Below are 72,089 nucleotides of genomic sequence, written 5' to 3' on the forward strand. Positions count from 1 at the left end.
AAAGCTTTTTATAGTGTTTTTCTCAAACCAAGATCTGTGGACTAGGTATGCTTATTGCTAGTGGAGTATGGTTGCTCCCAGGTCATCTCAGCTGTCAAAACAAGGAAATATACATGTATACTGTATTAATTTCCTGTAGCTGTTGTAACAAATTACCATAAACATAGCAGCTTAAAACAACATACATTTACTTTCTTATTGTTCTAGAGATCAAGCTTCCAAAATGAGTCTGAATGGGCTAAAATCAAGGTATTGGCAGGGTCATTTTCCTTTCCAGAGGTGATAAAATAGAATTCATTTTCTTGCCTTCTCCAGATTCGAGAAGCTGCCTCATTTCTCGCCTCATGATCTCCTTACAGCATCAAAGCCAACAATAGGTGATCAGTCTTGCTCATAGCACATCATTCATATATCTCTGATGAGAATAAGATTATCTGGACGCAATTCTTTTTTCTTTAATATAAATTTATTTATTTATTTTTGGCTGCGTTGGTTCTTCGTTGCTGCGCGCAGGCTTTCTCTAGTTGCGGCGAGTGGGGGCTACTCTTCATTGCGGTGCGTTGGCCTCCCATTGCGGTGGCCTCTCTTTTGCGGAGCATGGGCTCTAGGCGCGCGGGCTTCAGTAGTTGTGGCACACGGGCTCAGCAGTTGTGGCTTGCAGGCTCTAGAGCACAGGCTCAGTGTTTGTGGTGCACGGGCTTAGTTGCTCCACAGCATGTGGGATCTTCCCGGACCAGGGCTTGAACGCATGTCCCCTGCATTGGCAGGCGGGTTCTTAACCACTGCGCCACCAGGGAAGTCCTGGATGCAATTCTTTGGAACATAAATCCTGAAAGCTATTAGAGTCACATAAGTTTAATTATGAAAAACAGCACCAGGAGAGCAGCAATTTCTCTGCTTTATAACTAACTATGAATTTCTTGAGTTTTCTCTAAAGGCAATAGGATCTACTTAGATTTCTCAGCACCATGAATTTTTGATTGTTTTATAGTAACACAATCCTACCTTGTTATGCTTTTATGGAGTAGGAGGCAATACAACACAATCCCTAAACGTTTACACTTTGGAGGTAGGGCTCATATTTAGACTTTATCACCTATCAGCTATAGGAACTTCACAAAATTATTTAACCTTCCTAACAGTCATCATGCTGTTGTTGTTGGCTTTTTTTTGTTTATTTTTGTGGAGCGGAGTGAAGGTTAAGTAACATTATGCAAGTAGAGTGTTTAGTACATTATAAGTACTCAAAAGAAGTTAGCTATTATTATTAATGACATTATTACTAGAGTTATGTGTAAAGTAGCAGAAAATTCTCAAGAAGGGTATTTGAAAAAAAGGAATACCAGTGGGTGTAAAATGTGATTTTTAAGAAGAAAGACATGGCCAGAGGAGTTTTTTAAAGGAAACTCCAGTTGACCTTTACTCCAGTGAAAATTCTATTGAAGCTAAAGTATTCATGTTTTCTTCATCCTGATGATCTTTTTTTTTTACTCAGTAATTAACAAAATCAAAGGGACTTATGGATTTTAAGTTAAAGAAAAGTATGGCAACATGGTCAATTCTAGGTGTTAATTGCCCTCCAAAGCCACCATCCTATGAATTAACCCCTCCTCTGTCCAATTTAGTAGCCTCTTTATCTATGGCACTGCACTTTGCTGCTTTCTTCCACCTTTAGGTCTACAGATACCCTGGTCTCTGGCCTGTAACACTTATTTCTCTCCCTTTGTGCCCCTCCTCCCACCTTAGCATGACTGAAGCCTATCAACTAGATCTTACCCCCTCCAAAGAGCCTGCCGAGACGATGTACCTCGTGAGTGCCCAGCAGTGTTTAGTACTTCTGTAGATAACCTGTTTTATAATCGCCAGTTCACTTGCCAGTTGGACCCTCTAAACGAGTGATTTTTCAATTCTAGCACTATTGACACTTTGGGCTGGATGATTCTTACTTGGGGGGTGGGGTTAGGGAGGGAACTCACCTGTGCATTGTAGGACATTCAGCAGCCTCTAACTACTAAATACTGGCAGCATTTACCTTCATCCCCAGTTCTGACATCCAGATATGTCTCCAGACATGACCAAATGTCTTTGGGGAGAAAAACTGCCCCTGATTGGGAATCACGGCTCTGGACAAGTGGATCTCAATCTTGGTTGCTAATTAGAATTTCCTGGGTAATTAAATAAAATATATATATAGATCTCACTCAAGAGATTCTGTTTGAATTGGCTTGGTTTGAGATGAAACCAAACCAGGATTCAGAATAAAGAATAAGAAAAAGAGGAAAAAAAAAAAAGAAAAAGGAAAACCTTGACACTTAGCTTGTTTAAGTCACAAAAGCAAGGACTCTAACTTATTTATGGAACATTACTAGAACATAATAAAACCTGACACTTCTTTTTGGCAATTACTGGATATTTTGATGATGAAATGAATAAATGAATGAATTCAGCTACTTGTCCTTAACTATTTCACAGACATGGTTCTACATTTTATTGTAGTGTTCTGTTTATTGATCTCTATATTATCCATTCTTTGCAGGAATTTGTCTCTGTATATTCTAGTGTAGTACTTGGTATATATTTGAGAATTAGTATGTATTTTGGAAAGGATGCGGTAATGAATGAATGAATAACTGAAGGAACATAGCATTTTGCACTTGCCTAGTTCCTATTGTGACAGAGACTGATGGTTGCACTTCATTATTATCATTAGAAGTTTGCCAATTCAATATCTAGTCTCTTTTTTATTTTCAAGCAAAAAATTCATATTTTATCAAGGAAGGAATGCTCCAGCCCAAAGACTAAACTTCCCAGCCTTTGGAATGGGGTTTCTGGAGAAGCTCATTACAAAGGGGAAGAAAACTGACATAGATCTCTTTCTATCTCCCCTCTCCTCATTTTCTTGTTCCCTAATACATATGGCTGGGGCTCCAGATGCTCTCTTGGACAACAAGATGACTTTAGAGTGAAAGTCGTTCCTCAAGATAAGAAGCAAAAAACATAAAAATCATACGCTGTCATATCAGCCCTGGACTGTGCACCTTCGTACTTTTATATTTAATTGAGAGAAAAATAAAACCCAGTCTTGTTTCTGATCTTTGTTACCAGCAGCTTGATGCAATTCTTAAGTACTATAATAGTCACTATAACACACTGTGTTAGACAAACCTGTTTTCTTTATCTCTCCCTTCTTTTGTATGTACTCTGCTTGGGAAGAGGACATATATTTTAATTCTGTCTTGTTTTATCATAATGCTTATGGGGATGGATGTATCGTCTTATGGTTGGGCATGCGCATTTTGATCTGGCTTCTTACATTAAACTAGTGTGTTCCTTTATGAAAGACAAGTTTAGAATCTTCTTTCAGAATTCCAGAATGTGCCTTCAATACGTGCCTAAATGCATTTCACAATGTTCACTTGCCTTTAATGGGAATTTTCTTGCTGTGAACTTGCTGTCCATGTAAGAATGCTTCCTTTCAGAGCTTGCATTAAGGATTGTAAGCTGCACATATAAAAATGACTGGCAAGCCTGCTGTTAAGTCGTTGTTTTTAGAAAAATAAATCTTTTGATTCCAGCAAGATTCAGCTATCAAAATGCACCCAAATGGAATGGAAATTTCCCTCTCAGCTAATTATACACTTCAAAATGTTCACTTAAGGCTAATTGTCTATTGATAATTACCCTCACGGTCTACCATCTTTAAGATGTGAGGCAGTGATTGTGCAGCATTCTGTTGAATACTTGAATTGAGAAATTGTGAAAATATTGTTAAGCTTTTGCTGAGAGAACTCTGAAATATTTATAGGCCTCAGATTCTCCCCCTAATTGCTTTAAAATGTGGACTTATAAACATGATCCCTCTTTCCTCTTAGCTTCCCCAAATATAAAAGTAATAAGATGCTTTGTCAGTTTATTTTCTTGTAAAACTTAGTTTTCAACAACTTAAAAAATAATTTTTACAGTGCACAATAGTACAGTGGGTTTCATAATATGCACGGCTATATAGTATATTTTGTAGATATGGAACACTATCCTACAACAATGGGATGTCCTTGAGTGATTTTATTTGGGAAGTAAAATGATCAGACTTAACTTTAGACAAAGCTATGCTGTCTGAACTCTGTAGAAAGAAATTAGGTGACGCAAGGAGGAAAGCAAAACCACAAAACACAAGTTCATTTATAAGGCTGCATTCAAAATCCTGATGAGAGAAGAAGGAATTATGGCCTAGACTAGGATGGTTGTAGTGAAGACAGAAAATGAAAGAGTTATTGAGTAAGCCATGGAGTTTAATTGGGTTTAGGGGTGAGGGAGATGGGTAATAAAAAATTTAGCCAGTGATAACTCTTGAATTCCATCTTGAGCAGCTGAATAGTTCTCCTGAGACAGGGAACCTTGACAGAAAAGCTGGTTTGAGGGTAGGGGAGGTAATAGATTCCAGTTTGTAGAAGCAAGTGATTATCTACTAAAGATCTGTTCTTTCTTTCCTTAGTAGCTGAACCCCAGTTCTTAGCTGAGCATCTTGTCTCTTGGAAGAAAGACTAGATACTTTCATTTTACCTGGGGCAGAGGTGTCACGTGACTAGGTTTTGGCCAGTGAGATGGATGACATTATAAGTGTTGGACTTCCAGTAGGGCTACATACTTGAAAGTAGCCAGCTTTATCCTGTCCAGCTGTCTTAAATGAGGCCATTGTGAATACAGTTCCAGCCAGGGCTAGTGAGATAGACAAGGGAGAAGAAGCCTGGATCCCTGGTATGTCTAGAGTTTCCACACCAGTTTTGGATTATGCACCTTTAGATTTGTTTTTCATAACAGAGAATTAAATGTTTATCTGTTTTAGATATTGCTACTTTGAGTTTTCTTTTATATGAATTTAAAATGGATCCTAACTAATAAAGCACATGATTCAAATATAATGACCTTAGCTCTGGATTTGGAGAGATAACATTGATTCCAAAAACAATACAATGTAAAGAAAATTCAATCTTTAATTTAGGGAGAAGCGTAATTCTGCTGTGTCCATGAAAACATGTAAATGTCTCTTATACCTAGATTTCTGCCACTCACAATATCCTTCACCAAAGTAGTTGCCACTACCCCCAAATCTCTCTCAAACTCACTGTTGATATCCGAACAAAATTTTCTCCCAAAGTGGGTATGTTGACTTTTGTCTCATATCTCCATCACCCCAAATTCTATATCAGTTCATGTTCTCTGGTTAGATTCTCTGTTACCCAGTATAAAATCATCTAAACCCAAATTTGGTTCTTTCTGGTTATTGTTCTCTTTCCTTTATTTAAATTAGACTAAAAGAAGCCCTAAAATAAAAGGTTGATTTGGATTATTTTTCAGGAACTACAAAAGGGAAAAAGAGGAATGAACAGAATATGCTTACATTAATTTTTTCACACTTTATCCAGACAAGCTGAGAGTGGATATTTTTGAGACATCTAAGTAAAATGTTTAATGGACACTTCTATATTAGAGTCTGAAGCTCAGAGTGGAATTTTTGGGTGGATATATGAATTTGGGATTTGTTAGCATATACACAGTAATTGAAACTATGGTTATTGATGAGACTTCCTAAGTTGGGAATGTAGAGTTAAAAAATAAAAGTGCCTAGGACCTGAAGCTGAGAATGTTCTTCATTTAGCTCCTGGACAGAGGACAGTGAACTGGCAAAGGAGCAGAGAAAATAGACACTGAAAGAAATCCAGGAGACTTTCGTTTCAAGACACATAATTGCTACAAACTAGTTTTGACTTACACATGAGTGTTTCAAGAAATGGTTTACATTGGCTATCTTGCTAGACTGGAAGTTCAAGTATATGAAACTGTGAATTTTCCAAGAACAACACAATGAGATACACCTAACAGTAAATGTATATGAATAATGATTAACTTATGTTGATGCCATGGGCAGAATGTTGCATTGGAATCGACAGATTTCATTTCACTATCTGAAAGAGCAGGTGACTCAAGTCAGTCACATACTGCAATGCATGTTGATCCAGTTAAGCCTCTTTCCTGGCTGAAAAGCAAACAGTCTAGGCACAGTTCTGAAAGGGCTAGGTACAGAAGGTGAAGCTAGCATCTCAAAAGAGCTGCATATGCAACTCTAATACAAGTTTTATTTAGGGGCTAAACTTCAACCATCACATTGTCCTGCTTTGGAAAAGTGTATCAGAGTCATTCTGATAGTCTTGTACCATTAAATACATTTGGGAGATAGCCTTTCATATACTGACTTTATTTTGCCAATGGTTTGCCTACAGTAGGCACTTAAAAAGGAAAATCTTGATAACTGAAAGCTTAATTTTTGTTTTGTTTTTCACATAAAAGAATGTGCAGCAAAATATTCTAATTATTTTTACTTCCTACTTGTTTAGATTCTAAGTAAATGAAAGGTTTTCTACGAAAATCTGAGAAAATCAGTCATTTGCATCTGTTGAAGTTCATCATCTAACTCTCTTCTTCCTAAGAGATTAGAAATATGACTAAGACATAAAACATCTAGATATTCAGATATACCTCTTGGCAAATTATTCTGTCCTCCTATTTTTAATGCTTGTAATTTTCAATGATAAACTGCAACCTATACTTAATCATTTTCTAATTGTTACCTAAATTGTTAAATACTTATTAATCAGCACACTTTGATTAGGAAACACACTTAATTTTCTTATAAAATAGAAACTGGAAGAGTAGCATGTTTTTTCTTTCCTACTCACACAGAAGTTACTACCCCGAATCAATACTTTTTATTTGCATTTGAGCACTTTATCGTCATTTTGTTTGATGCATGAATTCCTTTGTTTCAAGAAGCTATTTTAACGCTTCTTTGCACCATAAATTTATTTAGATTAATTTTTTTAAAAGGGCTACATTTTAAAGACCAATCTTAACTGGAATTTTAACGTTCTGAATTATATATGTTTGCAGTGAATATTGTCTATTTTAATGATGTACTCTTCCATCTGTTCTCAAATAGTAACCTTCATTTATGACTAGAAATGCAGAATCAGAATCATTTGCCTTAACAGCAAATGAATCCAGGTCTGACAGGACCAAAGTTATCCACCAGCCATTTATCTGCCAAAAGAAAATGTAGCACCCTTTAAAGGAATTTAATGTCATCCAGATGCCTTACAACCATCATATGCAGTGTCCAGCTTGTAATACAAAATGACCAAATGTGCAAAGGAAAACAAATATGTAACCCATGATCAGAAGGAAAAGAAGTACATGGTACTCAATGCTTGGATACTTAGATATTGGAATTAGCACAAGAAAAGTGTAAAACATAAAGCTGCTAATTTGAATATTTTCACAGACTTAAACATATGGTAATAACATATGATAATATATGAAGAGATGAAAAAGAAAAACATGAAAATATGAGAAATAAAAATGTAATATATAATATATAATGCTTTTGTGCAGGAAGTGTGGTCCTGGGTTCCCCTAAATTAAAAAGCCCATGCAGATATTGGAGAACCCTACACAAACTGCTCGAAGTATACACACATTTTCACATAAATGCTATCAAATCTTATTCCAAATAAATTGTACGAATTTTTATTCCCATAGAGAGTAGATGAAGTGTACTTTTCCCAGTAAGCACTGAAAATTAACAATTTTTATAATCAATTTTTGCCTATGTAACAAATATAAAAATTATCATTGCATGTTCTAATTTGGATTTCCCTGATGACTTATGAAGATTATCATCTTTACATTTATTTTAAAATATTGAGTTTCCTAATAATAAATTTAACATATTTCTATATTTATTTATTTTTTCTTTTTTTTCTTAGGGATTAGTTTTATTCTGAGGATGTTAATTTCTTATTTAATTTAATGGTGTGAAATTTTAAAAAATCTATTTGATTCTTGCTCATCTCATCTGATATATTTTCTACTCATCTTTAGTTTTGTGTGATCTTAAAACTTGAGAGTGTGCATTGTATATTTTTGAAAAATGTGTTTACATGATATAGTGTAGGAGCAAGAAATTTCTGACAGTTCAGAAAGGTCAGGGGATTAATATGCATACAGAATGAGACCAACTATAAATCCACCACTCGGACTAACATTTCTAAATTGTCCAGTTGAGTGTCATGAAACGTTATTGAATATCTTCTTGCTAAATTAAGAATACAGCACTGCTGTATCATTAGGTTGATTAGAACCTCTATCACTGAAGGTAGTGAAGCCCTTTTATTAGCCATATTTATATTTATTATCTCACTTAAGTGTTATAAACTTTGTGCCATCATCCTACTTTTATATTCTGTATTCATTCAACAGTATTTGTGGAACAACTGCTTTCTTCTGGGCAGTAGAGGAGTGCTAAGTGCTAGACATATAGCAGTGAACAAAGCAGGTGGTCTATTTTATGGGACTTATATTCTATAGGATAAGTCTGGCAAAAAACATCAAAATGAAGAAATATACAGTAGTTCCGACAGGTATAAGTGCTATGAAGAATGATAAAGCAGAGAGAGAGCTGAAGAGATGTGTGTACTGCTGCACATAGAGGGGGCAGGAAGGGTCACTGAGAAGGTGAGTTTTGAACAGAGGCCTGAAAGCAGTGAGGAGTGAGTCTTCAGGGAAAGGTGTTTGCAGGAGTAGGGGTGGAACGTGCCAAGGCATGAAAGCAAGGTCATGGATCAACGTGGTAGTTAGGAGGCAGCACAGCAAATCAAGAGAGGCGGTTCTAGGACATAGACACGTGGTGCTCTAGAGTCATGGTAAGGATTTAGGCTTGTACTCCGAGTGATGTGGGCAGCACAGCAAGATTCTGAGAAACGAAGTGACAAATTTTAACTTATGTTTTAAAAAGACTGCTTCGCTGTTTTTGTGAAGAGAGTCTGGAGGAAGAAGAGGGAAAGAAGGAGGAAGACATTTAGGAGACTATGAAAACAATCCAGGCAAAAGATACCCAGGGCTCAGAGTAACTGAATAATTCTAATATTTTAAAATAAGAAAGCATGGATTTCAGAGGTGGGTTGATTTCATGGATGGTAATTTTCTATTGCATACTGTGTGAATTTGAGCACTCTAGAACCTCACTGTGTGATCCTGAGCAACTTAATTTGCTTCTCTGCTTTCGTTCCTTCACGTACAAATGGGGTTATTGTGAAGAATAAAAAATGTATTTACATAAAGTGCTTACAGTAGTTCCTGACACACAGAAAGTGCTATGTAAATGTTAGCTTTTATTATTGTGCTTATTTCAGGCAAAACTCACAACAAAATTTCTAGAGAAATCTTTATGGCCAAGTCGAATGGCTATTAATCTGTTACATTCCCATATAAATAATATTTTCAGACAAACACAAATGAACAAAAATCCTTCTGATTAGATACAAGTCAATGATTCTCAATTAGGGGCAATTTTTCCCATCAAGGGACATTTACTAATATCTGGAGACATTTTTGTTGTCATTTATAGGGATGGAGGAGAGGAGCTACTGATACAGAGTGGATGAAGTGTTGGGATGCTAGTAAACTAAACATCCTAAAATGCACAGGACAGTCCTCCACAACAAAGAATTATCAAGTCTAAAATATCAATAGTGCTATAGTTGAGTAAACCTGGTGTAAATTCTAGAAACAGATTAGCACTAGTATTGAAACTTTTATGTGTGCTTAAAAGGACTTCAGCTGGAAAGTTTTCATACTGTTTTATACTTTTCTATTTTTCTCAATGTGACAGTCACAAATACATCTCTCTCTTCCTTTCCTTTCTTCTTTAATTCTTTTCATCTCTGCAAAGTTTATCACTAAATCACTATAGTTTTTAAGATCACAAAGATTTCCTGTTTTTGATACTTAAATCTGGCACCATAGTTAGAGAAAGCTCTTGGAGCTTGAGTTATAGCTACTTGCAGCCTTTTTCATGTCATATAAGTATGTCCCAATCTTTCTGATAAAATTTGAAATTTGTTATTGGATTTGTTTTTAAAATGCATAAAATATTTTAACTGACTGTATCATATAATTCATTTTATGTTGTATGACCCTCTTCTTCATAAGAAACCTCATTGGATTATCCAGCTGAATTTACAGGAGAATAGATGTAAACCTTGAACAGTATCAAACAAGTACCTTAAACAAAATTAAAATCTGAAATGCACATGAGGCTGCCTGGCCAGCCCTGCTGTCACTCAGAGTTGCCATCTCCTGAAAATACATGAAAAAGAATTAGAAACTTCTTCCTGGAAGGCTTTAATCATCTCACTTTTTTGTCTTATTTATAGTGATAGATTTTTTAAGACTATCATACTTCTCAAATTATTTGCAGAAATTGGTTACTTTTTGCTGTCATCTGTGTGTTATAACGCAGGTTACTGGCAATCTGAGAACACTAAGCTCTAGGAAATTCCTTACTTCCTATTTAGGTAGAGACTTTCAATTTGATCTTCTTTTACTGCTTAAAAGAGGAGTATTTCTAACATAAAACTATGAGACAATCCAGGTGGGTTGATTTTACTCTGTGTGTGTGTTTCTTTTCTTTCTTTTTTTAATTCTTTTTGCCTTTTTCTAGTGCCTTTTTTAAGAGCTTCAAGGACAAATGGCTTTCAGTAGTGGGGTGGCGCTGGCTCTTACACTTACTTGGCAAGAGCTGATGGCACACATTTGTTCTCTTTACATTCAGTGATGTCCAATTGATAGCTTATAACTGGCTGTGTTGGGAGAATTCACACCATTGACATTGGCAAGTACTACAGAGCAGGGCTTCCTCCTCCAGAATGAGAGCTGCTAGCTTTCGTATCCTCCTAGGAGTCCAACTTGTTCTTGTTTTGTTAGAGACTTGCAGAAGGGCTACACAAGCTTTCCCAGTGGTTTCAGTGCAAGAGTGTCTGGGAACATTATTGTCAAGCTGAGAGAATTAGTTTTTAAATGGGTCCTCCTACTTTACAGGAGAAACGTTTTTCTTCCAGTTTATGAGAGCCACTGTGATTTCTTGGTCAATCAAGGTGAATTAAGCAATTGCTTTTTAGTTCCTCCCATCACCGAGTTACTGCTAATTTTTTCCAATACTAAACAGTATTTATGTCTTCCTTGCTGGGTGCCTTTTATTATCCAGGTACTTCTGGCAGATAGAGATCCACAGATATATCGTGGAGTAAATATTGTATTTTCTCATTTTGCTTGTTTTGGAACTTCTGAAAAATAATGATGGTGTGATTTTGTCACCGCTTTCAGCATTTACTGACGTTACTGGGCTGCACATTTGAATTTGGAGTTACTGAATTTTCAATAATAATATGCTAGTATTTAAGTCTGCAGACTTCAAAAACAAAGATTTGAAATTTTATGTCATATCTGCCGTAGAAAGTATCTCTGAAAGTATCTTTCCTTTGGGTTTCTGCTCAAAGCTCTTTTCATCTGTTCTATCAGCTAGACTATAATTTTTGGTAGATGCTTTCATTCAAGGGTATATGTATTTTGCCAGCACACTTGGTGGGGAGAGGGATATTTCATAAACACAGCAACTAATATTCCCAATACATGTCTTATAGATGCAGCATGTATGTGAAACCACTTAGGACTCATCTATTACAAGCTATATAAGACTGTTTAGGACTCATGTATCAATTAGCCTGGTGGCCATCTATAGATTATCGAACTCTGGTGCCATCCCCACATCCCACAATTTTATGTTGCTTTCATTAGGAAAATATTTTGGGTTTTCAGATCTTAGTGAAATGCATTTGTTTATGCATAAATCGCATTAAAAAATACAGGACATCCAAACCAATCACACATCACTTCCCCAAGTTCTCAAGCATAAGCCTGCCTTTTTATCATTTGAATTTTCCACACAGTTATTCCCCTTCATAGAAATTCTTAAGTAACAAATGCGTGCTTCTCATTCAATAATACCTTGTTATCAACTGGAAGCTACAAGAGGTTTTTGTTTTTTACTTTTATTCTGTGTTCTGTACTTCTAGTGCTTCTGTCATATCTACTCCTTGTAGCTGCTTCTGCCCACAGCTTAATAGATGGTGTTGAGCTGTGTCCTCTTCCTGCAGGTGGCCCCCCTTATCTCTGGGCAGTGGCTGAGCACAGGCTGCTCAGCTGTTCCAAGATGGGTGTTGACATGGGGGCTTTGTCATTGTGACATTTGTATCTATACAGTGTGTAAAACTGCTTTTCTTCTTTTGACATTATACCATAAGTATCCCTCTATGTCACTTAAACTCTTCAAAAACTTTGCCTTTTATAACATTTTCAAACATTTTCTAAATACTGAAGTAATGAATGTTTAATCTAAACAACTTGGTAGAAGTAGAAAAGCACAAAGAAAAAGTAACACCCAAAAGCATCTATGCTTAACACTTCGGTGTATATACTTCTAGTATTTTCTTATGTTATATTTTTCATGTCATTTATTTTCACTTGTCATTCTTTAAGGAATGCTGTTCATGTGATTGTGTGTTTTTCACACAATGATTAGTTTTTATTGAAGGATAGTTTACTTACAATGTTGTGTTCACAGTGTGATTTTTTAATGGCTGAATATCAACATAGTATCTATTGTATACTATTGAATATTACCATATTTTTATCAATGATCAAGTGTTGGAATTTAAATGTTTTAAAAGACAAAAAGTTGTGAAGATTATCCTTGTACATATAGTTTTTAGAAAGTTGCATTAAAATTATATTACAGAGTCCAGTGAAAACTATAACATTTTAAGGCATTTAAGACATTTTTCCAAATTGCATTCTACACAAGCTGTTAAAATATACAATTCACCAGGAATATATGAGGGTGCCTACTTTCAAACACCTTGGATGCTCGATAGAATTTTCAAAGAATTATGCTTCTTCCTGAATTATTTCCCAAGAGGAAGAAACTTAAACTTTTCTGCTTATTTTTGCAATAAAATACTTGCGTATAACTCTGTCTGCATTTAGGTTGGATACCTAAGGACACAGTGATTATACTTCAACATAGAAAACTAGGCTAATGTTTTTAAGAAACTACCTCCTTGCTAAGTATGCAGAGATTCCCACATTTCGGGGGGTTTTTTCTCCCATAGTACATGCTTTTTTATGGTATTTGGAAGAATATCGTTAGGAAATTGTGACTACAATTGTTTTATATAGTTGATAGGTGAGGGCTTAATAAATAATGACAGATTGTGATAGATCATGCTGGTGTAATATTTATAATATGTGACTTGGGATTTTATATTTTATAAAAGTATTTTAATTAACCCAAAACTTAAAACATAGAACTTTAGTAGAATATAAAATAAATGCAATTTTTAGCACAGTAATAACAGAGTGATTTTTAAAAGAGGGCTGAACGTAAAGAATTAATTAGAATTCCTACCTACAAAATTATTGAATGGAAAGTGCTTTTCTGTAACATCATTCAAAAAATGCACATTCAACAGCAAGGATTTCTGTGAATATTGTATATTGTCAATATCTGCCGTTTGTTAGTGAAAAAAAATTCATTTTTCTGTATGCTCCCATGCTCTGTTTAAGGGCAAGATTTTGCACTTTTGAATATTTTTAATTATGTCAGATAAAAACTCCAGAAGACTTTACTTTTATCACTGAAACCTACATGCTGAAAACAATTCATCACAGCTTATACAGAGTTTACAATTCAGTTCCTATGTATGAAAAAAATCCTACTGCCTTCCTCACTCAGCTTTTCCTTTGAGAACAGTGTTAACCCAATTCCTAATAAGGAAACTGCTCTGCACATTTACAGGAAGAAAGGCACGGGTTTCCTTGGCAACTGGAACCATGTGCAGTCGCTCAGAATGGCTCCTCCTACACCCAAGTTTCCTAGGTGTCAGGCTGCATATATTTTATAAAGACAATGGGATAACGGGACAGAAATTACCCTGTTCAACCTTGCGTGTGAAAAACTTCAATGGGAAAGATGCTATAAGAACTGGCAATTTGAGAGAAAATATTAATTATATAATGAGGTTGCTTCCTCTGTCTAATTCAGGATTAACAGTTCAATTCAAGGTCCAAAATATATTATGTGTTTATATATATATATTTACAGCAAAAAAAAAACCCACCTTCCATTCTATTTCACCCCCACCAGTCCACCACCAAATTAGCTCATATATATTTGCAGCTAAAGCTAAAGATAAATTGCAGGTGAGCAATTTCATGGTAAACAGCGATTACTTTGGTCTCCCAGAGTTCTGTCACTGAAGCATTAAAGCTGACCCTTTATCACACATGAATGGAAAGAAACTCAATTTATCCTGAAATTGACTGTAAAATGCCACAAAAAAGATTAAAACCTCTAAACGAAACCTGTCTATAGATCTAGAAAATATTAGTAAATAAATCACGAAAGGTTTAAAAGAAATGAATACTTACAGTAAAATAAAAAATTAGAAGGGAAATTATTGAGAAAACTGATTATAGACCATCTATGCACAGGGTTATTTTCTGGGTGTAGGGATGGGTGAGAAAAGATATGTGAATTCATTTACATCATGCAGGTTCTTCTGTTTTTCTAACATGAAAAACATTCAGAAGAAATCAAATTAAAGAACAGATGTATGTTATTATTAAATGTGGACAGAGCCAGTGCAAAATTTGCTGGCTAATTAGGTGTCTTTACAAGTCAAATATTTGTTTTAAAATTATTTTTGAAAACTTTTTAAATTCTTAATTTCATAAAATAGGAGTTCCTATCTCTGACACACGACTCCTATTCTCTCACAGTGCAATTAAGCATAATTATCTATTGAGTTGCACACAAAGAAAATATAATTTATATGTAATTAATCAGCTCTGGAGCATTTTAGAATTTTAAACTATGAGCAACTTGAGGAGTACAGATTACATTGTTTAAAACTGTTTTTCTGAATACCTAGTAGAACGTTCTTACAACTAAAACCTAAAGGGAAGAATATCACAATACACCCATTCTAATACTCTTCTTGCAACATACATTGTGGTATAGTCTAGATATGTTTATTTTTTGAACCAAAAAGTGGGACAAATTTTTGAATAAAAATTTGGGACATAAATATTTTTATATTGCTTTTCTAAATGTAATTACACTTAATTTCTGCCTGTCTGTCTGTCTGTCTGTCTGTCTCTCTCTCTCTCACACACACACACACACACACACACATTCTTTTCATCCAATCACTTTCATTGGATTAATTGAAATACTATATTTTCCTTTAATGCATCATAGACCTTTTATCAGGTTAATATGTATAATATGATTTAGATATTTTTAATAAATGTTTTACTCTAGTGTATAAATTTAGCATAAGTTACTTAAAAATTTCTCCTCTGATGGATGCTTAACTTCGTTTACTTCAATTGCATACACAACACACACACACACACACATACACACACACACACTTGTGCTTTTCATTTCCTATTTGTGTTATTCCAAGCAGTGAGGGGTGCAGAGTTTGAGAATCGATCTTAGAAAGTGATTTTGAGATTGCAGTTGTAGATTGTAAATAATTTATGACAGTAACAGCACAGGTTTCTTATAATTGGAAATGCTAGTTTAGCACACTATAGGGTATGACTAGATACTCCATCTGCAGGTTTACTTGTCTCATGGTGCAGATTTGCTAAGTTTGTGTTCAGCAGCATCCTTTTCAATTCCTGTTCTTATTCAAGTACACCTTCCTTTTCTTCCTCAGAGTTCTAAATCCAAATTTCCCTCTTCTATTTGCAAAAACAAAAATGTAGCAGTAGGAATAGACATTTACTTTGTTATCTAATTATCTAGTTAGTTTTAGATTTAGTATGTAGTAGGCACTAAGTGCTTTGTTTTCATTAAAGCATCAAATACTGGTTATTAATATTTATTACTTGATTATTTTGTCACACTTTCAATCTTTTTTCCAATATAATTTTACCAGACAATTCTGTTTACATTTTTTTGTGTGTGTCCAACTACTGTTTAAAGCCCATCTTCTGGTTGTTTCTAAGATATGCTTTGTTTTGTTTTTTTTCATCAGGGAGATCTTTCCCATTACCCCGATAGATCACCATGAACATAAATGAAAACATATGAAAATAAATAAAACAAGAAGAGCAAAATGACCAACCCCTGGTTTGATCGTATAGAAACAATGCTTATTTTGATGAGTTACAGAACAATTCATTACTTATAACTAATTACTAGTTGCCACGCAGCATAGTGATTCCAAAGTAAGAATATCAGGGCAATCTGTGTACATGTTCTACCATAGTAGAATTTTATCTTCTGGTAAATAACACGAAAATTGAGGCCATATTTGATGGGCATATTTAATTTAATACACTTCTAATTTTAGTTAATTGGTTCAGAATTACTATACTACGTTTAAGAAAAAGAGGTTTGAACTGAACAAAAGATATTAATTTAGTTTGATAAATTAACATTTATGGGATGTTGCAGAAAGAAAATCTCTTGCTTGGATGGATTGCCTCTAAACCCTTTCCATTTCTAAGATACTCGAATTTTCATGCTGCAGTCTTGTAATATGGGTCACCATTGGTGTCTTTGTACAGTGCTGGACTTTGTCCTTTTTAAATCATGTCAGCTCCATTAGCCACAGATAGGACCTTTATACCGCCTTTCATCCAAATGGTTAATCTTCACCTAAAACTGGCAGAGTGATATTCTTTAATTAGTTAAAGCTATGGTGTAATTAAGATACATCTGGCTGTTTTGGAAATGCTAAATATTTCTTACACGAAAGTGGCAACTTAAAATTTCCCAAGAAAAATAAATCTATTTGTAAATGGTATGAATACATGATTGAAGAAACCAACAATGTCACGAAAACCATTGTCAATTTGAAGGTTTATTGAAGTGTGTAAAACAGATATTTCATTAATCTTTTACATGACTATAAAAAGCAGCCTAAAAATCTGAATGACTATGAGAAATTTTCAATTTTGACCTTTAAAAATATATTTATTAGGTTTATAAAAAGTTCTGTGTACACATAGACTTCATCTTCATGCTTCTTTCTTCTCTGAGATACTACACGCACTCAAATATACCCTCCGTGCTCTACATGACTCTCTATGAAGGGAAATGGAATTATCTTTTACTTTGCCCAACATTAAAGTGTTTATTTTTCAACATATCATTTAACATATTAAGCCATATGGTATGAACTATAATCCTACAATGAATGTTTTCTTTTTTGTTAATTAATAGTTGATTTACAATGTTGTGTTAGTTTCAGGTGTACAGCAAAGTGAATCAGTTACACATTCCATATATCCATATCCATATCCATATATATCCATATATACATATACATATATTTATAGGACATTCCATCCAGAAACAACAGAATATACTTTCTTCTCAAGTGCTCATGGAATATTCTCTAGGATAGGTCATACCTTGGGTCAAAATCAAGCCTTGGTAAATTTATGAAAATTGAAATCGTATCAAGTATCTTTTCTGACCACAACACTATGAGAGTAGTTATCAATTACAGGAAAAAAACTGTAAAAAATACAAACACATAGGGGCTAAACAATACTCTAAAATAAGCAACAGATCACTGAAGAAATCAAAGAGGAAAACAAAAAATACCTAGAAACAAATGACAATGAAAACATGATGACCCAAAACCTATGGGATGGAGCAAAAGCAGTTGTAAGAGGGAAGTTTATACCAATACAATCCTAACTCAAGAAAAAAGAAACATCTCAAATAAACAGCCTAACCTTACACCTAAAGCAATTAGAGAAAGAAGAGCAAACCCCCCCGCCAAAGTTAGCAAAAGGAAAGAAATCATAAAGATCAGATCAGAAATAAATGAAACAGAAATTAAGGACATGATAGCAAAGAACAATAAAAGTAAAAGCTGGTTCTTTGAGAAGATAAACAAAATTGATAATCCACTGGACAGACTCATAGAGAAAAAAAGGGAAAACACTCAAATCAATAGAATTAGAAATGAGAAAGGAGAAGTAACAACAGACACCTCAGAGGTACAAAGGATTGTGAGGGATTACTACAAGCAACTACATGCCAATAAAATGGACAACCTGGAAGAAATGGACAAATTCTTAGGAAAGCACAGCCTTCTGAGACTGAACCAGGAATAAACAGAAAATATAAACAGACCAATCACAAACACTGAAATTGAAACTGTGATTAAAAATCTTCCAACAAACAAAAGCCCAGGACCAGATGGCTTCATAGGAGAATCCTACCAAACATTTAGAGAAGAGCTAACAACTATCCTTCTCAAACTCGTCCAAAATATAGCAGAGGGAGGAACACTCCCAAACTTATTCTATGAGGCCACCATCACGTTGAGACAAAAACCAGAAAAAATGTCACAAAAAAAGAAAACTACAGGCCAATATCACTGATGAACATAGATGCAAAAATCCTCAACAAAATACTAGCAAATAGATTCCAACAGCACATTAAAAAATCATACACCATCATCAAGTTGGGTTTATCCCTGAATGCAAGGATTCTTCAATATACGCAAATCAGTCAATGTGATACACCATAATAACGGACTGAAGGAGAAAAACCATATGATCATCTCAATAAATGCAGAAGAAGTTTTTGACAAAACTCAACACCCATTTATGATAAAAACCCTCCAGAAAGTGGGCATAGAGGGAACTTACCTCAACATAATAATGGCCATATATGACAAACCCACAGCCAACATTATTCTCAATGATGAAAAACGGAAACCATTTCCACTAAGATCAGGAACAAGACAAGGTTGCACACTCTCACCACTACTATAGAGTTTTGGAAGTTTTAGCCAGAGCAATCAGAGAAGTAAAAGAAATAAAAGAAATCCAAATCAGAAAAGAAGAAGTAAAAGTGTGACTGTTTGCAGATGACATGATGCTCTACATAGAGAATCCTAATGATGCTACCAGAAAACTACTACAGCTAATCAATGAATTTTGAAAAGTTGCAGGATACAAAATGAATGCATAGAAATGTCTTCCATTCATATACACTAATGATGAAAGATCGGAAAGAGAAATTAAGGAAACACTCCCATTTACCATTGCAACGAAAGAATAAAATATCTAGGAATAAACCTACCTAAGAAGACAAAAGCCCTGTATACAGAAAACTATAAGACTGATGAAAGAACTTAAAGAAGATACCAACAGATGGAGAGATATACCATGTTCTTGTATTGGAAGAATCAACATTGTGAAAATGACTCTACTACCCAAAGCAATCTACAGATTCAATGCAATCCCTATCAAATTACCACTGGCATTTTTCACAGAACTAGAACCAAAAATTTCACAATTTGTATGGAAACACAAAAGACCCCAAAGAGCCAAAGCAATCTTGAGAAAGAAAAATAGAGCTGGAGGAATCAGGCTCCCGGACTTCAGACTATACTACAAAGCTACAGTAACCAAGACAGTTTGGTACTGGCACAAAAACAGAAATATAGATCAATGGCACAGGATAGAAAGCCCAGAGATAAACCCATGCACATGTGGTCACCTTATCTTTGATAAAGGAGGCAAGAATATACAATGGAGAAAAGACAACCTCTTCAGTAAGTGGTGCTGGGAAATCTGGATAGCTACATGTAAAAGAATGAAATTGGAACTCTCCCTAACACCATACACAAAAATAAACTCAAAATGGATTAAAGACCTAAATGTAATGCCAGACACTGTAAAACTCTTAGAGAAAAGATAGGCAGAACACTATGGCATAAATCACAGCAAGATCCTTTTTGACCCACCTCCTAGAGAAATGGAAATAAAGACAAAAATAAACACAAGGGACCTAATGAAACTTCAAAGCTTTTGCACAGCAAAGGAAACCATAAACAACACCAAAAGACGACTCTCAGAATGGGAGAAAATATTTGCAAATGAAGCAACTGACAAAGGATTAATCTCCAAAATTTATAAGCAGCTCATGCAGCTCAATATCAAAAAAACCGACAACCCAATCCAAAATTGGGGAGAAGACCTAAATAGACATTTCTCCAAAGAAGATATACAGATTGCCAACAAACACATGAAAGGATGTTCGACATTACTAATCATTAGAGAAATGCAAATCAGAAGTACAATGAGGTATCACCTCACACTAGTCAGAATGGCCGTCATCAAAAAATCTACAAACAATAAATGCTGGAGAGGGTGTGGAGAAAAGGGAATCCTCTTGCACTGTTGGTGGGTATGTAAATTGATAATTGATACAGCCACTATGGAGAACAGTATGGAGGTTCCTTAAAAAGCTAAAAATAGAACTACCATATGGCCCAGCAATCCCACTCCTGGGCATATACACTGAGAAAACCATAATTTAAAAAGAGTCATGTACCACAATGTTCACTGCAGCACTATTTACAATAGCCAGGACATGGAAGCAACCTAAGTGTCCATCAACAGATGAATGGATAAAGAAGATGTGGCACATGTATACAGTGGAATATACTCAGCCATAAAAAGAAATGAGTTATTTGTAGTGAGTTGGATGGACCTAGAAACTGTCATACAGAGTGAAGTAAGTCAGAAAGAGAAAAACAAATACCGTATGCTAACACATACATTTGGAATCAAAAAAGAAAGAAAGGTTCTGAAGAACGTACGGCAGGACAGGAATAAAGACAGAGACGTAGAGAATGGACTTGAGCACATGGGAGGGGGAAGGGTAAGCTGGGACGAAGTGAGAGAGTGGCATGGACATATATACACTATCAAATGTAAAATAGATAGCTAGTGGAAAGCAGCCGCATAGCACAGGGAGATCAGCTTGGTGCTTTGTGTCCACCTGGAGGGGTGGGATAGGGAGGGTAGGAGGGAGACGCAAGACAGAGGCAATATGGGGATACATGTAGCTGATATGTAGCTGATGTAGTGAATCCTATGTAGTGAGTCATGTAGCTGATTCACTTTGTTATAGAGCAGCAACTAACACAAGACTGTAAAGCGATTATACTCCAATAAAGATGTTAAAGAGAAAAAGCACAAGCCACCTCTCTGCAGACTGTAGCATAGTCTTTGTCAGCATCTTCATGTAAAAACCATGAAATCACTGCCGTTCTTTTTTTAAAATTAATTAATTAATTATTTTGGGGGGAGCTGCATTGGGTCTTCCTTGCTGCATGCAGACATTCTCTAGTTGCAGAGAGCAGAATCTACTCTTTGTTGTGGCGTGCACGTCTCTCATTGTGGTGGCTTCTCTTGTTGAAGAGCAGAGGGTCTAGGTGTGCGGGCTTCAGTAGTTCTGGCACATGGGCTCAGCAGTTGTCTCTCATGGGCTCCAGAGCTGAGGCTCAGCAGTTGTGGTGCACAGACTTAGTTGCTCCTCAGCATGTGGGATATTCCTGGACCAGGGCTCGAACCCGTGTCCCCTGCAATGGCAGGCGGATTCTTAACCACTGCACCACCAGTGAAGTCCCACTGTGTTCTTAATAATACTGTTTGGTGCAGAGTGGATATAATTTGCTCAAATTCCTCAGGTTCTCTCTTGCCCTTCCCCTGCATCACAATTTTACTGAAATTACATTTTTACAGGAATGGGTTTTGATTTTATCAAGAAAAATATTCTTTAATTCAAATGCTCCATTCACAATATAATTTGGTCTGGCATTTTGGTTAACATTTTATTTATCACAGGCACATGCTGAGATTTTGAATCTCACAGATATTCATTCTCTGAATCACACGTTTTTAAGCCTTTCAACATCAAATGTCAGATTCAATATAAAAGAATTTATATCATGTTATTACAGCCAGAAAGTTTGGTTTGTCAACAAGAGAAAGGAAGGATTTGGGAGAGAGGTGTAATGTCCTTATTCTTTGAACACAGCCTCCATGGAGCATTCCTTCTATGCTCTGTACATCACCACTAGGTTTCTGGAGGATGGGGAGAAGACCACAGGTTAACACAATCAGTGTTCTCTCTCTTTTTTTTTTTTTTTTTTTTTTGCGGTACGTGGGCCTCTCACTGTTGTGGCCTCTCCCATTGCAGAACACAGGCTCCGGATGCGCAGGCTCAGCGGCCATGGCTCACGGGCCCAGCCGCTCCGCGGCATGTGGGATCTTCCCGGACCCGGGCACGAACCCGTGTCCCCTGCATCGGCAGGTGGACTCTCAACCACTGCTCCACCAGGGAAGCCCAGTGTTCTCTTTTTGATAACAAGGACCTGCGTGCATAGCGACACCTGCTCCACCAGCCACTTCCTCCCTGGGGATGAGAAGTGGAGACAGAGGGTGTGGATAAAGTTGAAACAAAAGAATCATGGATTAAAAGGTTATCAAAAATAGTCATAGAGATTTTTCAAAAAGACCAAAGAACTTCTTTAAAAAATAATAATTGAAATAAAAAGCAATTGATGAGTAACATAGCAGATTTTGTGATAGATTAAACATATTTTATTTTAACATCTTTATTGGAGTATAATTGCTTTACAGTCTTGTGTTATTTGCTGCTGTATAACAAAGTGAATCAGCTATACATATAAATATATACGCATATCTCCTCCCTCTTGTATCTCTCTCTCACCTTCCCTATACCACCCCTTAGGTGGTCACAAAGCACCGAGATGATCTCCCTGTGCTAGATGGCTGCTTCCCACTAGCTACTTATTTTACATTTGGTAGTGAATATATGTCCATGCCACTCCCTCACTTTGTCCCACCTTCCCCTTCCTTTTCTCCTTCCCCGTGTTCTGAAGTCAATTCTCTACGTCTGCATCTTTATTCCTGTCCTGAACCTAGGTTCTTCAGAACCAGTTTTTTTTTTTTTTAGATTCCATATACATGTGTTTACATACGGTATTTGTTTTTCTCTTTCTAACTTACTTCACTCTGTATGACAGTCTCCAAGTCCATCCACCTCATTAAAAATAACTCAATTTTGTTTATTTTTATGGCTGAGTAATATTCCATTGTATATATGTATGTATATGTGCCACAACTTCTTTATCCATTCATCTGTAGATGGACACTTAGGTTGCTTCCATGACCTGGCTACTGTAAACAGAGCTGCAATGATTATTGTGGTACATGACTCTTTTTGAATTATGGTTTTCTCAGGGTATATGCCCAGTAGTGGGATTGCTGGGTCGTATGGTAGTTCTATTTTTAGTTTTTCAAGGAACCTCCATACTGTTCTCCATAGTGGCTGTATCAATTTACATTCCCACCAGCAGTGCAAGAGGGTTCCCTTTTCTCCACACCCTCTCCAGCATTTATTGTTTGTAGATTTTTTGATGGTGTTCATTCTGACTGGTGTGAGGTGATAGGTCATTGTAGTTTTGATTTGCATTTCTCTAATGATTAGTGATGTTGAACATCCTTTCATGTGTTTGTTGGCAATCTGTATATCTTCTTTGGAGAAATGTCTATTTAGGTCTTCTCCCTAATTTTGGATTGGGTTGTTTGTTTTTCTGATATTGAGCTGCACGAGCTGCTTGTATATTTTGGAGATTAATTGTTTGTGAGTTGCTTCATTTGCAAATATTTTCTCCCATTCTGAGGGTTGTCTTTTCATCTTGTTTATGGTTTCCTTTGCTGTGCAAAACCTTTTACGTTTCATTAGGTACCATTTTTTGTTCTTATTTCCATTTCTCTAGGAGGTGGGTCAAAAAGGAACTTGCTGTGATTTATGTCATAGAGTATTCTGCCTATGTTTTCCTCTAAGAGTTTTATAGTGTCTGGCATTACATTTAGGTTTTTAATCCATTTTGAGTTTATTTTTGTGTATGATGTTAGGGAGTGTTCTAATTTCATTCTTTTACATGTAGCTGTCCAGTTTTCCCAGCACCACTTACTGAAGAGGCTGTCTTTTCTCCATTGTTTATTCTTGCCTCCTTTATTCAAAGATAAGGTGATCATATGTGCATGGGTTTATCTCTGGGGTTTGCTGTTCCATTCATCTATATTTCTGTGTTTGTGCCAGTACCATACTGTCTTGTTTACTGTAGCTTTGTAGTATAGTTTGAAGTCAGGGAGCCTGATTCCTCCAGCTCCATTTTTCTTTCTCAAGATTGCTTTTGCTATTCGGGGTCTTTTGTGTTTCCATACAAATTGTGAAATTTTTTGTTCTAGTTCTCTGAAAAATGCCAGTGCTAGTCTGATAGGGATTGAATTGAATCTGTAGATTTCTTTGGGTAATATAGCCATTTTCACAATGTTGATTCTTCCAATCCAAGAGCATGGTATATTTCTCCATCTGTTTGTATCTGCTTTAATTTCTTTCAACAGTGTCTTACAGTTTTCTGCATACAGATCTTTTGTCTCCTTAGGTAGGTTTATTCCTAGGTATTTTATTCTTTTTGCTGCAATGGTAAATGGGAGTGTTTCCTTAATTTCTTTTTCAGATTTTTTCATTGCTACTGTATAGAAATGCAAGAGATTTCTGCGCATTAATTTTGTATCCTACTACTTTACCAAATTCTTTGATTAGCTCTAGCAGTTTTCCGGTAGCATCTTTAGGATCCTCTATGTATAGTATCATGTCATCTGCAAACATTCACAGTTTTTTTGTTCTTTTCTGTTTTGGATTCCTGTTACTTCTTTTTCTTCTCAGATTGCTATGGCTAAAACTTCAAAAACTATGTTGAATGATAGTGATGAGAGTGGGCAACCTTTTCCTGTTCCTAAACTTAGTGAAAATGGTTTCAGCTTTTCATCATTGAGAATGATGTTGGCTGTGGGCTTGTCATATATGGCCTTTATTATATTGAGGTAAGTTCCCTCTATGCCTACTTTCTGGAGAGCTTTTATCATCATTGGGTGTTGAATTTTGTCAAAAGCTTTTTCTGCATCTATTGAGATGATCATATGGTTGTTCTCCTTCAATTTGTTAATATGGTTTATCACATTGATTGATTTGCATATATTGCAGAAGCCTTGCCTTCCTGGGATAAACCCCACCTGATCATGGTGTATGATTCTTTTAATGTGCTGTTGGATTCTGTTTGCTAGTATTTTGTTGAGGATTTTTGCAACTATGTTCATCAGTGATATTGGCCTGTAGTTTTCTTTTTTATTGACCTCTTTGTCCGATTTTGGTCTCAGGGTGATGGTGGCCTTGTAGAATGAGTTTGGGAGTGTTCCTCCCTCTGCTATAGTTTGGAAGAGTTTGAAAAGGATAGGTGTTAGCTCTTCTCTACATGTTTGATAGAATTCTCCTATGAAGCCATCTGGTCCTGGGCTTTTGTTTGTTGGAAGATTTTTAATCACAGTTTCAATTTCAGTGCTTGTGATTGGTCTGTTCATATTTTCTATTTCTTCCTGATTCAGTCTCGGCAGTTTTGCATTTCTAAGAATTTGTCCATTTCTTCCAGGTTGTCCATTTTATTGGCATAGAGTTGCTTGTAGTAATCTCTCATGATCCTTTGTATTTCTGCAGTGTCAATTGTTACTTCTCCTTTTTCATTTCTAATTCTATTGATTTGAGACTTCTCCCTTTTTTTCTCGGTGAGTCTGGCTAATGGGTTATCAAATTTGTTTATCTTCTCAAAGAACCAGCTTTTTGTTTTATTGATCTTTGCTAATGTTTCCTTCATTTCTTTTTCACTTATTTCTGATATGATCTTTATGATTTCTTTCCTTCTGCTCACTTTGCGGTTTTTTTGTTCTTTCTCTAATTGCTTTAGGTGTAAGGTTAGGTTGTTTATTTGTGATGTTTCTTGTTTCTTGAGGTAGGATTGTATTGCTATACACTGCCCTCCTTTCTCTGGTCACTTTTAAGAGTATTTCTTTATCATTGGTTTTCAACAATTTGATTTGGTTGTGTCTTGGCATATGTGTGTGTGTTGTTTTGTTTTTTATGTTTATCCTCTTAAGGTTCTTTGAGTTACTTAGGTCTTTGTATTTATCTCTCATCTAATTTCGAAAATGTTCAACCATTATTTTGTCAAATATGTTTTCTGTGCAAGTCTTTTTCCATTTATTTTTTACTCTTTTGCATGTATGTTAAACCTCTTTGCATTGTCCCGTTAGTCACTGAGGAACTATTTATTTATTTATTTATTTATTTTCTTTGTGATTTAGCTTTGATAGGTTCTATTTCTTTCTTCAAATAAATTGATTTTTTCCTAGTTTTCAATCTACTGTTAAACCTATCCAATCATTTTCAAAACTATCTATCAATAATGAGTGAGAAAAATAAACCAAGAGGAAAAAAAATGACACTGGGATAATACTATGAATAAACAATAGAAAAAGAGAAGAAGGAAAAAAGTCATAGAACTATCAAGACAAATTTAAAACATGAATACAATGTGTGGAAAGATACAAAAGAAACATTTCATGGAAAAGGAGATATAAATGTAGTAAGTGCATGAAAAATGGCCATCTTCATTAAAATCTGGGAAATTCTAATCAACTGAAATATAATTTTACATTCATTTTTAAAACCTTTATTGGAATATAATTGCTTTACAATGGTGTGTTAGTTTCTGCTTTATAACAAAGTGAATCAGCTATACATGTACATATATCCCCATATCTCTTCCCTCTTTCTTCTCCCTCCCTCCCACCCTGCCTATCCCACCCCTCTAGGTGGTCACAAAGCACCAAGCTGATCTTCCTGTGCTATGTAGCTGCTTCCCAGTAGCTATCTATTTTACATTTGGTAGTGTATATATGTCCATGCCACTCTCTCACTTTGTCCCAGCTTACTCTTCGCCCTCCCTGTGTCCTCAAGTCCATTCTCTAGTAGGTCTGTGTCTTTATTCCCATCCTGTCCCTAGGATCTTCGTAACCATTTTTTTTTTTTTTTTTTTTTTTTAGAAAAGCCAGAGTCTCTGCGAAGTACCAGGTGTTGGTTAGGAGATACAGCAATGGGAATTCTGTATACAGCATTTGTGGAAGTATATTGGTCTAAACACTTTTGAAAACAATGTGACACTAACTAGATAACTTAAAAGATATGCATACTTGTGACCAAGCATTTTCAATCTCAGGACAGTACCAAAGAGCATCTCATATAAGTAGGCATCAGGAGGCATTTGCAAGAATATCACTGCAGTATTGATTTTAATACTAAAACTGAAAATAGTATAAAATTATTGATTTCTAATTTTATCTCATAGTGGTCAGAGAATTTAATTTATATGATTCCAGTCTTTTAAATTTAAGGATATGCGTTTTATGGCTAGGATTACGGACTTTCTTGGTGAATACCTTATGTCCTCTTTAAAAAAAGGTCTATAGGTTTAGGATGCAAGGTGGTTAGTAGTCTTGTTTATATTATTTATGTCTTAATGATTATTTTGCCTATTTTTCTTTCAGCTGTTGAGAATGAAGTGCTAAAATCTCCAACCATAATTGTAAAATGGGCTAAATTAAATTTAATGGGATTATCTATAAAGTTGGATGCTGTTCTTCTGTTTAATTTTTGGTTTCCTTTGGCTTTTTATTTCAACTGTTTACTTCAACTACTTATAAAATAGTTTATCATTTTTTTCTTCCCAAATTCCTTAGTCCCTTTTAAATCCCTTCTTTAGCTTCCTAAGTTGAATAATGTAGATAATTTGTTTTCAATTTTAAACTATTATTGACAGATATTTAACTTAGGATTTAAACAAGAGTATTCTTGAAATCACTGCTATCTTAGTAATGGCACTTAGAACCATCCTGCAGTATATCCAGTCACTTTATAGCACTTGATTATATCTAGCACTAAATCTTATGAAGTCATTAAAGGAATTTGTGAGAGTCATGTAAAAACTGATTGTTTGGAACAATAAAATTGCAAATTCTGCATATTATCCTCTAGGTAAGAAGAGCAGTACTGTCAGTGCAATATTTTAAGTATCACTTTTCATTCTACTTTGCAGAATATGTTCATTAAAGCCACTGACTTTCCCTAGTTACTAATTGTCTGCCCTCTATGATTTATTTTTTCCTCTCTCCTCTTTTTACTCCTTCTCAGCTCTTACATCATTTAAATACTCAGTGATTAGTGCCATCATCAACTCCTTTTCTTCAACATGTTGATTTAATTTAGCATGTGCAGTTCACAGCTGCAAGGTTATTGATAAAATTTTGAAAAATAAGGATAGGTTTATTTTAGTACTATACAAGTGGTAGACACTCTAGTTTTATGTGTTTCCTTTGAAAATGAACCGCCCAAAATCTTATTTTTCAACAGCATTCACATTTCTTCTACCAACAATATGTTTAACATTCTAAGACTCATCTAAATGGTATCTCCCCTGAAATTTTTACTTTTGGATTTAAAAAATAGTATAGAAATCACTGCTGGATTGTACACATTCATTAGTAACAACAGGTTTTTGTCAGCTATACAACATTATAATTTGTTATCTTTTAATGTGTTTATTGTTTATTAATATTCCTTAAGGTATTATTATCAATACCTTACTAATTTATGAATTTAAAAAATTATATGTAGATTATTTTCTCCTTTTAGTATCCCAAGAGGTAAGCAAAGGTATATATTATTTATGCCTTATGGATGAAGGAAGAAAAATGGCTATGGAATAGAATGAGCAAGTTGTTAAATGAAAAGAAAGACTAATTCTCCCGATTTCTTTGATCTTAGCCCATCATTATTAAAATAAAATGGTTATTCTGCATGATTTCTTTCTAATACATTTTGTGGTGCTCAAAGCTTGGAGGCAGTTAAAGAAAGGATTAGAAGGATCAGTTGGGAATTCAGAAATCCTTAGCTTTCACTCTCACCAATACTTTAATCTTTCTGAAGGTTTTATTTATTTCAAGAAATGAGAAAGTGTCAACTAAGTAAGTCATGCATAACATTGTATTTTGCCTTCATTTATTAATAGAAAACTGCATTTAGACATCATTTAAGTTTTGCTGTGACCAATATTAGAAAACCCATGCAAAAGTATGGAATAGAATACCAAAGTCAAGATCTTTGAGGCTGATATACAATGGCCCATTTTTAGTTCCAGGAGTGTAAGAATATGAAGTGTATCCCTTTGAAGTCAGAATACTGAGCAGGGGACCAGAGAAAAATTCAGTATGACTACAGAGTAAACCTGTGCGACTTTATGCTTCTGGTTATTAGTGTCACCATATATAATATGAGAAATTTGATTTGATAAACTTTAAGGTACCCTCTGTGCACTAAAATTCTGTATTAAGTAAATATATTAAATCTATTCTCTTAAAATCAATCAATGTATTAAAATGCCAGAGTTTTCATTGGAATGACTTTTAAGGCAAAGGGTGCTTAAATTCAGCATATGACATATTTTGGAAAGGTCATCTCAAATCCAAAAGTCACCTGTGTAGCTGTATATCCCACTATAATGTTAACTCCATGAGAGAGAGAAAGGTGGGTCTGTTTTATTCATCACCATCCTTCTAGTGTCTAGAATAGTGCCTGGAGAAAAGTGGCTGCCAAATCAGTATATCTTGCTTTTTTGAAAGGTAACTGTTGAACTAATTAACCATGGGTAGGCAATAATTCATGTCATGTCCTTGTTTGTCATAAGCAGACAAAAAATTGAATACTAAACACGAGGAAAATCTGTATTTTATACATTTCAGTCATCTTGGAAAGCACACTTTTAGCCCACATCCTAGTGAGAATTCTGGAAAAGACTGGAGATTATCAGGTGATTGTCTTAGTCTATTCTGGCTGCTGTAACAAAAAACCACAGAACACGGAGATTATAAACCACAGAAATGTTATCTCTCACAGTTCTGGAGGCTGGGAAGTCCCAAGATCAGGGGGTCATTATGGTCTCACAGGAATAGCTTTGCCAGTTATTTTCTAGTCTCTACATTCTCTTTGAGAAAGATTGTTCTGAAAGCAGATAGAAACAGTTGTAAGTGTGAAAGCCCTTGATCATCTCCTACCCATTGTTTCCTCTTTCCTCATCCTTTCAGTGGCAGCTGGCACTGAGACATGCTCATAAGATAATTTAACAAGTTTTTACTTGAAGTCATGTACAAATTTTGGGCTAAATAATATAAACCTTTGATAACAATACCTCTTCACATTTCTATAGGTTACTGAATTGACCTCACAGACATCATCTCAGAGGTAAGAAAGGTAGGTGCTATCTTCCCCAGTCTTTCAAAACAGAAAAAAAAAAAAAAACCTGTTGGGAGACTACTAAGTACTGGGTATAATTGCCGTAGAAGAATATAACAAATTAAATATCAAGGGAGTTAATAGTCCCAGGGGTAAAAGTGCTCAGTTCATGTTCTGCTTCAAGTATGGAAAAGGGTGGATGCAGAGGTCCACAAGGGAAGATAGAGTTTTTGCAACTCTGACTGTGTTCCTAGGAATAAAGGAGGTTCAGAGCTATACACACTCTGTGTTGATAGTAATGAGGTCCCATCCCAGGCATCTTAGAGCCTGGAGCACATTAGACTGGTATCTGGGCAGAGGCTCAAGTGACCCTGAGAACATGGGAGCAAAGGAAGACATTTTGCTTTTTTCTCTACACATATTAAAGGGGGCTTAAGACACTCAGGTTGAAAATGACAGATCATGTCTGTTAATAGACATGAGATCTATTGAAAATTTCAATATAATATATTTTGTATTAAAATTTTTAATGGATGTAACTGTGTTTGCATATGAGTAATGATAATTGTAAGCTATCAAGTCCATATGTTAATACTGTTTTACATGCTTATATACATTAAGCCATAAGATGAAGAAGGGGCAATTAACTTTATATATTCCTAAATTTCATTTATATGTTTAGAAAGATGCCTTATTGTTTTGTAATGTTATGCCACAGTCCACTCTGTTCCAAGAAAGTTTTTGCATGTTTTCCCCCCATATCTGTTCATGGTACATTTGTATATTGTATGTTTGAAATAGACATATAATGAGACATCAATATCATACTTGTTACGGCCTTTTAGCTAATGCATATGGTATCATTCATATCTTATTTACTTGGGATTTAAAGGTAAAAGTTTCTAATGGAAAATAAGAATTCGATAACTTTTTAAAAAAAATAAGGTGTATTTTGTACCCTATCAATGCATTTAAATAATACTTTCACAAGTTCACTATCTGACACTTTCCTTTCTCAACACATTTTAACAATAAGGTGATGGCAATATCTTCCACAGTAAGCTTTATTTTGAATGTACAGACCCGAATAATTCTTAAAGGATTTTCTTTTAGTCTTTTTTCTTTAAATCTAACTTCTAAGAACATCTATATTATGTCTTCTTATAATATAGAATTACGGTATAATGTAATTATTCTCAAATGTATAATAGGTTGCTATATTTCCCATGTGTAAGATACTTAGAAATGTGATTTTTCACATATTTAAGCAGTAGAAAACAATAGAACTAAGCAGTCTTTTAAATTTAGAATATCTGTAGCACAAAGTCCTTGCCTTTTAGGACAATGATTTAGATTTTTATTTTTTATCTTCTGGATTCCTGTGACTAAAACATTTTACCTAAATTGTTGTTTGTGAGAAAAGTTGAGAAGAAATATAGCTGCTTTAAGGAATTCGAGACGAAGAAATTCCCATGCCATCTGAGTTAAACAAAGCCCTTGAGTGTGACTGAGCCATTTTTCACTAAAGAATATATGAAAAGACCAGAGGGAGGGTTTTCATAAATGTTCACGTTTGTCAAATTGGAACTACTCTAGGGATATTTAACTTATTATTTCATTTGATCTTCAAACTGACCCTGAGAGGTAAATCGATTGGCCCATTTTACAGCATGAAGCTGAGGCTTAGAGCTATTACATATTTTCCAAGGTCAAGTGGTTATTAAGACATAGTTGGAATTCAAACCCAAGTTTTGACAAACCCAGAACATTTTCTACCATGCTATAGGCACCTGCTCATATGAATTGCTAACATATCCCTAGGTATTAGGACTATTAAGTTAGAGTTGCTTAAAGTTTTATGCTATCCAAAATTAAAGGAGAGGATAGAGCCTTCTTTTATTAGAGTATAAATGCAAATGTCTTTCCCAAATCATATACCACCAACAGGAAGCCTGCAGAAATTAATAATTGTGCCAGCTATCAATCTTTTCATGCATAAAATTCAAAATTTGTTACTCTGCCTACAGATGAAATGCCGTTTTATAAAAAGCTAATAATATGCACCCACAAGTTTGCCTGTCAACACCAGTGAACCAATAGCAATCTGCTGAAGCTAAAATTGAATATAATATTAAAATCATTTGAACATACGCATAATTACATAGTTTATTCAAACTGTGTTGAGTATCGATAGAATTTAGCTTTAGAGTGTACCAGAGGCTTTCGGAGTTAAAAAATTATGGATAATTATGACATTAGAGCTCATCCTGACATACCTAGTTGCAGAGGTAAGGACTCTGAGAGCTAAAGAGAGAAGAGAACTGCTCCTGCCTGGATAGAGGTGGGGTTGGCATGCAATCTCCTTGCTTGTACTTTCATCCCAGGGATTAGCCAGTACTTCATCTTTAATCCCCCTCTCTGTGCCTGAAGTTGTATCAGGATTATCCACTTATTTATTTAAGTCTATTATAATTCATTCTAGAAACTAACTGAGACAGCTTACAACTAGAATTTTTAAAGATGGAATGAACTAAAAGTAGGAGTAAAAGAAAAACAAAGATTGCATTACAAATGGACACAGAAATGGGATGACAAAAAGTATACCATGAAGACCTATATATGTTGTTTTAAATTAGCTTTTAATTTGGCTGTTAACTCTGCAGTACAAATGCAAGAATTAACATTTGATCCCATAGGTAATTTACCATATCTATAAGGTAAGAAGTATGCTTACTCCGAAGGTAATGCTGTTCAGGGGCTGACTCACACTAGCTCAAATCATGTCACAGGATTCAGTTATACACATCTCTTCTCAACTCTGACTCTAGTGAGGTCACATGGGTATCTTGAAATCATCCACTGTGGAAGGGTTCAAACCATGGGAATCAGTACACGCTACAAATCAGGACTTTGTCCCCTGGAGAACTAGTTGTCAAATATTCACCAGCACACCATTACTTAAAGGTCTTTTCATTATAGCTCCCCTTAGTTCAGGCATGATACATCAAAGATACAATTCGGTAAAAAAAAAATTTTTATTAAAAAATTTTAAAAAAACACCCTCATGGGGTGCCAATACATTGTAGTCTTTATTCCCTCATCTTGGTTGACAAGAATTGATCAAAGTATAGATTCTATAGAAAAAGTAATGGACCACACATGCTTCATGCCAGTTTTTTTTTTTTTTTTTTTTTTTTTTTTTTTTTCCCGTACGCGGGCCTCTCACTGTTGTGGCCTCTCCCGTTGCGGAGCACAGGCTCCGGATGCGCAGGCTCAGCGGCCATGGCTCACGGGCCCAGCCGCTCCGCGGCATATGGGATCCTCCCAGACCGGGGCACGAACCCGTATCCCCTGCATCGGCAGGCGGACTCTCAACCACTGCGCCACCAGGGAGGCCCCATGCCAGTTTTTTTAAAAAAAATATTCTTCTCTGAGCTGAGTATTGACCCATATTGAGAAATAATTTGTTCAAGATAATATTGTCTGACTACTTGGAATCTAACCCAAAATAATAAAGCTGAGAGAATTGAGGGACCTTAAAAGGATAGGTAATCAAGGCTCTCTTTTCACTCATTCATCCCTGGTTTACTTCCACTCCTTCAAATTGGGTATTGAAGTCCCTACATTCAAATATCAGAGCTAGGAGGGAGAGTATCACCTAAACCTAGAAATCAAGAAAATGAGTGGACTTTTAGTTGCAGTAAATAGCTTTCTTGAGTTTATACGTTGTGTTGGTCTTAAGATACCTAGTAAAAATATCTCTAGCAGAGATGTATTGGGTGCATTGCTATATGTTATTAGTCCTTTTGCCTCTCTTTGTCAGCTAATTCTCAATTCATTCTCTGTGAGTATATGCTCTCTCTCTCTCTCTCTCTCTCTCTCTCTCTCTCTACATTGCATATATATGTATACATATGTGTGTATGAATTTAAATTCTGAAGTTTGACATGCTATCCTATACCTTAGTCATAATGCATTATGATAGATTGATTTTGAAGATTATTACATCAGTGTTCTGTGATGACTGACTATTAAGTTTTGTGTCCTGCCCTGAATGACATGAAATTCTTGGTCCTTACCTCTTCATTGTATAGGAGGGATGCAGCCTGTTTTACTACCTTGGCATCTTTCACTTGCATGTGGATCATGTATGAATGCAACTTATAAAAGTGGATGCCACCATGTTTTCAAAAGGTCCATCATAAAAGTGAAGGCAATCCACAGAATGGGAGAAACTATTTGCAAATTGCATATCTGGTAAGGGACTTGAGCACATAAGGAACACTTATAGAACACATAAGGAACACTTATAATTCAATAATAAAAAGATATATTACCTAATATAAAAATGGGAAAAGGATCTGAATAGGCATTTATCCAAAAATTTATGCAAGTGGTTAATAAGCATATAAAAATGTTCAACAGTATTAGCCATAAGAGAACTGTAAATCAAAACTACAAGATACCACTTTATACCTACTAGAATGGCTATTTTTTAGAAAAACAGACAGATAGGGAGTTCCCTGGTGACTGAGCACTTTCAGGGAACTGAGATCCTGCAAGCTGCAGGGCGCCTCCCACACCCAAAAAGAAACCCCACAGATAATAACAAATGTTGTAGATGAAGTAGAGAAATTGGAACTCTCATACAGTGCTGATGAGAATGCAAAATGATCCAATCCTTTGAAAAACAGTCCGACAGTTCTTCAAAAGTTTAAACACAGAGTTACCTTATGACTCAGCAATTCAACTTTTAGATATATAACCAATTAGAATGAAAACACATGTTTACACAAAAACTTTTACATGAATGTTCATAGACCCATTATTTATAATAGCCAAAAAGGAAATAACCCAAATGTCCATCAACTGAGCAACTGATCAAAAATGTAGTATATCCATACAGTGGAATATTATTCATCAATAAAAAGTTAATGCTGATGCATGCTACAACATAGATGGACTTTGAAAACAGTATGCTAAGTGACAGAAGCTAGTGCCAAAAGACTACATATTGTATGATTGCATTTATATGAAATGTCCAGAATAGGCAAATATAAGAGAGGAAGTGGATTAGTAATTCCATAGGTTTAGGGGCAGAGGTTGGGTGTAAGTGGTGATTCCCTGTTAATGGGTGTGAGATTTTCTTGGAGGTAATGAAAATGTCCTAAAATGTATTTTGGTGATGGTTGCACAGCTTTTTGAATATACAAAAGCTATGTATACTAAAAACTATTAAATAGTACCCTTTAAATGCATAAATTGTCTGTATGTGAATATTCATCAATAAAACCGTTATTTAAGAAAGAAGAGTAAACACCACAAATCTTCCAAGGAACTTCTCCTCATCATCATGGCTATTTGACTAAATTCACATCTTTATGTTCTTGAGTCAATCCTGTGCCTCTAAATACAATTAACACCATGGCTAGAAACCACAACATTCATCTGAGGTAGAGAAAATTTGTTTTTTTTCATCCTGGCTTCACCACTTACTGTTTGAACTGCCTTTATATTTGTCTTTGCAGGTCCCTTTCCCTCCATCAGTCCACTCAAATGAAAAATGAGTAGATTAAACTTCATGGTTTCCAAGATCCCTTCTAGAAGTGTGATAGATCATAGAGGATGGGGTATATGACCAGATTTAAACAATGGATATTTTATACCCTTTAGGAATAGATCTATTATATAAAAAGTGATGTAAAATCAATATAGGCACCTCAGTCAGACAGCTAAGAGGCAGTATTATTTTCTTACTCCTTAGCTAAGTGTTAAGGATATCTTTAAGTTAAAAATTAACTAGGCAAGTATCCATTTATTTTTTCCCTATTTCTTTTTCTATAGATCTCACCTCTACCATTTGTTAGCTGTGTGACTACCTATAAAATGGGGATATAATACTACTTATCTTGATGACTTGTCATGGCAACTAGTTGAGATAACCCCACTACCTGGAAAAGAGTAAATCTTCAATAAATAATTATTTTCATCACAAAAGAAAAATCTTCAGTGACTAGGTTGTCCAGTACAAAAAATTCCATTCTCTATAGGACATTTCACACTCAGTTTTATTCACTGTGGACCAAGCTGAATTCTAGATTTACCTCATAAAATCTACCCAAACAGTAACATCTGTAGACTTCCAAGGACTTAAGCCAAAATCTCTCTAACTGACTTCCTTCCTAGTCATCTATCCAGCTATGACCTTTGGTGTGCTAAAAGAATACTTTTATATGGGTCCTCAGAGGTTGCTTGCCTATTTATTTTTATTCATTGATTATTCATCAGTTCCATATAAGTCAAAGCTGTGCCATATTGTGAAAACTGTATATACTTCCTAGCAACTTTTTCAATAATTGGTCATAGCTTCAGATAACTTAGCATTTACATCAATAATTGAGAACATTTTAAATATATTTTGTAATTGTATGGAACTGGAATGGTTAAATAATGCTTCATTTATAAGAACATAATTATGATTACATGTAGATGCTCTGAAAATCACCATCTTCAATTCAGTGTTTTTGCAACTTTCACATAAATGGTGTGTTTATAAATTAGTTTTATTGTATTTTGTGTTATATTTAACTGTTTAAATATTTGTCTTCCTCAATGAAATATAAGTTCCTGAAAGTCGGGTTTTATGTTTCAAGTAAATTTCTTCAAACTATAGCATATATTTCATTATTAAATATATTTATAGTTAACATAGAATATATTTAATTACTAAACATATATATAGTTAATATATATTTGTATAGTTAACATATGTTTTTTTTATAGTGTGTTCTATGCACTTTGGCATGTTTTTGATATATAATAGGTTAAAAGGTAAGCATGACTGTCTCTTTGCAGTTCCTAATCTATTTCTATGGAATATAACTGTTGAATGCTTATTTAATTTATTAGAAAAAATCATTAAGAATTCACCAAAATTAAACATAATATAATTGATTAATGGAACAAAATGTTCAAGGATATTTTATAGGTGACATCAAGTATTTTTATTTTTGAAAATAAAAAGAGGTTGGGACATGATCCTCTTGCAACTTGTTTGGTTTTTAAAGTAAAGAACAATATCAACGAATTTAGAAGAATTGAGTCTTAGCTTTGTTTTTGTTACTGTAAATATGCGATGTTGAACTGGTAAGAGTCTCAGCTTCAATCTCTGTAAATGAGAGTAGACGAATTCCAACATCCATTCCGCCTGTAAAAGTTTTATGATTCAATATGCTTTCCTAAAATAGTATTTTTAGTTTCTCACAATTGAAGTTTTTTTTTCCCTTACTCCCTAGGTACATTGGCTAAAAAAACCTTTTCAATCAGTTTAGACCTTTCATTAGGAAAAGAAAACCTAAATGGAAATTGCTTATCAAAATCTGAGCAGGGGATGCAGCATTCAATGACAGGTGGCATTTGCCTTCCAGAGAAATGAAAAGCATCTCATGCTCTCATTTTTATAGAAAAGTGGCATGCTGCAGCTGCAAACCCAACTTTTGAACTTCGGAAATCCTTTCATTTTGCAAGCCTCCCACTAAGAAACGCAGCCACCTTCCCCAGGAGCTATAGCAGCAATATGTATCTACCCACTAACACGGGATGGAAAAAATAAACGTGCATGCAATTGTGCATACAAGTGACATGTTTCATGTTGCCTCATGCCCTCGGCTGCTATAAAGGGAATCTCTAATTTCAGGTGGTGGAAAGGGGGGAGAACACATGCATTTATTAAAGAGAACTTTAAATTCAACCCCAAATATCTTCTTCTGTTGTTTACACATCAGGCTTTAAACAAAGTTATTTAAATCTGCCACATCACTATACTAATAAACACACCAATATCTTGCATATGTAATAATTTTAATGCTGGAAATTTGCAACTGAATGCTTGAAGGGTGGTGCAATGTATGTCTTGAATATCCTTTTGCTGCCTGAATTTGGGTTCTTTTTCAGCTCATTAATGCCTCAAGGAGAGGAAAGAATAGGAGTCAAAAAATCTTCTTCAACTTATTCTTGTTATAAGGGTAAAATACAAAGTTTACGATACCATAAAGAAAAATGAAAGAACTAGTTCAAAATTAAGAAGGTAACATCATTCATCGAAAACAAGCCTTAGCCCCTTACCATTGTAGCCTCTAGTTTGAACTACGTAGAAATTCTCTGGGAGACCCTTGAAGCAGCCTCTTGGAACTCCTGATTAGATTGTGGGCCAAAGACTCAAAAGAAGATTTCCTATAAAACCCAGCTTAATGAGCATCTTTGGGAATTTACTGCTTAGACGATATTTCCTAGTTATCTGGTTAATAACCATAAGCCTTTAATTCCTCACCTTGATCCCCGCCTCTCACTTCTCTTTCTCGCACACACAGGTATGTACACAACTTTGTTAAATATTAGCACTGTGGTATATTGCAAAGAGTGCTATAATGGAAACTTTTTAAAATGTGTTTTTTACTATTTTATTCACCACTAACTGTATGTGATGTTTTATGCAAGCAAACCAGCTCTTTGAGCTTCCTTTTCTCCTTTCAAAATAGAAACACATTTTATATTTGTTCATCAGGGTGTTGTGAGGTGATGTCTGACAGTACTGAGTGACATTAGCAAGAACCCGAAGTCAGTGTACTTATGCCTTAGGAGAGAAAAAAATAACAGTAACTCATAATCTCACAATTCAGCTAAATTAGTACATTCTGCATTCGATAAGCTTTGATACTTTTTTGTATATAAGCAACAATGGATCGATTAAATTTCAGTAACATTCTGTGGAAAGCTAGAATTAATTTTCAAACGCATTTTCAACGGTCTAAATCAAAGTTTCAACAAAGAAGAGTAGGAAGAGTTGATAATGGGAAAAAATTAATTGTGGTTTAGTGTGTAGAATTTAGAGGGAGAAGGATTTTAACTCAAATTATTTCTGCCACTTATGAATTACATTACCTTGGGAAACTTTGTTAATACTTATATCTCAATTTCTCTTTTGTAGAATAAGGATGATAATATGTGTGCCTTAAGGCGGAGTCTGGGCAGGGTTGTCTTGTAAAATAATCCTTTAATTATAAAGGGATGAAAAAGGTACGAAATCCATGGAAGGAAGTTGCAGGATCTCTTGTCTTCAGTGGGGAGGATGAATAAAAGGCTAATGTTAATCCAATGCAATTTTGACTTCATGAACTGCTAGTCTTATGTGAGACCATTACCTGGGGATTGGATTATTCCTGTGTATGTTCTCTTTTTCATTTCTATTTCCAATTCGTTTAATCATTTATTCTATTTCCACCAAATAACTCTTACTTACTTGTAGTTTCAACTTTTACCTTACTTTATATAGTGTATAATGTGACATAAGTTTCCCAGTTTTTCTCATGATTTTAAGCTGCTGATCCCAAGGAACTGTCTTTCTCTCTTAATATGCCCTACTTCAATTTCCAAGACAAAGAAATGTGACTATACCTGCTTATATTTTATTCAAAATATGGCATTACGGGCTTCCCTGGTGGCGCAGTGGTTGAGAGTCCGCCTGCCGACGCAGGGGACACGGGTTCGTGCCCCAGTCCGGGAAGATCCCACATGCCGCAGAGCGGCTGGGCCCGTGAGCCGTGGCCGCTGAGCCTGCGCGTCCGGAGCCTGTGCTCCGCAATGGGAGAGGCCACAGCAGTGAGAGGCCCACGTACCGCAAAAAAAAAAAAAAAAAAAAAAAAAGTAAAGGTTTTTTTACATCCCTAAAATAAAATCACTTTCTTCTGGCATATGCGGAGAGTAGAGTTATTTGAGAATATTGCTAACATCTCAGATGGCTTGTATAAATGAATATTAATCTTTTCAAGAAGGTTATTTATTTTCCTTTTGCTTCAAACACTCTCTTACCGCAGAGTTTAATTTTTCATTATAGCTCATACATTTTGAATGCTAATATTTCATGCTATTTTTAAAGTTAAAGTTATAATAAGCTAGCTGAAAAAATTCAAGTTATGACAGAATGTGTACTTGATCTCAATGTCATTTTGAGATAAATGCTTAGGATTTCATTTATTTAAGTCAGTGTACTATCATCGTGAGCGTGGTTTTGTATATATAAAAAGGCATGAATGTATATACTGGTTTATGCTTAACCAAGGTCTTGAAAATTCAAAGAAGTCATATCAATCAAGCGTAAATAAGTGTACAAGTAACAAAGAGTTTACTTGCTTTATAGAGACTATAATACATAGTTTAAACCATTACTAAAAAACGTACCAATATTTGATTAAGACATTATGATCTATTGAAGTAGACAATTAGGTCTTAGGTCTGGTGGTTACATCATATGTCACTAGGTCATATACATTGTATTTCAGGCTTATAGGGGGCTTTAAAATAGCACAGTTATGCAGCACAATTATATGTGTCCTATGATTTTTCACCTTTCAATGCACATCCTACCTCTTATTGCTTCTGCATTTTCACATATATTTTATATATGAAATATCTATATATTTTTATCTTCACAACTGACAAAAAATACATTTGCTCTCTTTACAAAAATTTCAAGGTGTTCTTCTGGATGTAAATATATCATAAATATTCCCTACATGCCCTTCTTTCTATTTTCCTTTTCGATTTTTTTTTAACATCCTCTTTTCCCTTCCCATCTTCTCTTTCACTCCTGGGGATGATGTCAGACTGAAAGCTCAGCAGAGGGTTTTTTTTTAATGAAAAATGTTTATTGAACTGAAATGAACTGCTGTATGATGTTGTGCTAAACCAGTTCCTCTGAGTCCAAGTGGTACTTCTAAATCTTTCCAGATCTCAGCAGTTCTACTTAAAACAGGAGAACACTGGACCAGTTGGTTAATCACTTCAAAGTCTCAGCACCATGTCCCAGGGCCTAGGAGAGTTGGATGCTGAGGAGGAAGGCGTGCCATGGAGGCTTTGGAAGTAATGCCCTGTAGCTAACAAAGCAGAAGGGCAGAGGAACCAGGAACAGATGTGACCTGTGAAGGAAGAGCAGAGGAGAGGGCCCACATGGTTGTGAACTGGGAGAAACTGGGCAGATAAGTAAGTATATTGGCAACTGTGGAAGTCAAGCTTCTGAGTGGTTGAGAAGGGATTCATCAGTATGTGGTGGGGTGAACTGGGAGATTGGGATTGATGTATATACACTAATATGTATAATATGGATAACTAATAAGAACCTGCTATATAAAAAAATAAATAAAATTTAAAAATAAATAAATAGCTGAAAAGAACCCCAAGTTATTGGATGGAAATTGGAGGTATTGGAGAGATTAGTATGAACTCATGGATTTTATATATACATACACACATAGAAATAAAAATATGTGTGTATGTATGTGTATATACAGCCAATTTTTGTTATCATGGTAGCTATGATCTGTAGAATTGCTGTGAACATAGAATTAGCAAATACAGAACCGTTGCTCTTAGGGAAAATACAGTTTGGTTCCTGCAAGCCTCTGGTCATATTTTCATTAACTGATCAATACATAACTTTGTTTTAAATGTGTTTCTGTTTAAAGACACTTTATTTAATATGTATTGTTGGCTCATGGCCAGCACCATTATAACTCATGTCTGAAGCTTAGTCTAACACGTATATTTACTCTGTAAGACACATCACAGGCTTCTTGTACTTAGAAACACTAGACAGCCCTCCAACACTACCCTTGGGGGCTATTGTAAATAGCAAAAATCACCAACAGAAGCAAAATGCAAAAAACACATAGTGCTAAATAAACCACACACACAAACACACTCGTTTAGAGTATGAGAGTTGAAACAGGAATACAGAGCATTGTCTTATTTGACCTCAGCTGGGAATGTGTGTGTAGGGTGACTCAAATATTTTACCATTCTGTGTATTCCATGAATGAAGCAAAAGCAGCCAGGTATTGATTTGGGGGTTACAAATAAATTTTAAGGAGTAGGCAAATTTTAAAAAAATGAAATCCATGAATAAAGAGGATCAACTGTATATCTATATGTTTATATACTAGTACCTATTTCTTAGCTCTGTCTATTGGGAAGGCTTAGAAGCACTGAGCTCATCCGGTGCCAGGGTAAATATCATCCTGTATTGAAAAGAACAGGACTTAAATAAGAAAAGTACCAGATGAGCCTGGAATATTGTATTGTATTAAAGAATAAGGAATAGGAAATATTCAAGGAATAATGGAGCACATGAAAAGAACACAAGAGCCAGCTTGAAGGGGCTCCCACTGGCTAAATTTAGGACAATTTCAGCACCAAATAAATAATGAGAAAATCAGACCACAACCCACTAAATAAAGTAGGAATCCATTAAACAATATATATGTATGTTTAAATGTGTGTGTGTATGAAAACTCCTGTTTAGAAGCTTTCCAGGAAAATCAACTAATACAAGAAGAAAAAAATGATAGAAATTATATAATTACTACTTGACAGTCATCATAGTAGTAGTTGATAAACATGGGAGTCATCAGTGGATTCTAAGGGTGGTGAGAAGACATTTGATGAAGAACAGGATATTAGCATAATATAACTATTTTTAATGAAATATTAATCATACCTTCATAAAAATGAAATAATGGTATAGGATTTTTAAAATTACTCAAAGACATTTTTCAATTAACAGAAAATAATTTTTAAATTTTAACTTTGGGGATTTTATTCTATTTTTTTATTTAATATTCTTTCACTAAAGGTTTTTATTTTATTCAATGCTTCAATACATTTTTATCTCCCAACTGAATTGTAACTCCCTGGAGGACAAAAACATACCAAATTCTCCCTAGGCATTGTTCTCAGTAACAATCGTAGCTAAATCAACTAGATGTTGCTGAACCACCACCATCATTATGATCATCAAGGTCTATTTCACAATAGATACCCATTGATTTGTTAAGCCAGAGACGCTGCCCTCATATTGGAATGAGCAGTCCCATATTTTTAGGCACAGTTTCTTATGCCACCCCAGTCCTCTGGTTCCCATGGGCTGTTTCATTTTAACATATGACCCTACTACATGGACACTATTCATTGTCCAGAGCTGAACCCCAGACCCAGCTAAGATATTCATGTAGTTTTCTTAATCTTTTAGAACTGAAACAATGGCCCTTCCAAGGTGGCAAATGCTATGAGGTATGAGATCTGAGGGTCATTGGATATATGTTGCTTAACACATGGAAGAAACACCCAGAGTGGTAGATTACTAAACAATAGCAAAGACATAGGTGGATGAAAGATGAAGAGATTGAGCCTATGGTGTCTGAAATTCTTGTCTAATTGATGTGGAGGCCTAGCTGCACCCCTGCCCTTCCCATAACTTTGTTACTTCACTCCTCTCTTTACCTTGTAAGTTAATACATTTCCTCCTCCTCAGCCAGTTGTGACTTGCAAAAAAAAAAAAAAAAGTCTGGTTAAAAAATTATCTTCCTCCTCATCATCATATTTATCAAAACTAATAAGAGTATCAAATATGTTTGAGGTAATAAAATCTGCAGAAAGGGTGTATATATGCTACCTAGATGATACAATATTCTGTAAATATCATGTAAAAATGTAAAATAGTTACTTTTCATGGACAAAACAATTTAGAGAGATATCAGAAAAAAGGAGCCAAAAGTTAATGATCAGCAAAATTATTTTTTCCCATTGGAGTCTAAAAATGCTGAGACTACATGAACCTGTTTTTCACAGCTTTTATTTGGCAAAGGTAGAAAAGTAAAAGGTGCTATAATGAATTCCTTCTTCAACCTATACATCACAGAGAGATTTGTGATGTGTTATTTTACTGCTTATGAAGTTTGCATTACTTTCCTCAAGGTATAAAATGTTGAAGAATACAGAAGTTTACACAAAACCAACTTTAATTTCCCAATTTTTACGTACCAGCACTGTTAATTAATTATTATAACAAAATGTCTATAATATGTGAGTGTAATAGGTTGTAAATGATATAAGAAGTGAAAATGAACACGGGAACAATAAAGCAGAAATAACCCTGAAATGCAAAGAGTGGAAGCTAACTAATGTAAAGCATAGTGCCCAGACCCATACAGTGGGCTCACCACTCACAAGTTCAGCAGATTACGACGTTTTTCCATCTTAACATTGTCATTTGTAAAATGAGAACAGTGATAGGAGTAATCTCATAGTGTTACTGTGAGGATTAAGTAAATTAATATGTGTAAAGCTCTTAAGAATAGTGCCTGTCATGTATTATATTTTCATATTAGTACATTTTAATAGACCATTTTTATTTATTATGCTATCATTTAAAAAATGATTATTAAAATGAAGAGGGGAGGGGGGCAGAAGTGGGTGGGACTATAAGGGCCAACAAGAGAGCTACATTTGGTGACGGAAATGTTCCATATCTTGGCTATTACCAATGTCAATATCTTATTTTGCTAGATGCTACCATTGTGGAAACTGATAAAAGGTACATGGGATCCCTCTGTATTATGTCTTGTATTACAACTGTACATGAATCTACAATTGTATCAAAACTAAAAGTTTCATTCAAAAACGCCTATAGACATAGAGACATATTACACTCTAGCGGGATAATATGAATGAAGAAAATATTTAGCATGTTAAAACAAGATAAGTATTAATAATAAGACATAAAAAGTATAGAGACATGAGTTCAAGGGTACAAAGAGGGTGCAATATTAAATGAAGGAAAAATATCAAAGAAGGTGACATCTAAGTAATGAATTCAAGAAAGCAGAAACTAACACACCATTGTAAAGCAATTATACTCCAATAAAGATGTTAAAAAAAAAAAGTAAAGGAGTCAGTTCTGGAGTTTTCTGTGTGAATAGCATTCCAGCAAGAGGGGGGAACAGCATGCGTAAAGACCCTAAAAAGGCCAGTGTGACTGGGAAAATATGATAGAGGAACTGAGTAATGGAATTTGAGGTCATGGAGGAAGCTGAGACTAGATCACATAGTGTTTTCTATAATACCATATAGACTTTGGCTTTTTCTCTTTATGAAATGGGGCAGTTAGAAGGAGGGAGGTGAGAAATTCAAACAGGATGCTTATAACCCAGAACTGATTTTATCCTGAACCAACTGCCAGTTTCCAGACTAAGATACAGTGAATGTGTTGTGAAGCCCTGCTCTTCCCGTTAGATTCCTTTTCTGCTTGTTTCCACATGCGTCCTTATAAAATTCATCATACAAACTCCCCACACTTGTGTGTTTCCAGCAAATCTGAGCATAAGGGCTTAAAACAAACAACCTACCAGGATAAATATTATATAAGGGAGACCAAGATGTTCCAGACAGAATTTTTTTCCAACAACGTTTTGGTAGAGAAGAAAGTAAAAGTAGAAAAAAGTGATAGAGCAAAATATGGATGTGACCTAAGAGATGTAAACCATGTTCTATGATGGAAAAAAATGATGAATTCTAACAGTAAAATAGGCAATTCTTCATGGGGGAGGCATTCAAACTGAATCTTGAAATATATGTAGGATTTCACTAGGCATAGATGAGCTAAAAGCATATTAAATGCAGAAGTTTTGCAGAGATGAAGGGTTGGAAACACTTTCAAGAGTAAATTTGGCTAATATTAATTTTGTCAGACATTTTTGTCAGTTTTGACATTTTCACTATAAGATTAGTGTGTGGCTGTTCAAGGTAAATTAGGTAGAAATAGTGACAATTACAGGAAATACTACTTTGGTGAGTTGCTAAGTTTGAAGGGAAATCTTAAAATCTTTGCTTAAGAATAAGTGTTTTTGTAAAGTAGATATTTTCCAACCTGATTTTCTAAAATATTTACCTTAGAGAACAAAATTATAATTCATAGAAATTTTTTAAGAGCACCGGAATTTGATGAAACAAGATGTTGTATTTTATGGCAGAAATATTGCTCTGTTTATGCAATGAATACCTTATGCCTTGTTACGCCAATGTAATTAATTTTCATATAATAGCTTTAGGGAGTAATTCTAAAAGACAATGAACAGAAGAGCACAGGAAGATGCCATTAATCTTCTTTATGGAATAAATTCCAAAATCTACCAAAAATACACTCACCCAAAAGGGATTATGAGCTTTAAAAATGTAGACATCTAAATTCATTCTTTTATAAAATCATTCTCTCCTGATGCCATAGTAATATGCTAATGTAGTATAAAAATATATAGCAACAATTTTCCCTTTAAATTTATTAAGACTAGATACATGTATATGTATAATGAATCAGTTTGCTGTACACTTGAAGCTAACACAGCATTGTTAATCAACTATGCCCCAATATAAAAAAAATGCAATAAATAAATAAATTTATTTAACAATGACAACTAAATCTGATGACTTAAATTTAAGTCCAAGAGAAAGAATGGGATTAGCCCTTGGAAAATGTGCTGAGGCATGTTGGGGGAAAATTCCCCATCGGTCTCTCTCACATTTCTGCACATCTTATGAGCAAGGAAAATAGTTGTGTTGTTCCCCATTACAAGAATATTTGTATAGCAAATAATCTTGGAAGAAAGAAAGAACACCTCGCTTCAGAGCAAAGGGCAGGTTTGTTTACAGCCTTTGAGCTATGGATAGTGTCTCCCTCTGGAGCAAAGGGCAAGTATATTTACTGCCCGTGATAATAAACATAATAACTCCTTTTGGAGGAAAGGTCAAGTCTTTTTTGCTGTCCATTAAAAAAAAAATTGGGGGATCACGATTTCTCTCCTGTAATACAACCCATTGCATATGCAGGTGTTAACTGGCCATCTCCATGCTGCCTTGTGAGAACTGGGCTTGGCAAACTTGTACAAGAAAACTCTAATATTCTGGCTAGTGCTGTTGCTGTGAGTAATAAAGTCCTTTGTTTCTAACCCAGGAGTTGTGTTTTTTCTGCCAGCATCCGTGTAACTGTGGCAGGTTAACTTGTTAATTAACTTGCTAGTTTGCAAGTAGATTAAAAATCTCAGTCACTTTACAGTTCTTGACAAGATGATGATTTCTATCTTGTGTTGAGGGTATTATTATTATTATTATTACATTATCTTGATTTTTCACAACAGTTTTTTCAACACATTAGCAGTTCTCGAATTGCCGAAATATGCTCTCAAATTTCTCTGTCATATAGGGTATTAGAGATAGTGTCCAGAGCTACACTGCTCCAGACTTAGGAATACCGAAGACCAGTAAAATTTAATATGTACAATATTCTTAATCTAAGGAAAACCTGCTATTTGCTTTTTCCTTGACCAGTGTTCCATTTATGATGTTGTAGAAACTGAATGTTTTATTCTGGAAACAATTCTACTTGTAGGAATTGGCAACTTTGTGAGGAAACTAATGACCTGCTAAGCGAGGTTAGCATAGTATTTATTAGGTTCTTAAAGGTACTACAGAAAAAGAGAAGCAGTTCTTGCTAAGAATCTGCTCAAAAGTAGCATATGTTTAGAGTTTGTTAAGCTTTTCTTCAATTAAAAAAATCAGTCTTAATAGAGTACATTAAATTCTTATCTACATCAACCATGAAAACACATTTCACAGAGATAAACAGATAAGAAATTTTTCATTCCTATACATTTTTAAAATTGACTTATAATTGATCTACAATATTGTGTTAGTTTCAGGTATATACCACAGAGATTCAGATATATATATATATACATATATATACATATATATATATATGTTCTTTTTCAGATTCTTTTCCATTATAGGTTATTACAAGACAATGAATATAGTTTTTTAAATGGAGGCACTATGGTTTTTCCAGCTTAGGATTTTAAACATAGGCATCTAATGTAAATCTTCACTGTAAAATTACAATAACGAACATGTTTTTAAAGATTAAACTCGGAGGGGGATGACAGAAGAGCAGACAATAGGAATAAAATTCTGGAAACAGGAGTGCAGGCTAATGTATTAATGTACATTATTTAATAGACCTGAGAAAGCTAAATCCTAAGTTAGAAATCAGGAAAAAGTGAAAACCAAACCAAATTGATCAGAGAATTCTCAAAGTCTTAGGAAACAACAGTTTGAGTCATCCAAAACTGGAGGATCCAAAGTTGGGTCTAAAATAAATGTAGATGTTTAAAAAATGATTGACGGGAGTTAGCTCCACAGATGCCCTCACCCAGGCACAATCATTCAGACTGCTTTCCCCTGCCTGGGCTGGGACACCACATGGAGTAAAGAGCATGACTCTGCTTTGATTTCTGTGGCTTCTAGTCCTCTGCCTCCAGGGAGCTCCCACAAAGCCCATAGACCTTTATCCTTCTAGGCATTAATATCCACAGAAAAGTGAGAGGAACTATCACCTAAGTGAAACTAAAAAGAGAATTTCATTTTTAAAAAAGAAGGAGAAAAGTTTTTGGAAACTCATTTGGCCAACGCGAATGAAAACCCAAAAAGCAAAAATACAAAAAATGGAAAGAGGTGTTGATAAAGTTTTAGAATATATTTCAGAAAGAGGAGCAAAAATATAAAGAGATTTAAACTAATTGTAGAGAAAGTTTAAGAAAATATAGGGCTTATCTAGATAACCAACATCTGAAAAAGAACATTTTCTGAAAGAGAGAAAAGATAAGTGGAGTGGAAACAACACCAAGGAGGATAATCAATTTAGGCTGCAAATGATGTTTCAGGAAAGTCATATTGGGAGCTGTCATAACCTGATGCCCCAGGTCCTTGCATCATCTTTAAGCTGGGAACATTAGTCTTGACAATGTGGGAATAAAGTTTGTGTCTTTCCATTCCACGAAGCCTGGATCAGCTGAAAATATTCCTTTAATCCAAAAGAACTCTTCCATTTCGACCTCCTCCTAAGATTTGATGTGCACCATGGTAAATTTAGAAGCAAAACATAGAGTAGCCCGTAGCCCACCCTGCCTGAACTTATGAGGGCTGAATGTGCAGCATTTTCCTGGCACTTTAGCCCTGATAAATACTTCCACTGTGATGTGGCAAACGATTCACAGGACTCCTCTATGACATTGACCATTAAGTTTCCCAGAAGGGGCTTTTATAAGGTCTCAGGGAAGCTCAAGTCAGACTGTGATCCATATATTCTATTTGGCTTATTCTCTCCCAGGTGTAGTAATTTGTCCTTTCCTTACAAAGCTAAATTTGGGATTGCTACTCAGCTTTTCACAACAAAACAACATATTTTGCAGGTATAACTACTTTGGACATAAATTATAAAGAAAAGCAAAGGAATGATTAATGTTAGGTTGCTAGTTGCCTCTGGGAGTGGGAGAGGAATGTAATTAGGAAAGGTCCAAGTGCTTCTAAGGCACTGGTTATATTCTACTTCTTAACCTGGTTAGCAGGTACATGTATAAATCAATTAAAAAATGCTTATAGAGAGATAAATTGGGAGATTGGGATTGACATATACACACTATTATATATAAAATAGATAACTAATAAGGACCTACTGTATAGCACAGGGAACACTATTCAGTGGATATATGTAGATGTATAACTGATCCACTTTGCTGTATAGCAGAAACTGACACAACATTGTAAATCAACTATACCCCAATAAAAATTAATTAAAAAATAAAAATAACACCTTCTTAGGAAAAAGTGCTTATAAATTCATACACTTGTCTGTATGTATGAATTATTCGAATATAAAATAATTTTTAAAAATGACCCATTTTCTATTTCCATTAAAGTCAAGAAGGTAAATTAGGCTAGTAAAGTATGTCACTTTTTTTTAGATTCTATAATTAAAGTCTGTAAAAAAGATAATTATAAGTCTGTACTGGCTGTTATATTTACGCACAAAAAAATCTATTGGAGATAAAAGTTAATCTATTTAAGATTTGTGTTTTCTTCCGTTATTTGTGTCATGTATGTGAATTTGCATGATATATATATATATTTTTTTCCAAGCACTAAGTAAGTATATACGAAGAACAGTAGGAGATGGTGAACATGTAAGGAGAGAGAGAGTATGAAGTATAACCAGATCCAATAGTATTCAATAGTTATAATTTTTCTAAGTAATATGCTTATTTTTTTTAAGTTTTTGCATCATATATTTTAGAACATTTTCTGCACTAGAAGGGTGAATTCTTTTCCAATTATCTTTCACAGTTCTTTGAATGTGTGCAATCAACTATTGCCATAGACTCATAGTATCACAGTTTGGTAAGTAGATATAAACTTAATTATTCTGACTGACCTCTGCATAAACACATAATCATCTAATTAGTAAGAGTAACAGTTCATTAAGCAATGCAAAACCCCATGTCTTTCTTCTTTATTAAAACCTGTTTTACAAAAAGTTGATTCGAATACCATCACAACCTGTTTTAAAATGGTTAGAAATAGCACTGTCATTTTTAATTTAAATTCAGAAAAAAATGGATTTACCTTTGAGTATTTAACAAGTTAAAATCATCAGATATTTGTCAAAAGTGTCTTTACTAATATAATTTATTATCTTGCAGGAGATACTTGATCATAGAAAATATGTTTTGTCTATAGTGCTAATTGTTTTGCTGAGGTTGGGGGAAAAAGGAAACAGCCGAGTATTAGGCCTTGAAGGGAAGCCCCCCAAAAAAGCTTTTTTTTTTTTTTTCTTGCGGTACGCGGGCCTCTCACTGTTGTGGCCTCTCCTGTTGCGGAGCACAGGCTCAGGACGCGCAGGCTCAGCGGCCATGGCTCACGGGCCCAGTTGCTCCGCGGCATGTGGGATCTTCCCGGACCGGGGCACAAACCCGTGTCCCCTGCATCGGCAGGCGGACTCTCAACCACTGCGCCACGAGGGAAGCCCCAAAACCCCTATTTTATCTACTAAGAGTAATTCACCAGCAAGAACTTGGAGTAGTCTCCCAGAAGAAATAGTTCTTTCTTTATGCCATTTGCAAAGAAATATAAGATCAGGCAAAATGTTATTCAACCGATGATGTAAATAGGGAAAGAATGAATTGAATGGCTAGGGCCAAGGTAAGAGGGACTATATCAATATGGGTTTGATCAGGAGGATAAACCACCCTAGACAATCTAAGAAGTAAATTGGAGGCCAACGTTATCACTGAAAGGAATAAAAGAGAAATTACCAGGAAAAGCTTCTGCTGGTTTTAAGAATGCAAGAGAGAAGGGAATAGCAGGAGACAAATGTCAGTCATCTCAGCTTCAGGTCAAAGGATAATTCCTGGAAGCTACAGGCAAATCCTCACCTCACCACAATCCAGGTACGGTTTCTCTGTCTGCCTTCCAAAATTCATGCTACTCACACTGATGGGATCTAAATGTGACACTGTGGGCAAGAGATAGATAGTAAATGTTTAAGAGGTAAGTACACAATGATAAGCTATGATTCGACACAAAGATAAAGTGTCTAGGTTAAGATTAATAGCCCATCAGTTGTCAAAAATAGCACATTCCTACCTCAGGTACTGGAAGCATGCATAATAAACTATTATCATTTCTAAATTCAGAACTTAGTTCACTTGAAAACTCGAGTAATATTTCATCTCAGTCATGAAACTCATACTGAGAAATGCAAAATATGATTAATTAAAATATATTTCCAGATGTCCAAGTGTTTTTGAACTTAACTATAGACACCAATAACTGTAACCAAGACAAAAATTCAGTCCATGACATACATGAATTCCCTTTATAACAGACACAGGAACTAGATTCTAGTTGATGAATTTACTAATTATGGTAGACGGCCAATGGTCTCATATATTTACTGACTTCCTATTTTAATGACTGGGTGACAGTATGTAATGCAACATTATCAAATACCCTTGTGGAAACTGTTTCTTGTCATTTAGAAGGTGGCCTCTTCGTTCAACTAAATCAGGAAAACTGTGAAAGTTGTTTACTTACTGTTTTAGTGAAACTTTATTGTATTCTTGCCTTTGACCAAGTCGATAACAGGCTTCTTGCTCTAATCCTCCAATTTCCTTCACCTTTGTCAATCTCTTCTACGGTTTGTATTACTCCTTTGACATCAATATGATTTATTTTCAGACCAAAAAAAAAAAAATTCTGGTAACCTGCTTCATCCACAAGATAGGGATAAGATGGCACAAGCCCCAACCCTACTCCCTGTGGAAGGACAAAAATGCCCAAAGGTCCCAAGAACTTACCTTCTCACAGTCTTTTCTGTCCACAAATTCCAGATAAGTGTGATTACTCATCTGTAACACCTCAAATCTATGTTATTGTTAAAAAATGGAGAGAGGGCTTCCCTGGTGGCACAGTGGTTGAGAGTCCGCCTGCCGATGCAGGGGACACGGGTTCGGGCCCCAGTCCGGGAGGATCCCACGTGCCGCGGAGCGGCTGGGCCCGTGAGCTACGGCCGCTGGGTCTGCGCGTCCGGAGCCTGTGCTCCGCAGCGGGAGAGGCCACAGCAGTGAGAGGCCCGCGTACCAAAAAAAAAAGGAGAGAAAGTATAAAAGCAAAGGGAAATAAACAGACTTTTAAAAAAATTGAACTATAACTGACTTACAATGTTATATTAGCTTTAGGTGTAAAACACAGTGATTCAGTAGTTTTATAGATTATACTCCATACAAATTTACTGAAAAATATTAACTGTATTCCCTGTGCTGTACATTAGATCTTTGTAACTTATTTTTTACCTAGTAATTTGTACTTCTTAATCTCCCTCACCTGTTTTGCCTCTCAGCCACAGAATTCTTTGAAGAATGAAAATAACCTATCATGGGGGGAGGGGCAATATAGGGGTCGGGGAGAGGGAGGTAGAAAATGTTGGGCATAAGACAGGCTACAAGGATGTGTCCTACAACATGGAGAATATGGCCAATACTTTGTAATAACTGTCAATGGAGTGTAACCTTTAAAAATGTTATTGAAATTTTTAAAAAATTAAAAATAAACTCTTCAGCGTCTTTCTCCTCTACTCACCCTTCTCATTGCTGTATATTTCACATTTTATTGAAATAATTCTTTTTGTTTATTATGGCTGCATTTTTTTACTTCAAAGTCAACAGAATCCTTCTGTTAAATTTATTTTCTCGGGAAAAAAAGAAAAACCTATCATCAGTTCTTAGGAAAAAGGAATAGAGGCAGCCACAGTCAAAAATATGGTTAGAACTTCATATTTCTTCAGCAAAGCTCAAGTTCAGAGCCTGGCACTGAGATAATATTATTATTAGTCCTCTACTGTTAGCTGTATGGTAGTTGCAGTAATATTTATCTCTATTTTGGAGGAAAGCAAAAACTCTTTCTACCTCAGCCTTTCACCTTATCTACTAGTGACTCTGAATCTTTCACTTTGTCTACTAGTGTTTGCTCTGAATCTTACTGAATAATAAACTAGTTCCCTATAGTTGAGGAAAAGTTGATATCTGTGTTAGTTTCTGTCTCCTGATCACCTGAAGTCCTTAAAAGACACAGCAATGAAAATGATGGCCTTTAAAAGTCCTGTGAATGATCTCACTAGTGCAGATTCATACCAGATAATCCTGAATTAAATGTGCAAAATGCATGATGGATCATACAGAATAATAGTAAATGTTGCCTCCAGTAATTGGCAAATTCCTATTTTTCCTTTAACGGGTTTTGGTAAATTTTAACAATGATGTGAGAGAGCGTTGGAAAGTGAACCCAGTGGTCTCATTAACTGCTCTCAAAGCTTTTAAAGGGAGACTGAGCATGAATGTGTTTACTAATTCTTAAATCACCCACAAGAGAGAGAGTTTTCACATAAAGTTATCATATGAGATACTTCACTTAGAATAAAATGTTTTACCTCAGTGTTTCAAAGTTCTGCAGAAGTTGTTCCCTTAGCCTACTCCCTCTGAACATAAATTTTTCCAGATTTTGTAGCTGACCATACTTCTGCGTTTAATAGTTTTATCCTTCAGAATCTGTCAACTGGGAACTTTATTAATATTTACGATTATATTAAAAAAATTGATATCTTCTTGAGCAGATCTTCCCAAATATAGAAGTGCTAACATTTAGGCTCCTAACTGAGATTTGTACAAATTCCCATTAAAATGTAACCAGACAGAGAGGAGTTTCATAATTCAGAATCAACTTTTTAGAATAATGAAGTCTATATTCCGAGATTTGTATCCCATAATAAAATACATTATTAAAGGTTATCTATTGTCTCTTCTATCGGGGTCTTATTCCTCCTTGCCATGGCACTAGTGATGAACCTCAGGCAGAAGCCGAAAGGAGTATTCACAGTGCTGATACTGTCCAGTGCGCTACATATTGTTCTATTTAGTGTCGATCATGGTCTCTCTTACCCTTTTTGGGACCATCACAATCTTCTTTTTCCATAATCGCAAACTGAGAGATATGGCAATGGAAATATTTCGGGAAGCATAAGAAGGTGAAAAGTATAGCTTTTTTTGCCTGTTCCAAACATAGTAGAAACTCTTTCTTGAGGTAAGGTCACCCCATGTGATGTGGCAGAGGGAACCCAGAAAGCAGTATCCGTCATGTGGAGTGACTATATGCTGGGTGTTCACTCTTCTAGACTCTGCATGGGCGCTCAACCTCCACCTGTAGAAGGGCTAATAAAGGTGGTCAACATTGCCTGAACATTCCCCGTGGCACCTCATCCTCAGGAAAAGTCAGTCATCTTTAGCAGAGATCCCTGTGTCTACAATTTGAAAAGGTGGACATTGAATTCCCCATGTTATCTGATGTAAAAGAAGATCTACACGTGACAGCAGACTCCCTTTGGGAAATTATTTCTATTTTCTAGCTATCGTGATAGAAAACAAATTACACATGACTTCCCTAGTAGGGAATGATAATGAAGAGCAAATTTTTTATACCATTAGACTCTGAGGACTGGGACACTACATTCCAAATGTCTGTGGACAATCCTTCTGCCCAGTTGCCAGTAGGGAGGAACTCCAAGATGGGGATTCCAGGCTTGGCCTGACCACTGCTTGACCATGACTCCACCCCATAATACAAGCTCCATCTTGCCTCATTGCCTAGAAATGTTTTTTGTTTGTAAAAATGATCTATTCAATATTTTAACTGAGATGTAATTGACTTACAATAAACTGCACATATATAAAGTATAAAATTTAATGTTTTGACAACATATACATCTGTGAAGTCAACCCCACGATCAAAATAATGAACACATCCATCACCATTGAAAGATTCCTCATGACACTGTCTAATCCATCCCTCACACTCTCCCCTGCTTCTCCTGTCTCCATTTACTGTGTTAAGCACATAGAGTACAGTTATAATTGTTTTTATATCCTTGTCTGCTGCTCCCAACATGTGTCAATTCTAGATTGTACCCAATTGATTGATTTATTGTCTCATTACAAATCATAATTTTCTGCTTCATTGCATGCCTGATAATTTATTTATATTTATTTTATTGGATGTCAGACATAGTGACGTTTACCTTGTCAGGTGATAGATTGTTTTTTTATTTCCATAAATATTCTTGACTTTGGGTCTGGAATGCAGCAGTTGTAATCAGTTGAGCTAGTGTTTGCTCCAGGCCTAATTATTCTCTACCACCGAGGTAAGAAAAACAACTCTGTGTACTCTACCCAATAACCCATGGATTATTAGGTTCTTCAGTTTGTCTGGGTGGTTCTTTCCTTGGCCAAAGTATTTTCCTCACACGTGTGCACTAAGCAGTACTCCCCTGGGTACTTGAGTGGGAACTGCTGTGCCTCTCCAGTTTCGGGCAGCTTCCTCTTCTCAGGCATTCCGTCCTTTGAGGTCTAGTTTCCCTCATTCCCGTGGACTCTTAACTCCATCTCGACTCAGCGAATCCATCAGGTTCTGACTGGGTTCTCCCTCCCGACTTGGGTACACTCTCCAGTCACTGAACTGGGACAATCGTGGGCTCACCTGGTTTGTTTCCTCTTTCCTGGGGATCACTGTGCCTTCTTCTTTGATGTCCAATGTCTTATACATCATTGTTTCATATATGTTGTCTGTTTTGTGCTTGTTTCAGGTTGCAGGGTGAATGTAGTCCCTGTTACTCTCTCTGGGACAGAAATGAACTTGTCTCATCAAAATTTTATCTCCCTGAGTATTCTTAAATAAATAACACATTGTTCTGTCTTCTCTCATTCTTTTCATTTTGTGGGCTGTTATGTTTTATGTCTTTTTACTGTGATTTTAGAGATTTTTATGGGGGAGAGAAAATAGAAGCCTCAATTTAATCTGCCATGTTGAACTGTAAGTGTATGTTATCCTTTAGGGAGCTAACTCAGACTAAGAAAAACAGCTTTCAGGAAAGGATGGTTGATATAAGTATACAAGTCAAGAGCTTCTGAGGTAATAGAGGCAATAGAATATTGAAGAACAAAAATAATACAGTGACACTGAAAATATATGGTAAGAAAGGGGTTTACTAGACATATTTTTAATACTATTACAATTATGTAGAAATTGGGGTAAATAATAAGAGGGAAGTTACCAGCTTGTGTAACTGACTGGAGTCTTTTATTGAGATAGAAAACACAAATGTTGACATGGTTTTAATTAATATGAGTGTGTTGAGAGGGAGGGAATGGGTTTTTATTTTGGACAGCTTTTATTTGAATTACCTCTGGGACAATCAGAAATTGGGTCCAGAAAGAAATATCTGTCTTAATTAAGAACAATCTTGGATTTGGTTTTAGTCAGCATATAGGTCAAAGATGAAGCCAGTGGAATGGTTTGGGTTTTCTTGGAGGAGTCTGTATTTATAAGCAAAACACCGAAGAGAAGAGAAAAAAAAAAAAAGGATAAGGAGAGGAGAAAAGAGAGATTCCTGGTGGGAGAAGAAGACTGGCATTAAAGTACTTCATGCCTTAGAAGGAAGCAATGCTAGTGAAGGAGACAAAAGAAGAGTATTAAATAGGTCTCAGAAGAATTCACAAACATTAATTTGAACTGCAATTTGGAAAGTTTAATTAGGGACAAAAATGCACTAAATAATGAGAACATAAACATAAAAGGAGTTATTTGATTTAGCAAAAGTAAATTATCATTCACTATGTTAAGAAAAGTCCAGATAGACCTGTCTCTGTGGTGGCAATATTAAAAAGTCTTGAGGAATAAAGAGTACGTGAAGAATAAAAAAGATTCAGCATAGAGCACTGTTTCAAGAAGTTTAATTACTACAGAAAGATTAGTCGCCTAACAATTAAATGGGAAAACAATGTTGAGTGTTTTTTCTTTGTTTTTTTTTTTTGAAAAACAATCACATGTATTTTGTAGATTTTTGAATGAATGGTGGATTTGGAAAGAAAGAAAAGTGCTTTTAAGTTTGAATCTAATGAGATGGTAGAAGAGAGAGATGGAATATAAGAAAGGACATTTGATAAGTGACAGAGCAATGCCCAGAGGAGACAGCAGAGAAAAAAAATCACAACACAAGTTGAGCAGTCAAAGGATTTTCTAGAATTCATGTATGTTCTGCAATCCTTTGAATTTAAAGATTACATTGTTTATGTGAGCACCCATGAGATGTATTGTTTGTTTAAAGGCAGTTGAAGACTCCTTATTGGTGGCCAATTAGACTGGTTCTAATAACTGTCTACTAGACTCACACATTTGCTGTATATATGAAATCAATTAAATGATTAAATAAGTATCTCTTCTACCTTCAAAATATACCACGAACCTGCCCACTTTTTTCACTTCCGTTGCTTTCCCCCTGGTCCAAGCCATCATTACCTCTCACTCAGATGACTGCAATAACTTCCTCACTGATGCCCTTGCTTCCTTTCTTGCACATTTAAAAAATACCTTTAAACTCAATGTCATAGCGTGTCACATCTCTGCTCAAACCTGCAGGGGTGTCCACATCCTATTGGGAATAGGAACCAAGGCTCTTACAATGATCCCCAAGTTTCTGCACTGTGCGGCTTGTCACTACTGCTTTGACCACACCTCCTACTACTGTACCTGTCACTCCACTCCAGCCCCACCTGTTTTCCAACAACTCACAACAGCTCCACCTTAGACCCTACACACTGGGTGTTCCCACTGCCTAAGTCCCCTTTCTCTAGAGATTTATGTGGCTATACTTCTCACCTCTTCTGACTCTTGTGGACCTCTCTGCCTTCAGGTCTTTGCTCTTATATGACTTGTCATCATGTCTAATCTGGCCTCCCTATTTTTCATTGAAAGTAGCTTCCTGCCCCTGATCCTCTCCATCCCCCTTACCTGGTTTATATTCAGTTATTTAATGTATATTATTTAACTCCATAGTATTAATCATCTTTAGTACTAGCACATAACTTACTCATTTGCCATGTATACTGTCTGCCTTTGCTAAAATGTCAGCTCCAGGAGGGCAGGGACATTTATCTGTGTTGTTTTACTGATGTTTCCCAAGCATCCAGAGGAGTACCTAGCACAGCTAGTGTTCACTAAATATGTTAAAAAAAATGCAGATTCAAGTCTTAAAACTGTAAAGGTGCCCAGCTCAGTTCAACCCATAAATCACTCCCAATATCTCTTCTTCAATCCAAGACCAGGGAAGAAAGTGTGGGTCCACATAAGGCCTACACTTTTCCTACTATCCTTATGGTTTGACCTTGGTTTAGCTTTGAGTCGCTCTTATGTCACCTTCTCCACTTTGTCACAAACGTAAGTCACTACTCAATTTGGTTTCCTTTTTAAATAGTGTATTCCCTTCCTTTGGTTTAGAAATATGCAAAGTATTCGAGATAATGTTCTTTGGTATATTTGACCTCATTGAATTCCAACCTCATTATCTGGTCCTACAATTACATCCCCAGCTGAAGAATAGCTCAGCATCAAAGAGCAGAATAACTGACTTTAGTTTTATTTTAATTTTCCCTCACCATTTAAAAACTGAGGAATCAAAAAAATTATAAAATATTTTAACTAAAAACTGTAAAGTTACCTTTATTTTCTGTAATATGCTTAAAAATATACATATAAGAAGGAAAGAAGTTTGACTTCTGTTATAGTTCCAGCCCTGCCAGAAAAATCTGTGTAACCTCAGGCAAATTATAAACCTCTCCAGACATCAGTTTTCTCTTCTGTAAAAACAACAGCTGCAAAGAAACAAGGATGTTGGATTAGATATATAAAAGAAATCACCATTTTCTTTTCAGTTGTGAAATTCTATCTATTAAAAAATTATCTAAAAGATTGTCACAAATTACCCCAGTGTTCTACCTAATAAAAACATGAATCACATTGTTCTTTATTTACTCCATGTGGAACGTTTCTAACAATTAAGTGTTTATATGTGATTACATTTTATGATTTGTTATGGTTTTACTTGATAGCTAGATCCTGGGTCACAGACCTTGGTCTAATTTATGCTTGCTAACACTGAAGTTTATTTATGGCACTGAATAAATGATAGTGTAACAACACATTTGAAAATATCTGCCTAAGAGACAAGAGTTATTGCATTAATTTGCATTTTTCTTTCTAAAATTTAGATAAATACAAGTATTTATGGAAAGAACAAATGTTGTATGTTGGCTCTAAGATTTGTCTTCAGTATGGAATACTGGGGTGTTTATTCCTCATGTTATCTTGTTGCTGAGCTCTTTTCTAAGAGTTGTAGGGTAGTTTAGGTGGCAGATATGAAAGCAACACTGATTCAATTACATTTTCTATATTTCTCCCTGGTTATTTGCAAAAAAAAAAAAAAAAAAAAACACCCCCAAACAGCTAAATCAAACCAAATTCTAAAAGTATGACAGGCTGTAAAGAAAATTAGTGATTAATTGTAATTCAGATTTACAACAGTGTTTGTTTTTGAATGAATTAAATTTCCATTAAAATGTAAACCAAGAGCAAGCCCAGAGAAATTTGATATGTGTTTGGTAAAGCAAATAATTGTTACCATTTCTAAAACCTTTGGCTGGGAAATTTCTAGTGAAAAATATCTGTAAGTGATATTTATAACTAAAAACAAAAACAAAACCTTAATTTTTAATTCATTCTCTTCCCAAAGTCTCAATTATATTCTCTCAATTGCAATACAAATTAAAATATTTCTCTTTGTGAGGTGCACACATGTTTTGAATGGAGATGAGTTTTTAATCTAACCACACCATAACGGGTGCAAATCCTGGCTCTACTAGGTATTAGCTGAGTGATTCTGTCCAAGGCACTTGGCCCTTTGAATTCGCTACTTCCGCAGGCACAAAATGTAAATCATCCTTCCTTAGTTGGATCGTTGCCTTGATTAGTGATGTCTTAGGTGGCAGGCTCCTGTGCTAGAAAATGACACATAAAAGGCTTAGTCAGTGCTGGTTCCTGCCACCTTTTACTTCTTTTTACTCCAAATTCTGCTCTCGAACTATATCATGGGATATAGACCGGAAGATTCTAGAAATTTCGTATTTCCATTGCTTCTGCTTTTATGCAGCCGTTAAGTTCATTATTGTAAAAACTAAGATTATTTAACAGCAGGTCAGCCTGCTCAAGTTAAACAAGGTAATGAATGACTGGGTCTCCCATGTTGATATGATGAAGCACAGAATGGGGTGTGGTAACGGTAGTTGGTTGAGGGTGTTAAGACCAGATTGATAGTTATTGTGCTTTTTTATTTTAATATCTTGACTTTGAAGTAAACATATGTTTTAAGCCCTATCATTCAATGGGAAATTCAGACAGGGAAACCTATACATAAGTACCAAATGACTGAGTTAGATAAAAGTATGTACAAAATTTACCACTAAAAAGAAAACAGTGTTATCCTATGAATGAAAAAAACATATTATGGAATCAATTATGGAAGATTTCATAAAAGAGTTTGAGACAAGTTTTATAGGAAGGGAAGGGTATTCTTGTATAGTAAAGAGTAATGACAAAGTCATTCAGAAGTACTCTTTGTCAGAAAATCCTGTGTCTCAGAGAACATTTGGTGCTGGCCTGGAAATTTCTAAGCTGAATCTCACTATAAAATGGGAAAAATGCAGGAAAAGTTCACATACAGCAGGATCATTTTACCAGATTTGTTTTGGAAAAAAAAAAAAAAAACTTTCTTTCCACTGGTTATAACTCACTGTTGAGTCAGTTTCTTGTTCATAAAATCCTTAATTTCCTTCCAATTTCACTGACTTGTCATTTCTCATATTTAATGCTACCTTTGTATGACTAACAATTGCTGACTATCAAATGAATATGACAGCCCCCTCAGACACAACAGATTTTTCTGTGTATATGATTAATACTGAATGATTCACTGATATTAGATGTAGTACATATTAATTAGTATCTTTCCCTTGAGATGAACTCCATGAAGGCAAAAGCAAACTTCAAGCATTTTTTTCTCTGGAAACCAACAGGATCTATCTAGTTAAAATTGTGACAAAAGTGATGTTTCTCTTGGCAACTTTCAGTTCCGTTCCTGTATTCTTTTTGTTGTGCTCCTAGCACTAAGGGAGGGTGCCCTATACTAATAGCCTATGGAACCAACATCATTATGTCCACTTGCTCTGTGGTTCTACTCCATAAAGAGCTCATATTTAAGCTAAACTGTTGAAACTGGTAATGAGATTTTATCTATTCTATAGGAGGACATTTCGTTCATTCTATAACTGTTGTATAATTTTTCCTATTTTATTTTCATCCAGCAAACATTGAGCATTTAGAATGCATTGGGAACATAAAGACTTCAAGAAACACGAAGATGAATATTACATATTCTGTGACTTCAGTGAGCATGCAATATTGTAGAAGGAAATATTTGTAAACTAATAAACTATTATAATAAGAAGAGCAATAAAAGAATTATAGACAAAACATCATGGGGCACAGAGAAATAAATACCTCTGTAGCATTTCAATATTCTCAAGTTCATATAAGTGAGAACTGTGGGTATTTACATAATTCTGATAGTCAGTATTGGGCTAGTACAAGGTTATTCATATAAGGTAGGTGACCAGCTAATCAATTAGTACAGTGTTATCCTTACCAAAGTATATAGTTTTCACATATATATTTAAAATTTAGTATGAACCAAGTGTTACTGGGACTGTAATTGTGTTTCTCATTTGATCAAATCTGACCACATAACTTTTAAAACTTTTTACTACTGGTATTTTTGAATGGTTAGCATAGATAAAAATGAAAAGTATGAGAAGCAGACTGGTTAGAGTGGAATGGTTCCTTTGAGACATCAGTCTCATCCAACTCAGATCACATGGGTTAAAATGTTATTGAATGGATTTCCACATTGAAAAAATGGACCATTTCAACAGCAAGAGAAGATATTGTAGGTAAAAATCAAAGGTGAAAATCTATAATAGATGACCATTCTGTTTGTGGTATTTTCGCTTCTTGTGGAAATCAAGACGTTGAAAGCAAGGCTCAGTCACTGCCTCCATGACTTGTTCTCAACTATCAATGGGATAGAACTACGTACTGAAATCTGCTCTCCTATATATTGGATTGTGAATTTTGAACGTCAGAGATTTTCTCTAGTTTATTATCAACTGTTTTATTTTGTGGCTTTTTAATTTATAGGAGTTTTGAAATTCCCCTTGTTTGAACAATCTAAGTGGTCAGCTATCTTTGTATAGGCTGGTAACCCAAAGAAGTTTCAAAACCCTCACACTATGAATCTACCATTTATCATTTAAGTCATTAAAAATTAAAGAAGACACAGACAACTGGGATTAATATTCTACATTTTAGAATTGTTTAGCTCTGAACATAATAATAGAAATAATTCCCAAAGTATATTTTCTTCTCTGGTTAGCACAAAATCTACCAGATGCTTACAAAGTCCTTTTCTTTTTCCTTCCTGATTATCTTGGCATTAATGTGGCAATCAGCTTATGTCTTTTATTCTGCTCTTCCCAACTCATAAAATCTTGGCCACATGTAGTTTTTAACATTAAATTCTTGATTCATTCCTCCCACCCAATTATATGACACAGCTATATAATTCTGAGGTTTTATAAAAGTATAAAAACTCTTGAAATATGTGGCTTTAAAAATGAATACATCAGAATAGTCATAACATATTCATCATTTTCACAATTTAGGGTACATATTTGTTATTTATACAATATATGAATATTATTCATAGTACAAATTATTTCTAATTATTTATAATACATATTTGCTAAGTTCTGTTTAAAAAGTCAAGTAATTTTGTGTTATCATATCTGGGGAAAATCATATGTGGTCAAAATGTATCATAAAAAACACGTCTTTACTGAATTCAACTTACTGGTTTTTTATTGAGATATAATTGACATAAGATTATACTAGTTTGAGACGTACAACATAATGATATGACATTTATATATACTGAGAAATGCTCACCACAGTAAGTCTACTTAACACCCATCAGCACATAGAGTTACAATTTTTTTCTTCTTGTGATAAAATGCATACTGACTTGTTAGAGGGATATGATGTTCATCATCTTCTTCATTTTAAAGGTGAAGACTCTGAAACTCTGATTAGTCATTTCACACTGGGTGACAGAGCTGTCATTGGCGGCCCAGCAATAGAGCCATATTCTCAGCTTTCCTCTTATGCCACATGTCATCTGACCTGATGAATTAAATGAGAGTCCAATCCATGGTTCTCAAGAATTGGTCAAAAATAGAGATAGTGATAATATAAAGATCTCAGGCAGTTTTATAACTGTTATAAAACTGATGAAGTCTTCCATCAGTCTAATTGTTGTTTTACAAGTAATCTCTTGTTTCTTTCTGGGTGCTTTTAGGACTTCTTTATTTATCTTTATGTATTTGTAGTTCAGCAGAAGCAGAGAGAGGAAGCAGTGGCATCAACAATGTCACTGATTTTCAGAGAAGTTTTTTTTTTCTTGAAACTATTTAGCATATAATAACTATCAATTTAATTCAGAGAGGAGGGTCTTTGAAAAGGTCAGTGTTGCTCCTTAAAAGAAATCATGCAGGAATGGAATCAACATTCACATTTTGCTGGGGTTTTTAAAAATTTATTTATTTTATTTATTTATTTTTGACTGCGTTGGATCTTCGTTGCTGCCTGCGGGTTTTCTCTAGTTGCGGCGAGCAGGGGCTACTCTTCGTTGTGGTGCGTTGGCTTCTCATTGCGGTGGCTTCTCTTGTTGCGGAGCACGGGCTCTAGGTGCGCGGGCTTCAGTAGTTGCGGCTCGCGGGCTCTAGAGCACAGGCTCAGCAGTTGTGGCGCACCAGCTTAGTTGCTCCGCGGCATGTGGGATCTTCCCGGAAAAGGGCTCGAACCCGTGTCCCCTGCATTGGCAGGCAGATTCTTAACCACTGAGCCACCAGGGAAGCCCCATTTTGATGCTTTTAAATTAGTTAAATTTTTAAACTAGTTATTAAATAGTTTGACCATCATATCAGCATTAAAGGCTAACAACTATCTTACTGTTTCTTGTTATTATTTTCTAGTATTGACCAGTTTTAAAGACTCTTCAAATTAATCAGTGTTATTTGCCTTATTGAATTTTGGAATCCATTCTTGGCAGTATATATGTATATACACATACACACCATATGTATGCATACATATGTGTGTATATGTATATGTATGTATATATATATGTGTGTGTGTGTGTATATATATATAAATATATATATATAGCTTCTTACATCTTACTGATTTCTGGGTTCAAACGTCTTTCTTCCTGAAGTATATATTTGGAAAGCTTTTCATGAAAATCATATAATTCGATTTTTCTTTTTAAATCTCTTCTTCATTCCTCAAAATTGTATGTAGTTCACTGTCACTTTTCAACGATAGTTTAGTTACCTTCTCCCACAACATGGAAATAGCACCCCATGTTTTTCTGTTCTCTCCTGTTGCTATCAAGACTTTCATTAATCTAATTGTTGTTTTGTAGGTAGTCTCATTTCTTTCTGGGTGCTTTTTAGCCTTATTTACTTGTCTGTAGTGTTCTACAGTTTTACTATCATGTGATCAGCTATAGTTTTTTATTCTGCTCAAAATTTGGAGCATTTTTAAATTTTAATATCTTTTAAGATTTTAAGATCTTTCCTCAGTTCTGAAAATATTTTCAAATACTGCTTCTCTTCCATTGTTTCTATTCTTTTTCTCTGAAACTTCTTTTATAGATAAGTTACAGATTGTCTTTCTATATTTTATGTTTCTTTTCCCATCTCCTTAAATCTCTGTGCTGATTTGGGGTGATTTTTCAATTGCTGCTCAACTATTATTTTTTAATTTCTATATGTTCTCCAAGTTTCTTATCTGTCTCTTTGTTTTATTTTCATGCTGCTTTATTACTTACTTAGGGGATCCTTACCTTGTATTTCTCCAATCATTTTAAAGGTAATTATGTTTTAATCTCCTTGAGATTGAAGTTTCAACATCTCAAGATTTTGGGGAACACATTTCTCTTTGCAGTAACTACTACCTTTGTTTACAATGGGTTGTTTCCTCTCTTATTTGCAATATTTTTAAATGATCCCATCTTATGTCTGACATAGGTTCTTTCTTCCATTGTAGAATTCCTATGCAGCATGAGTTGTTGAAGTTTCTTTCCAAATAGTTTTTTTTTCCCTTTGTTTTTGTCAGAGGCTGTAGCCCTTGACAAATTTATGTTCATTTCTCAGTTTGAGCTTTCCTATATTGTGCAATTAGTGTAAATTCTGGCCTCAAATAGATTAAGAGTTTTGTTTTTCATAGGAGAGAAATATTCTCACCTAGGGCTAGAGGGAGGCATATTTACCGTCATCTCTCTGAATAAGAAGATAGAGTGTATTAGCCCTCTCTCACTAGGGTTCTGGCCTATAATTCTTAGCTATGTGATGCCATTCTTTAGCTACCCACTCTTCTCCTGGTGGCCTAATGATCCTCCAGGCCCACCAGGGCCGTCATTTTCTGCTCCTACTAGGTGGTTCAGTTTCCTCTTCATTTCTGGACCCTACACATTTGCTTTCTTTTAGTGTGAGCTTGAACTATTATTGAAAATCATATATTTGCTTTTTCCAGAATCCTTTGTTATTTATATGGGGAAAGATTCTGGCTATCCTGGTCTACCGTTTTGCCAGAATCAGGCAAATTTATTTTTACTCCGTTATTTTAAAGCAGGTTTTCTTCTATACTTGGGTAGATGCCATCATCCCTAATCACAGAATAATTTGCAATGAGGCTTATTTCTGCACATGGGCCTGAAACTCTCTTTACATAAAAAAACACACACAATAATATACACATGCAAAAGAGAGTCAGATGGTGAGATGAGATACAATTTAGCATATTTATAACTTGCTCCATACTAATGGGGACAAAATTTGTTAGGAAGACCTGTTGTGAATGCCAAGAGAAGCTGGTCCAGGAATGCCAAGAGAACGCCTGCAAGGAGGATATTGTACTCAGAGGTTGGATTGAGGTAAATGCATTGATAGGATACAGTGCTTTCAAAACAGGAAGTATATTAGAATCACTGAAGGAGCCTTTTAAAAATAATCATGAGCCTAAAACTGCTTTCATGTGTTTAGCTGGGCCTAGGAATCTGTACTGTGGTAAGCACTCCAGGTGATTCTATGCAGGTAGCTTATGGTATATGGAGATGCTTTGGGAACCATTGGGAAAAGGCAAAGTAAGAAACTGGGGTAAGGAAACTGGTTTATAGAGTGCTTTGAAGCTTCCAATAAGGAATCTATGCTTTACCTGGATGAATGACAGGGAGACCCAATTCCCAAAAGCCAATGAAAAGCCCCAAAAGACAATGTGATGTGAAAACAATAGAATGTAAGATATATTTATCAATGGCACCAACTAAATAACTGTTAAATCTGCTTTGATATGTATGGTGAAGTATGAATTAGATCAGGGGTCAGCAAACTCCACCCCAAGGGCCAAATGTTGCATGTGGCTTGTTTTTGTAGGGCCAGTGAACTAAGGATGATTTTAAAGAATTATGGGTGGGGTGGGATTGGGGGAGAGTATGTGACAAAGATTATATGTGGCTCCCAAATCCTTAAATATTTACTGTCTGACCTTTTACAGAGTAAGTTTGCCAAGTCTCTGAATTTAGACAGACTCAAGGTTTTTCCAGTATTTGTGGCAAGTTAGCAAGGCTTCGGCTACAGTGTGACGAGGGGAATAAATGAAAAGGAGCTGCAGCAGAATGAGGCAAAAACAAGCAGGACTGGAGTAGGAGCTGTGTCCAAACAGCTATCAAAACTAGATTATTAGAGCACTAGTGACCGAAGAATCGTCCATGAGATGACCCAGTGACCTTTTTCAAAATGCAAATTTAATCTTGTTTAAATTGAAATCCTTCATTAATTTCCAATCCCCCTCAAGATAGAATCAAAACACAGTATCGTACACTAAGCTCTTCATGACATAGTCCAAACTCACATTCTTCAATGTGTCAAAATGGATCCACTGTAATCCATGCTCACGGAACTTTTTAAAATCCTGCGCACATGCAAAATACTTCCACTTTGTTTTTTATTTATTTATTTATTTGTTTATTTTCAAAATAAAGGACATAGTTTAAAAATGCAATTGTACCTGTATTATAATAAATATCAACTCTTCCATACTCTACTTCTGATATCCCCCCAAAAAGCTCTTTTTAATGTTTCCATCTTTTCCTGACTTCACCTCCATAATTCTAAATAATTTCCTCATAATCTTATTTCCTAGTTTTCTATATTAAATATCATCCACTTAATTCTTATTGTTGAGATCAAGATTTAGCACTTCTATACTACCCATCCCCCATCACATGATCCCTTCCCTTCTCTCCCAATATTATTTCACCATTTTGATATTCAATGTCTTCCTAGAACTGCTATTTTTCTGATGTTTGACATCTTAGATTGAATCTATGATTAGATTAGTAAAGTGTCAACTGAAGGAATGAATTAGTATCCGTAGGAGTCAGAACGAGAAAATGAAGGGGAAGACTAGTTCTATGTGCTAATAGACAGGAATCTATTACTGAACTAAGCAGGATGATAATCAATCATCCAATTAAATAATCAGTATAGTGTATCTGGCTTATTTCTAAGCTTCCTAGCACAAGGATCACTCTTTAAACTTAAGGGTGACTATTTTGAGGTGATCTGGAACAGCAACTGGGGAGGCCACCACCTTGATCTAATATTTACTCTGAATAATTTATACAATTGAGAAATTTTATTAGCCCTGGACATTCAAGGTCTTATTGTTTTAAGTTTTATTGGGGTCTAGTTGATTCACAATGTTGTGTTAGTTTCAGGTGTGCAGCAAAATGAAGTCAGACAAAGAAAGACAAATATCATATGATATCGCTTATATGTGGAATCAAGGTCTTTTTAAGTTCCTTTTTTTTTACCTTTTTGGGGATAAAAGTAATCTTTTTCAAAATATGCAAGGCCCTTATTTTCTGGAACTTTTCCATTGCCTTTCTGTTCTGATTTCAAAGCAGCTAATTTTTTACCAAGCTCATTTCCTCTTTCTTTCAATACCTTGCCAAAAGCAGCTAGCAAAAAGCATTATACACTATTAATGGCACTGTTTTCCAAATTTTCCCTCTAAGCTACAGAGCAGGGACATTATTTACATTCCAAGTTATAGCAGGTAAGGGTTTTATTAAATGTTTTGCAGCAACATAAGATGAATAAATATCCAGCCATCTGTTCTGATACATCTTTTTACTTACCACCTCCATGTGACTAATACCATATATTTTATCTGATATGTTGGCTATAACAAATGCTATGTATTGTACTTTTTTCCCAATAGCAGTGTCCCAATTCAACATAGCGATTACTATATAGGTAATAATGGGACATAAGAGGGTAACAATTGCATTTTGAAGTATCAGTGGTTTATCTCAGTAAAGGTTTATATCTGCCTCACATTACAGGTTAAAGCAGTTTGAACAGATCATCAAGCCAGATCTCCTCCAACATATGACTCAGGAATCTGGGATCCTACCATCACGTGTTTCTAAAATACTGAAATCCTTTGCATCAAGCTGCATTAATAAGAAAGAAAGAATGTGTGGAAAGTCTCTTAAGAGTCTTTAGAGACCAAACATAGATATAACATACAGAAATTACATACACATCCTATTGGCCAGAACTAGTCAAATAGCCTCCCTTGATTAAAAGGGGCCTTGGGTATGTGACTTAAATATATGTATAGAAGCAAAATAAAAACATTTTGGTGAACTCATTACATGGTGCTGCTACAATATACACAGTGTAGATTACACAGTCAATAAATTGTAGTTGGATGAAATAAAATGGACTCTTGAAGTCTGCAATACAAAAAATATTTTTAAATCCATACTTTAAGGATTAAAAAATGGTTTATAGATCTTTACATATTTCTGGAACCTGCAGCTGGTTGAGAGAGACTAATTTCTTAAGCATACCATTATTTGACAATTTAATTGCCTTTCCAACTTTTAATAAATTTTTATCTTTTACCTAATATCATTTTTACAAACTAAGAAATACTAGCACACCTGACAAGTTGAGAACAACAGAGACATAAATAGCTGTTGATACAGGGTTATTTTAATACATGTCCTGAGCTTTAGATATTTGTATAATATACACTTTAAAAAAAACAGGAGAAAAAAACCCCAAAGTTGGCAATCTGAAAAGACAGGTAAAACTGACAAATCTTTAATCTGATTAATGAGGAGGGGAAGAAGGTGACTCAAATAAATGATAGGAATAAAAAAGGAGCACATATATAGATGTAATATTATGATAATACAAGTTAATTAACACTTTTATTCCAAAGTATTGAAAATTGAGAATATTAGAAAATACCCAGAAAAAAATAGAATTACTAAAAATGATTCAAGTAATGGAATACCCAAATACTGCTAGATCCACTAAAGAAATTAAAGCAGTAGCAGAAGATCTGCCCACAAAGAACTCTCCATACACCAATCAGTCAGAAGAATAGTTAGAAACACAGACAAAAAATGTTTCCCAATTTATTTTTGGAGGCTTTTATAACCTTGTTAACAAAGTCTGACAACAAAATTATGAAAAAAGGAAATATGCACGTCAATCTCACATATAAATATACTTAAAATTATAGCATATTATCAAACATAATTCAGAAATATTTAAAAATTATAATATATCATGATCAAGAAGTGGTTTGCTACAGAAGTGTAACATTTAACATCAGAAAATGAATTAATAGCTTTTATTTCACTCTCATATTAGGGAAAAAGTGAAATTAACCATTTCAATAGATGAAAGACATCAATTTATGATGAAAATTTTAAAAATGGATAACAGAAGAGAATTTCCTGTTATTTACAAGAAACTCTTCAAGAAGTATCATATCTGTGAAACACTGAACTCTTTCCCTTTGAGATTACACTGATAAAATCTTGAAATCTTTCTTTTTGAGATCCAGAATAAAAAAAGAATGGCCCCATCTTTTTAAACAGTTTTGAGTGATGTCATTCAGGAAAAAAGGGAAATACCAAGAAATTTGATGCAAAAAGATTGCAAAGGATGGAAATAGTCACTAATTGCTGATGATATCATTGTATGAACAGAAAATCTCAAAAAGCCTACCTTAAATTATTAGAATTAATAAAAGGGTTAGATAGATAGCCATATACAAAATTAACATATACAAATCAATTATATTTTTAAATATCACTGAAATTCTGTTATAAAGTAAAATAAAAAGATTCAATTTACAGTAACACCAAAAATGAACTACATAGAAACAAATCTAATAGATGTGTAAGAGCTTACTTACTTAATTAATTAAGCTTACTTACTTAACTCCTACACCAGAGCTTACTTCATAAAAGCAAATAGACATCGTGATCTAAATTCAATATCAGCTCCCAGACTTGCCACAAGGCTTGCATTACTACTATTATTATCACTCCTTTGGATTAGAAAAAAAAATCTTCTAAGCTCCTATTAAAGGCAATAATTTTACCCTGAAAGAAGCATTTTGATTGGATATCATCATAATACATTAGCAAAGCACAGAGAGCAGGTCCCCAGTAGACAGGTTGAAGAACTTCTGCATTTTGGATAACGATGAAGTAGAGGAGGGAAGGCCCAGGTGTGGGATCCTGCTGTAGCTCCATGATGGCCCTCCAACAGACTTCTTTCTTGCTCTCTAGACAATACCCTACTTGGGTCTTTATAGCTCCTACCTGATACTTATATCAAGATACTATATCACTTATATCACCTACATCCAAAACCACCCCTTCAATCTACCCTACATACATATGCTATCACCCTGCTCTGAAGATTCTGTAAAATAGAATAGATAAAATTCGAAGGCTTCCACAGCATGGCCTGCACTTATCTTTATAATGTTATTGCACTTTTCACAAATAATTCACTATTGCCAAATATGTCTACTGTTCCTTGAATATACATACATCAATACCCATTTCTACCTCTACCCTTCAAAACAGTTTTCTTGCCAAGGTAGCTTGGACCCTCCTTCTTCTTTCTAAAGCTATCTTTCTAGCTCTGCAAGAAGACCTTATCTTATTTCCTTAGTTTTCATAGATCAACACTTCCTTGAAATTCTATGGCACTTATAGGCTATCCTCTTCATTCATCACAGAGCTAACCACAGGTTTGCTTTCTGAAATGTAGATTGCTCTTCTTATTGTAAACATCTCATCTTTCCAACTACATCCTAAATCCCTCAGGAATAGGGACTCTATCCTTACCTTCTTGACATTCTCAATCCATAGCACATAGCCAGACTCATAAATGGTTCTCAGTAGAAATTTATAGATAATTATGATGGCTACTTTATGTTTTGGTTCAAATGATCTAAATTATATGTAGATAAAAAGCCTACTGGTATTTGATTATTTGTACATAATAGAGATATATAGGGGGATATTGAATAGTTTAGAAGCCATGAGATTTAGGGTGGGAGGGTCACCAAGATAAAAGTCATAACTTTTAAAATGCAGGTCAAGGCTCTGAACTGTGCCCATATCAAGTGTCAGCACAAGGATATAACAAATAGCAACTCACATTCTTCCAAATATTGTCATATTTGCTTAAAAAACACTTAAAACTCATGAGGTTTTAGGCAACTTCTAGATAATATTCTTGGGCATAGAGCCAAACACCTTCCACTTTGCTTCAAAAATTCAAAGCTCTGATATATCATGCTAACTCTAGTTTTTATATCACCAAAAATTATCACACAGTTCAGGATATATAATACCTTCCTGAGGAGATCCTAT

The sequence above is a fragment of the Mesoplodon mirus genome, assembly GCF_964341445.2.
Source record: "Mesoplodon mirus genome assembly, chromosome: 17".
In the NCBI taxonomy this organism is placed as follows: Eukaryota; Metazoa; Chordata; class Mammalia; order Artiodactyla; family Ziphiidae; genus Mesoplodon; species Mesoplodon mirus.